We start from the raw sequence: 71,645 nt of genomic DNA on the forward strand, positions 1-71,645 counted from the left end.
TAGCCTGGATGTGCAGCAGAAAACCCTCCTCAGCACCCTGAAAGAAACTAAAAATCCATCCCCAGAGCTCTGGTTTGTTAGCTGGTATGGGAAAACCCTCTCCCCTGTCCATGAGCAGAGAAAGATTCCAAAGAGCAGAGGTGGATGACACACAAGACCTCTGCAGCTCACATTTTCAAGCAAGGTGACAATTCTATTTCTGTGGAGGTTCAGAATGTGTGATAAATGGCTTTGTCATAGTGCAGGGTTAGCTATGGGAGAAGAGGATAAAAGCTCAATATGATCTTGACTGCTTGTTTAGGATATGTGAGGTTATCAGGAAAAGGAGTGCTATCAGTAGAGGTGGCATCCAGTGCTTGTTTCCCTTTCTCTTCTTGGAAAGCTTTATAAAGGCTACCTGAAAATACAAGTTCAGGTATTTCAAAGCTCCCTTTTGAAAAAAACTTACTGTTCTTCTGCAGCAAAAAGCTGATTTTTCTGCTTTGGAGAACCTAAGGTGCCTTGGTACCAAATACAAAACCAGTGTATTCTTTGCATTCTTTTCTGGCTTCATGAGCAAACCTGCTTAATGGTGTCTACTGTTCTCTGCTTATTGAGAGTACAGAAAGCACCTTATCTTGTATACAACTGGGCTCTTTATAATAGAAATGTCTGAATTATGTTTTCAACCCTAAAAGAGAGAGGCCCACATTGTTATCCCCTTCACAGCTCATGTTTAGCCATGTGTTTTGCAAAATTGCCCTTTAAATTTTTTTATTTTGCTGAGGTTCCTGTTTATTAGTAACACTGAGCAGATGTTCTGCCTGGCCATGCAAACTAAAAACTGCTGCCCATGAGAGCTGCCTGTTTAAAAACAAATCTCTGATGAGAAAAATAATAAAATGATTAAGCTTAGATATTTCCTTGTGTTTTTTTTTTTTACTAAGACCTCTTGGCTGCAGCATTTGAGCTAGTGGCAGTACAAGATGTGAAAAATTTGCAATGCAGAGGGCTCTTCCAGAGATCTATGAATGCAAGCTGAGAGCTGTGAGAGATGTTACTAGGAGGTTCCCAGTACTCACCACTGAGCTTTTCTCCTTTTTTTTTTCCTCTTTCCCCTTGAAGTTAGACTGAGCCCTGGAGGAAGATTGGGATGGATACAGTCTTTCAAGAAATGTTAGGGGGTTGGAAATCAATGCTCAGACAAGGGCTTTTTGCTGTTTCTAGCAATAGAAAAATAGGAATGAAACCAAACACTACTGAATATTCCAGTGATTTGTGGAGTTTAACCTTCAGTTGCATGTGAATAACTGGTAAATGGACTCAAAGCTCCAAGAGATAAATAATCATTTCAGTCAATATGAGGACTGAGGGTTGGCATTTTTACACCTTTCATGACTCCTGTGCTCTGACAGAGGACCCCACAATGGATTGGATTGGGGCAGAGTTGCCACTGGCCTGCAGGAATTGTCTGGCTGATGTTATCACCCTTGTATCCTGGAGTCTCTGAGCCTGCAACAGACACTGATCAATGGGTGAACCTAATGTATTATAATTAGAGATAAACAAGCCTAGAAGGAATAATTAGCTAATGGGCAGTTGTGTGCTCCAGAGATGACACAGTGCTTTGGAATGCTCCATATTATTGCTGGTCTGATTCAGGGGCCTGATTCAGAGAGTATCCAAATCTTGTAATGGTTACTAATCTGGTCCAAGTCTGTCTTTGCGTCTCTGGTTTTCAAAACCTGTCTGGAGTTCTTTGTGTCTTCTTGATAATGCTTCTTGTTGCCTTTATATGTGTGCAGGCATGTATGCTTCCAGCCTCTCTCAGTTGGCTAGCAGAAGTGAGTGAGATCTGAAGCCACGCTCTCCCCTTTCCAAATTGTGTTTCAGTGTGAGCTGAGGAGTGAAGAGGAGGAGAGTGCTCTTGCTTCATATGCAACCAGTCCCTAAGACATGCAATCAGTCTGCAGGGCAGGCAGGCTGTGCCAACATCAGGGCACTGTGTTGTTTCTGTGATATCCTTCTGGGTTGGCAGGCTGGGAACACCTTCCCCCAGCACCTTCTGACCAGTATGGACACCTCCAAGGAAGGATGTCTCCTGGAAAAGGCCTTCTCTGGTCTGACTTTTCTCAATTTCAGTGAATGGGTATCTCTGCAGAGAGCTCACCACAGCAGTGTTGCATCAGCAGCTCTAACAGTAAAGAGGCAAGGCAAGACATTTTCTGTGGGACCCACATCAGAGAAATGTCCCTCCAAGCCCAGGAAATAAATCCAATGAGCAGCTTCTCATGTGGAGGCTCCATGGGAGAATGACCAACCCTGACCACAGCAGTGTCCTGGGAACAGCCAAACTGACTTTGAGCTGTGCACCAGGAACAGCTGCTTCTAGAAACAGCCCATTGACTTTGCTGTATTTGAAAGCAAAATGCAATGATTTAATTTTTGAAGAAATTCTGAGGTCTCCTTTTATTTATCTCTTGCTTGCATCTCCTGGAAGTAATTCTCTACTGTTCTTAAATGGCAACAGGAATTTCTAAATGGTTATAATCAGAAACTAGGCCAAGGCACTGTTAGTCTCTCAGTTGTGCTGGGTGATGTTGCTAGACTAGGAATCATATCCAGGGATTGAAATAATGGTGCGAGCTGCTGTCAACAGACTGTGAAAAGAGGAGTGGAGTGGGAACCTAGAGAAAGTGGAGGTGAGATTGAAAGATGGAAGTTTGGAGGAGGTAGACTATAGGAAAGCTATGACAAGGGACAAAATGCAGCTGAAAAACATTCCCTCTGGTAGGAATCCTCTACTGCTAGTAGCAGCTGCCTTGTGGCTGAGCAGGGACACTCATTTTTTTATAAGAACACTAAATTCTTCAGGCAGAGGAACAAAGAAAAAACCCACCACAAACCTCTGTTTAAATGACAGGTAAAGTCACACCACTTTTATTGATTAAAGAAGCCTTTGAAAGTACTGGCAAGCACTTGCTCCACATAGCAAGTTAGTGGCCACAGGGTGCATCCTGTGTGAAGCATTCCAGCAATTTCAGCTGATTTTTGTTCTGATTGCCTCCCATTTCCCTTGGGATCAAAATCAGCATAGCCTTTGGGGGTAACAACTCAGAAGTACTACTAAGTGTCTAAACAAATCTGCATTAGAGAGTGTTGGGCAGATAGAGAGCACCACGAGGGGATGTCCAGCATGCGGGAATCATTTCCTACCAAAGCTACAGCAGTTCATGCAGCGCAGGAGAAACTCTGCTGAGGTTATCGAGCAGCCCGTGGGTAGCATGGCTGCCCTCTCCCTCTGCCAGGGCCCGGTGCCAGGGGGTGTCCCCACGGCCTGGGCTGGCCAGGGTAGGGTGCCCGAGCGCCCAGTGCCCGTGGCTGTGTCACAAACACTGGCGATGGCGCGGTGAATGCTGCTCCCCTCCCGCCGGCCATGGGGCTGCCAGCCAGGCCTTCTCCTCTGCCTGGCGTCCTGGCAGGGCTGGGTCCATTTGGAGACTCTGTTTTCTTGTCTAGAGCAAAGATTGTGAATGTTATTTTCTTTGTAGCAAGCACTGCCTTTTGTCCTCTCCCCAGTGGCTGCTGTTTCTTGTCTGTGCAATAACCAGAGTGTTTGGGGGTTTGTGTTTGAGCATCTGAGTGAAGGCACCAGGAACAAGAATGTTCTCCCCCACAACTCAAGAGCCAGCTCATGTCTCTGCTGCCCAACCCCTCTTTTCAGCTTCTTACAGAAGCATTGATAAGACACAATAATCCTACAAGCCATGCTGATATACACCTAGGCATGGGGTGGTGGTAGGTAATTCCTGATTTCAGTTTTTATTTTCAGTGCACTCAAAACACTGCCAGCACTATATCCATTTAAATGACTGCCTTGAGTCTGCTTTGGAGAGGATCTGACCTGGGTTGCTCTGAGCCTTCCAGTTTTGTCTCAGCCCATCAAATTCAAGGGGGTTATGGTGGGACTAGTCTGCTTTTCTCACATGTACCAGGATAAAATCAAAATTTTTCAGGTGATTTTCACAAGTGAGAGCCAGAGGCTCTGACAGTCAGGAAGTGGCTGGTTGAGATTGAGCCTGGAGGATCCATTTTCTTTGAAAATGACCCAATCCTGGTGCTAATGCCTCCTCCTGGTTCTTTCTGCCCATGCACCTCCAGAGCAGATCTTAGAGCACGCATTTATTTACTCTAAGACTTAACCCAATCCTGTGAAAAGTTTCAGCCTCATTCATGATGAATTTTCCAATGAAAATTTCAACTCAGGAAGAAAAAGTCTGACTCAACTCACTAGCCCTGAAACAACACTGAGTTTAAACTCTATTCCCAGAATAAATTGCTGGTTTCATGAACAGCATGGTTAAGAGTTGGGATGTGAATCATAATTTTAGATTACAATTCCCACTGTGACAAGCCTGTGTGAGATATAATCCAGTCTAAAAATGTGCCCTTCCTGAGTGTCCATTGGCAGGTGGACTTCTGCAACAGGACAAAATCTGTGCTAGTGATACTCATCCAATCCCTTGCTAAGGTGTATCCCTCCAGTTTCTCAATCCTACCAGTCCCTTTGGTGGATAAATGAGCCCTTTTGGAAGTGTTATGGGGAGATTGTTTTAATTTTTACCTTCTGCTTGTTTGGGGGGACTTTCAGTCTTAGTACTTGGTGTAAGTAAATCCTCCAGATCTTGCAGCATAGGGTTGGTACTGGCTTTGTTGTTCCTCTTGTTTTTCTCCTCTTCTCGTTGCTGCATCAATAAAAAACATTGGGTTTAGTTAAAAACTGCAGGTGTAATCTGGGAAATGGTGGCCTTGTGTCATGTTTGCCTGGCTAAGTGTTTGTTGGCATGAATAAATCTCATTATTAAGGTGCTGAATCCTGGTCTGGTGATCAAGTGTTTCCAGGAAAGAAAGTACATCCCAGGCAGGACTGGAAAACAGTGGCTCTGCTCCTGTTAGGGCAAAGCACTTGCAGATAACATGGTTTAGGTCCATCAGGCTGTCTTGTGTTCCTACAGCTACCAATCTGCCCTCTCTGGTGTTTTGGCTAGTTTTAAATGTGAGCCTCTCATGAGAGAGGGTGTCAGGGATAAATGACAGAGGAAGAGGGTATGGCAGCACAGGGATGGGCTGTAGGGCTGGCTTTGGCATTACTTGCATACATTCAGGGCTGCAAAAGATTCTCTTCTGGATAGTAGAGGGAATCTGTACTTTTGGATAGGGCTGAGTTCTGCTTTGTGATCCCCTTAGCCCTGATCCCAGCCAGGTTGGGCAGTGTGAAATAGAATGTCCTAAAATATGAGCGTGCTGTAGCACAGGTTCACCTGCTGCAGTACCTGAGGGTGCCCTTTGCACCAGGACACTTCCTTTAAGCTGAGTGATTGATTCTGAGTTTGAGCATTTGGATGTAATTTGTGGAGTCCCATTTCTCAGTGCTCACATCCTCACTTTCAATGTTGCACCAATCTCTGCTTTATGTGATGTTTTGCTCTATGTGGCACTGCATCCTTGGCCTGGATCCTGTCCTGTGCCAGTGAAATGGCTGTGGTTTCCATGGGCTTGTCATTGTTCCTGCGAAATCTCAGACACCAAAGCATTGTCTGAACTTTCAGGTAACTTACTCCTGTAGATGAAAACCACAGTTTATGGCAAAGCCAATTGTAGTTCTGATGTATGAAATAGCAGGCTATTATGGGATGTGACCACTCTGCACAGCTAGACATTAAATACCATCAGAGGGGACTGAGCAAGCATAAAATATGTCATCTTCTTGTGTCACTAAAGTGAAGAGTGATTTAAAGCATATGCTGTGCTTCAGGATTTAAGTGTATGGTATTTCAAAGGTGGTTTTGCCAGATCAGTGCCTACCATTTGCATTTTCTTCTTCAGCTCTGCATTGGCGCGCTGATATGCTTTAGACACGGCATTCAGGTAATAGATGGTGAGGCTAGAAAAGAAAACATGTTGCTGTAGTGATAGGATCAGGGAAAAGAGAAAGTTTCACAAGGAAGAAACATGTAATTTTTTGCCTACGCTCTAATTCCTAATTTTCCCACCAGCTGTCTCCAAACTTCTTTTAGAAGCTCAAGGTTTAGGAAGAATTTGGGCTGCCTGTGGCATGGTTAGCCAAGACAGGCTGAGCTCATCTAAAGCTTAGTTCTACTCAGACAGAAGAAAAATGACCGTCCTGCCCTTGTGCCTCCACCTTGGCTGGCCATGGGCTCTCTCTGCTTCCTTTGCACCAACCCTGGGGAAACCAGGCACCAGCCTTGAGATGGAACTGCCACCAGGTAACACAGGAACCTTAGGGAAGACTGGAAAACCAGGGAAGCAGTGGTAGAATAGGGCCTTGACACCTCTCCTGAAAAGCAGTGCTCAAGGAACAGTCCCCCTTTTCCAGGACCAGCTGCATCCTCTATCCCTGGAAGGGAGCAAGGTTGAAGCCAGGTTGGAGCAGAGCCATGGGCTTTTGTTTTGATCCTCTCTTCTCCAAAAAGGGCACACCAAAGCCAGGGGAAAACTGAGCCAAGCTGGAGGGAACTGAGAGGCAAGTGGGGATGGGAGAGGGCATGCTGTCTGCCAGCCTCTGGCACACAGGGAGTCTGTGCTTTAGAACGTGCCCACGTGTCTGGGCCTGTCTTGCCACCTCTGACACTCACCAGCCAGTAATATCTTGGTAGTAAAAAAAATGTCCACTCCTGCTTTTGTGGAGTGCCTTTGTTTTTCTAAATTATAACCATCATCTGCTCAGTAGCTCCAAACCATTTCCAGGAAAAATACCAGCCATTCAGTTCACTGCTATAGTTGTTTGGGGTATTTTTTTTTTCAAAATAAAGTAAAAAAATCTCTTATAGAAGGAAAACAAAGGTAGGGAAAGAAAAATGGTTTCCTGACAGTTCATAACCTGTGTGTGTTGCTCCAGCCCAGGTTCATCAAACTCAAACCAGACTCAAGGATTTCATCAATTGAGTGCCTGGCCCTAAGCCCAGCAAGGCACCATGTGGGTTTCCAGGTGGAAGATCAGGAAGTGGTGCTTAGGATTGCCTTTCTTGAGGCTTTTTAGGGGGTCTGTTTAGAGGAAACACATTTGCTTCCTTTTGTCTTACATTAACCCAAAACTCAGTCTTGGTGATCTAGGCTCTCTGTCCTGCAAATCCTCTTGGAAATTATTTTTCTTTTTGTTCTTCTGTAAAGGCATGATAGTTTTAGTTCTTCTATGTTATCAAGCTCATTGTCTAGAAAATACTACTTTGTAATCAGGGCTGTGAATGATGTTGATAACACACTGATATTTTCATTTTGCTAATTCTTGTTTATCGTAAGTTGAGCAAGGACCTTTGTTTTTGTCTCCAGCTCTGCCAGTGAGGAGGTACACAAAAGAAACTGGGATAGGGCATAGGTGAGACAGGTGACCTGAACTGACCAAAGGAATATTCTACATCATAGAATGTCATGCCTGGTGTATAAATAGGGGGGTTACCTTTAACAGGGACCAGTCTGATTTTGGGAAGGGGGTCTGTCATCAGTCAGTGGTGGTGAGGGACTATTGTGTGTCACTTATTTTTCCCTTATTATTATCATTTACCATTATTACTATATTTTACTTTAATTTTGATTATTGAATTGTTCTTATCTCAATCTGCAAGTTTTTCTTGATTCTCCTGCTCATTCCACCAGGATTGGAGAGAGAGAGAAGAGGTTGAGCAAGTAGCTGGTTAGTGCCTAATTTCCAAGTGGGTTTAAACCATGACACCCTGGCACCCCTCTTCTCTGATGTATTGCTTCCCCAGTTCTGGAGAGAGTGTGGGTCACTGTCCTTTTCTAGCCTGCAGAGGAATTTTAATTTTCCCCCCTTCTTGATACAGTAAAATCCTTCTGTCTTCTGCCAGGAAGCTCTGCAGGCCACAGCTTGAAATCCTACTGTCAGCCTGAGTGGGATTAGGTGATGTGCCCATGGACACAATATTTTTCATTCTTCTTTCTCTGTATTTCCATTTCCCTTGCCCTTGGGCAGTTAGAAGCAGGACAGTGAGCTTGACACCCATGCCACTCACTGGACCCCATCATTGTTTGGAACCAGGAGCTAAGAACCAAAATAAGCAGAAGATGCATTTTGGATTGCACCTGGATAAAAGAGAAGTGGTTGTCATGACTAGAAAAAAATTACTTAATTCAGTCCATAATAAGTGGAAAACACATTTTTTGAGAGACTGCAATCAAAATCAACAGATGTCCATTTATGATCCACCTGTTGCTCTTTGTAGGGGCTATTTTTAGTTAGGCTGGATTGCAGGTTGCCTTGCCTGCTGCTTTGAGAGCTTCTGGCTCCATGCTCATCAGGACTAAATGAAGCTTTTGCATCTCCCTGGTTTCAGTCTCTTGGAAAACTGGATGGGGTTCATCACAAGGACTAGCTCCAGCTTAACCCTCTCTGCCTGTCTGCGCCACAGCAGAAGTTGAAGATTTTCAGAGACAAGGCAGGAAATTTGGCACTTGATTGAAAAGGAAGAGAGAAAAGGGCCAAAGCCTTAAGAAACAACCTTGTTTGTTCACTGTGATTTTGTCTGGGATTATCACAGGCAAGGTGAGCACATAGATAACAATCAATGCCTCTGCAAGGCACCCAATGCTCTCCCAATGCACCAATGCATGTGAGAGCTGCTGCCAAGGGGCCATAGGTCTGACTGGTCCAGGCACCATGGGGGAAGCCACTTCTTTAGGGCTGTGACTCTCTTGGGAGCTGAACAGCTGGAAATCACAAGTGTGTAATACATACAGGCCATACAGGCAGTGTATCTGGCTGGAAAATGAGGATGTTTTGGGTAAAATGGGCATAAGGCATCTCTCAGTTCTCAAAGGGGAGTCAGGGCAGAGACAAAACTGTGTCTTGAGGAGAGTTGGACTGTGGTATGGGAATAGCCAGCACTGGGAAGGTGTGATAAAAGGCGTTTCTTCAACCAATAAACTGAATTTGTGCTGTTACTTTTCCCAGCTGACAGTGGAGGAAAGGGCAGGAGATTGTGACTGGACAAAACCCACTTTATTTTCAAAGATATTACTCTCTCCCATCAGCTTTTTTGAGGGCTGCATCAAAGCCTCAGAAACCTAGCCTGCAGCCCTTTTGTTAAGGTGGTTCATTTGGGGTGTTCTGCAGCCTCCATTTTGTGTTTGCAGTAGCACCTGCCAGTGCTGCTGTGAAGCCCCCAGGACCAGAGTTTCTAATTCAATATATGCTTCGCCATGCTGGGGTGTGCTGTGAGACTTTGTGTCTCCTGCACAGACCTAATCTGGTCTGTACAGGTGTAGGATCTGCCTGCAGAATTTACAGTACCTGATCATCCTTTTGGGGTTAAAAAGAGCAAGTAGTTTGAGGTAGGTAGAGAGGTGACATGTCACTTTCAGTTTATTTAGGATTTTTCTCAGGTTGTTTGCATAAGAAACTTCGTATGGAACTAGTATTTGATATAATTTAATGGCATTACCTTCAGTGTAGCTATGCAGGATGAAGCATCGCAGTGCCCAAGGATCAGCCCAGAGGCTCATCTCCAATGTGTGGATACCCCAGAAGCAGTCAGAACAGGAATCTCTGTATGTATGACGCTCCCCAGCTCTGTCCCCATCTCCCATCTCAGAATTGCCTACAGAATTTGGCCACAGCCCTCCTACTCATTTTGATAGCTTTGTAAAGCCTCAAAAACAGTGCCAAAAATATATTTTCAAATAAAAGGAGAGCTAATCCTAATACTGCTGAAGGTGCTGGGGATTTAAGTTTGATTTCAAAGCTGAAATGATCAAACGGCACTAAAACAAATACCAGATGTATTACTTGGAAAATGAAGAAGTAAAACCCCCCAAACCCAAACAAAGCTCACAACTCTGCATATTTTTGGAACATGTAATTTTTGAATGCCCTGTCTTGGCTGTGCTCTAAATACCACCAGCTGTGACAGAAATTGCTTCTCCAAAAGGCACCAGGCTGAGACTGACCATTTATTTCCTGCTGGCTACAGAAAATTTTTCATATGGAAGCTGTGACAGCTTAGATATCTACAAGGCCTCTGTCAGCAATGCATTTCATCCACCAAGTTGTGTTTAATTGGGTCAGGTAATTAAATTTTGGGAAATTGGGTTAGGCAAAGGTAAGGGGGGTAGGGAGCATGTGTCTGCTCTAATCCATGCTGTTATCTCAGCAGAACTTGTATTTAGACCTGACTAATATACCAGAATTTCTTTTCCAACTTTCTCCCCCAAGCCAGGCATGTAATATTGCAATGAAAACTTACACCATGAGCAGAATTGCAGGTATGATCAGTCCTGGATTTGCCAAATAGCTGAAGATCTTGGCAACAAAAAGTGGAAAATCGAGCTCGATGGTCTCTTGAATGACATCATACATCCTTTTCTTTCCACTGGGAAGACAAACAGCCAGTTAAGGAATGTAGGTATCCTCTGGAGGGACAAAATGCCCCAGTCTCATGGTGCTAAGCAGCATGTTTCACCTCTCTTTCAATGAACATCAGCTTGCTGAAGGCCACAAAGGAGTTTAAAATGCCTTTATTTGAAATTATCTATTGGTTCATTCATTCCCTCACTCTCTCTCCTCATTGACTATACAATTAATCTTTGCTAGGCCAACTTGCTTCTGGAGTCAATACATTTATTTCCACGCTTGACTCCTTTATGAGTCCTGACTATTTACCCCTCTGAAATAGATAAAACCCTACAGACTGCAGTAACTACATATTTCTGATGAGTATCTTTTAAGTTTGGCCTTTTCATGGTAGAGATGACTTTCCATATGCAAATTCCAGCTTTCTGAAATAATGAGCCAACTTGAAGAGCTGCTAAGTAATGACAAAAATAGCAAGCTGTGATTATTGCTTAATAGGAGACTCAGTGAAAGAGTAGTTTCAAACAGGATTGATAAAGCAGATGAGAGTATTCTGTATGAAAGAAGAACAAATCTGTAAAGGGCTGGATTATGTAATTGACCTTCTTCTCTCCCCAGCATCTCTGGGTCTGGGAATTCAACACCATCAGGGCTATTCCTCCCATTTAGGGTTGGTGCCTCCTGGGAGCTTGCAGGATTCCCATCAGGAAGGTGTTGGACTCTCTATCTCAATGTTGAGAGCCAATAAAGAAAACTTGGATAAACAGCATCCCAACCCCATCAACTGCCAGGAGCTCAGGAGAGCTGAGCTTTCAGTCGAGCTGCCAAGGGTCTGAATCAGGCTGAGTGGCTTTTGAAGGGTTGATTGGGAATTGAAATAGCTCTTTCACATTGCAGATTAGTCATCTCCCAATGATAGTGTGCGTGCAACAAGTTACTTGTCAGATCTTCTGACATTACTCGTTGACACCTGTCCTTGTTAGGGAACTGAGGGTATTTTGGTCTCTTGCCTTTCCCCCGAGCCTTTGAGCTTTCTGATGTCATTCTCCGTCAGCAAGCAGATAACCCAAAACATCTACAAGAACAATTTGTTCCAAGCTGGCTCCTTGCTGAGTCAGATTCAGCAAGCCCAGGAAATGGCGTTATTCAATCAAATTAGACTTTATTGGCACGTTAATCCAGTCCACTGAATGCTTTGTGCAGTGCTGATTCTGTCCTAATTAAAAGAAAAAAAAAAAGCCCCACAACATTTAAAAAAAGGCCAAACACCAAAGAAGAAGGAAAAAAAAGGCAGTAATTTTACAGGCTCACCCCTATCCATTTCCTGGTATTTGCCAACTAAAATCAACATGTGAAATACATCCTTTGGACTGATTTTGTTTCCTCAATTATCCAAAGAGCCTTTAGAATACTCCAGTTGGCGTTTTTGGGTTTTTTTCCTGGGACTGAGACTCCATCTCTGCTGGAGTCCCATCCTTCTAATTTCATGAAAATATGAGAATTTCGCTTTCAAAACATGAAAGCAAAAATGAAAATTTTGTTCCCATGTACCAGAGAACAAAAGCATCCTTTTTGGTGTTTTGGCAGTACCTGAAAGGTCCACAGTCAAAGGAGGGAGGCAGGGACATGATGGTGTAAGCCACAGGCAGGAGGCTGAGGAAGAGGATCAGCAGCAGCAATCCCATGTAAAAATTGTTAGACTTGGATGCTTTGAAGACTCTTGCATGAGGGACATTGCTGCTCATGACAGCCCAGCACTGAAAATACATGGAGGTTAATAAGCGCAGCACGTTTATACCCACGAGCCCTGGGGCGTAAAAGGATCCCATCCTGAAAAGGAAAAGAGAAGGACAGGAGCTGTTTTTTGACAGACTGGAAGGTTTACCCTTTTCAAGAACAGAAAAGGAGGTGTTTGTGTGCTGAAAAGTTTGTTCACAAACAAAGGCTGAGCGGGCTGATAGGTGCTACCCACATGTTCCCACAGCAGAAGTCACCTGCACCCATGGGTTATGGTATGGTCCCTCTCACTGAGGACAGCAAGGCCTCAGACTGCTCAGGGGTTGCAAAGTTTTTCAGTTTTGTGACAAAAATTTCTTGGAGATGGCTTGGAAAATGTTGGGTGAATGTAACCAGAGGAGAGAGACACGCTTTTATAGTTAAGCACAGAAAGCAAATCAGAAAAAACAGAACCCAGAGGTTTATCTTGTTGGCTTGGAAGCTCTCTAACTCCACTAACAGGTTTTGTCAATAATGTGAAAAATAAAAAAAAAGGAAGTATCTTACCAAATCATTCCCTGGTTGAAAACCAGACCCAAAACGTTGCCGCTAATGTCAAACTCTGCATAGGACGGCTGTGTGGGGAAAGAAAGGAGAGTGTGCTGTTGCTGGAGGTACCTGCTGGGTTTCTGCTGGGTGCATGATGCTTATTCAAAGCTGGCAAGCAGGGCTTCCTGGGAGGGCTCCTGCTGCGTGCACACTGCCTGAATGAGCAGCGCTGGGTGGGGAAAGCAGAACTGGAGCTGCTGGTGCTCCTCTCTTGGCTTCCTGAAAGCTGCCAAGATCGATGGAGGTGCTTAGAGTGCTCTGTGTTTCTCTCTCCCTGCTAATATGACACCAGCTGTGAGCATGGCACGGGACCACGTTTAAACTCCAGCTGGTGCCTGGCTATGGACTTACAGTTCCACCCTGTAAAATATTGAATCTTGAAGCAGTGATAATTATGAGCTGGAAGGCAAATTCTATGCCGGATTATGTCCGTGTTCCTGGGTCCAAGCTGCTGAAGAACAGAAACACAGGGAAAAGGGAGAGAAATACAAGGGAATATATGACCTGATGGGTATTAGGTGACATTTTATTCTGTGCTAGCTGATCTATTGCTCCATATAAGGCAGTATTTTAGCTATCTGATGTGGGTGCTAATGGTGGCAGGTCCAGAACAGGCTGGTCTGATCTACTGCCAGTATTTTTTATTTTATAAATTATTATTTTGTTAGATTTGCCTGTGATTAAGCTATTTCTTCCATATATATCTACTTTTGTGTGCACAAAACTTAGGTGATTTTTAGCAGATTAAACTTTGTGTAAAGATTTTCATGTTATGTTTTCTTGAAAAAAAAGCTATTTTTTTTAAACTGCAATGCAGAAAACAGAATTTTAAGAAATGGTAAGTGATGCTCTTATATCTTTGGAATATCCTATGTAGTATGTCTGTCTTTTATGCCATTTGCATTTATTTAATACCGTCAGCAATTCATAAAGTTGAAGATGTTTGTGCTTTATGATGAAAACTCAAGGAGAGTCTAGTCAGAGTCTTGCTTTGCTGACTGCTTACAGCTTTGGGAAGGGATGGCTGTAAACACTGTTTTCTTTGTTCTTTTGATTCTGGTCCATTTCTACTTTAAATCTTCAGCTAGAAATTAATATTGGCTTCTTTTTTGCATGAAAATAAAGACAACTTTCAGCGTCTGCTGTCCTCTGCCTTGAGTATTCCTAGGTGAGAAGGCTGGGTTAAATAAGAAGCTTATTCATTTTCTGCATTAGAAAAACACATAGAAAATTGTGCTGGTGTCCCTGGCTAGGTTGGGTTAGTTGGCCATCAGCAAACCATCTTTGCAGAAGCAATGGAAGTAATTTCATGCTGCTTGACTGCTGGGGGGACCCTCCTAGGCCACCCTGGGGAATGTCCTCTGCCTCCCTCAGAAGAAACACAGAGCTGCACAAGCAGCAAAATGCCTGTTGTGCCCTGCCTGCTCTTCCTTGACCAAAGCCCTCCTTCTTGCTCTTCTCCAAACCACTCCTGGGAGCCCTGTCACTATGACAGCTAGGCAGTGGGTGCGCTGATCTGCTTGTAATCTTGCAAGGTGTTTTCATCTCTGAATCCATCTGCTTTTGTTTCCTCTCCTGTGAAGCAATGGACTTCCCTCCATCCCTCCATTATTTTATTTGGTGTTTTGTGCAGCTCCAGTACTGAGTGCTTTGTAATGCAGCCTTTATGAATACCAGAGTCCAGTGCTGTTGTGTGTTACACACACAGGAGAGGGGAAGGAAATGCTCCTTGTTCCACTGCAGCAGAAGAAACACCAGGAGCAACCTGGAGCTTCTAGTGCTTCTGGAGAAGAAGTTTCCAGGAGCAATCAGGAGACACTGCTGTGAGAAAAGCAGGTTCCTGCCTACAGGGTGGCCAATGAACAGGAAGGTCTGGGGCTTTGAAAGGGGATATAGAAGGTTTTGGGGTTTAGCAACTGAAGGAACACTAGATTATTTCTTAAGTCAGCTTCATGTCTTAAAGTTTTGAGATGGGGAGGAGAACTGCATTTTTGTAGAGTTCTTACTGGGATGGAGCTGATTGACCCAGAAAAGTGATGCAGACTATGGATACCATAGTGATATGGATACTAATTATCCAGCAAAACCAGACGGCCACTGGAAGCATTCAAAACAAAGTCATTTGTAGTGTTTGACTAAATGGCCCTAAATTACTTTTATCTTCTTGGCTATAAGATACTGACTAGGCTATAAGATACTTACAAATCCAGCCTCTAGGTCCCAGCACCAACAGTAATTCACAAATCTGACAAAGCAAGCTCGTATGAAATCTCCCACCAGAATGGTTATGTAGGTCACCAGGATATCAGACACAGTGAGCCTCACGAACTCCTGCAATTTAAAAGAAGGAAAAAACCCATTTAACTCCTATAATTTCACTAACACATTCAGGACTGTATTTTTTATAAAGCTATTTGTCTTTATATGACAGTAATCTTCAGGAAAGCATGCCATGAGCAAACTCCATGCCTGCTCTCAAACTATGCAGTGCCTAAGCTTTACCTCTGTGCTTGGGAGCTACGAGCTCTGTTACAGCTTTTAGATCTGATAGCTGCTGCTGGCATTATTGACTGCACTGCATGCTGTGGCAGCACAGAAAGTGGGAGCAGAATGCTAATGCTGCAGGAGTGCTGCTGTAAAATATACTTATGCCCTCAGTTGGTTTGATTGTGCATTGCTCTGGTATGGCTCAGCCCTGTAACTTTCTGTGGACTCCTAAGAAAATTGTTCAGTTGTAAACAAGAATTGTGTGTAAGTGTAGAGAAAGGAGATGTGCAAGAGAAGGAAGATAAAATTGCAGGCAGAAGGAAGACTCATAGGGAGGAAATAGCTGGTGGCCCAAGGATTCAAAAGAAAATAGACTTACAAGAAGAGTTTTTAAAGTATGAGGGGGGATAAACTAAGATCTGCTGAATGACAGCTCAGCTGCACCAAGGATCAGCTCCTTCTGATGGGTGACAGTGGCTGGTCTTTTCCCACATGGCTGAGAACCACCTGGCTTTTGAAGATGCCTTGTGTGTGCCCAGAAATGCATAGCCTTGTAGTTTGGCAAGCCCTAACTATCAGCCAGTAAACAACTCCTTTTACTGTTTAAGTTGTGCATAGTTGGCTGCAGATCTTCTTAGTGCAAGGTAAATAGTGCAGGGTGGATTTGTCTGGTGAAGCTCTGAGGACTTGAAGGCCGCCCTGTCTGCCTTTCAAGGGGGTTACTTTTGCCTAATTCTGCTTTCATCCCATGGCCCCATGCTGCATTACTGATTGGGACATGTCAGGATCTCCCCTGAGGCATGTCCTCTGACTGGGTTTTACACCTGCACCAAAGCCACTCTGGGACAAGTGCCACAATAAATGGAGAGGAGAGGTTTGCTTCAAAGGCACAGTCATGATCTGAACAAGAACGTGGTGCAGGTGTGGCTGCAGACTGCCTGGCCTTTTGTGCTCTTCACAGCCAGTGCCTCAGAGCTGTGCATGTCCTGGCTGCTTCCAGCTGAGGATTTCACCACCATGGCATGGCCAAGGGCTGGTATTGCCTTGGTGATGCTGTGTGAGAGTGGGGGAAAGAGCTGCTGTTTGTGAGGAACACTTCAAGCCTGGAAATGTTAAAGGCATCAGTGGGAAAAATGTAAATGGACCATCCCAAACCAACACAGAGGCTTGGTACATAAAGGATTTCTTACGATGCCGACAGTTGTCTCCCAGCAGGGTCCCCTGGGCACGTCTGCAGGGTCAAGGGGAGCTGGGGTCACAGCGCTGTCATTCCCTGCAGATGAGTTGTGGTGACCAAGCAGTGTCCAGTGAGTGATGTTTTTTACCACATCCTCTTCTGCCAGCTGCAATGAACAGACACACCCACACCCCCCCAGACAAAACCATCAGAAAACAGAAAACATGGAGGTGCTTGAAAAAATCTGAGGCACTGAATTCCTCCCTCCTCCTTAGCAGTTACCACCCCTTGTATAAAAATCTGTTCACAGCGGAGTCCCAGTGCTGGCAATAGCACAGAAACTCCTCTTTTGCCTGGAGCAGGGGAACAGCTGAGAGTGGGTCAAGGCTCCATGAGTTTTTGGGGAACAAGCAGCATGCTCCCTGCACGTGGAGGAGTCAGATGTCCTTCAAGACTCCTGTATGCAGATGTAGCCTTCACCCAGTCCTCCTCCTTCACATTATTCATAATTTTTTAGGGCAGAGCAAACTGCCCTGGCTGTTCTAATTCTTCCCAGTTTAAAACAGAGTAATTTTTTCTGTGGATAAGTTAGACGTTTATCCTTTCCTGCAGTTATCTGCCCACAACATGCTACCAGGATAATGTTAAAGAGGGGAGGCAGGGGAAGAGGATTATAAACTGTATCCTCAGGGTGTGCAGTAATAGAAATTGCAAACAATGTCAGATGGAGAAAAAAAAATAAAATTGCCCTAACATGCTGTGATTATAGGAAGACAACAACTATGCTCTTTTCAGGTCTGTAAAGAGAAGCCAGGGACTCTGCTTGGTGAGTCTCCCTGGGGCACTGCTCAAGAGGACTGGGGAGAGAGCAAGCACCCTCTGCAAAAGGGGTGATTATCCCTGCTGGCTGTGAGGACAGAGTATGTTCACCCTCAACTCTGGGCAATGCTATTTGACCGTGGCTTTTTGGCTCAGCTCTTACTTTTTCGTTGACATCATCCATCAAGGCCAACAAAAACGTGTAGAGGTTTCCCAGGAAGAGCGCGAAGATCCGCCCCAGCTGCCACTTCAGCCCGATGCGGGGATGGTAATTTTCTAGGGCAGCGATGGTCTCAAACAGCGGAGGGCAAAACATGCCCAGCAAGGACATCACAATTTCAACCTGCCACATGAGGAAAACAAGATAACTGCTCATAGTAACAACAGTGACTATCTTACTTTGGGCAGAGCAGAAGCTGCCGGCAACTGGTTGGATATTTCTGAAGGATTTATAAAGCCGAGGGAGTCAAAGCACCCTCAGCTTCTGGCTTTGCTCAGCGTGCAGGCAGCACAGCGTCAGACTTCAGGGCCCGGTTGCACGACTTGCTCTTGCAGGAGCATTTTTGCTCTTATCTCAAAGGGATGAGCTCCAAAGAATTTGCTCCCTGTCAGTCCAGGCTCATGAATATTTAGGTTCCTCAAGTACCTTGCAGTATTGCTTGCATCAGCTCCAAGGTTCTTATTTTAGTTCAGAGGAAGCGCAAGACTTGGCTTGTGTGCATAAAGGTAATTAGTCAAAGCTAATGTTTATTTTCCATGTTCAGCACCTTTGCTTTTGCAGAAGGCATTTACAGACTTGAACAGAAGCACGTCAAGATCTCAGTTTTGCAGCTCAGGAAAATGTGTCCCAGTGGTATCTTTGTGCCTCTTTATCATGCCAGATACTGAGTTGTACTGTAGTCAACGAAGTCATTGGTCAGTTAAGGTTAGCTCAGGCATGACTTAAAGGCTTTAAATTTTTTTATAGCCCTTTGGGCCCATGGCCTGCATCTGTACAGGTGCAGGTAGTCTCTGACTCCTCTTTGTGCTTTTCTTTCCAGGAGAAGTAACAGTACCCAGCGCTATATTTGTTCAGATCTCACATTATCACCAGGAAAAGCTCAGACATTAAAGATTTTTTAATAAGATTTTTTTTTCTTTGGTAAAAATCTATAGTGATAAAGCATTTGGTAAGCAAGTGCTGTCTTTCTAAAGTTTTCTGAATGAATTTTAAAAATGCATGGCTTTGGATTTAATTTGGCTTTGATATATAAATACATGTTAATGTAGTAGACATTGAAATTAAACCTTTGCATAGGTTGAAATATTTTTTGCTGTATGTGAAGAGCTTAAAGATTTGAACTTCTCATTCCAAAATCAGACAAGGGAAACTTTGACAGTTGACATTTTTTTGCAGGTTCTAAAGTTTTATTCCCATTATTCAAGGTGAATGACAAAGATTTGATTTTAGAGTTAAGTCTGATTACAAACATTTCTAACACCCAGAGAGCTTTCTAGTACAACAGAGTTTGTGAGTGTTATGATGCAACTTGATTCTTAAGATGGTGATTGGTATTGGAAGTGCTGAAAAGCCATTGACTTTTTTAGTGATTTATTATAAGAGTATGTTCCCTTCTCTGCAGGGGTTGTTAATTTGCCCTAGGAACTTTCAGGGAGATCGATGTGCATTGCAGCCACAACCAGTGCAAAGGTACTGAAGGGCACTCCTGGGCCCTGGTAGGGAATCCCCCTGCCTTGGATGCTGTCCTCAACCTGTGGCAATTAATTTGCTGAAGTCCAAAGCAAATTATCCCAGCAGAAGACTGGGAGCAAAGTTTCCTTACCTCATTTCTTTCATACCACCCAACGTTTTGCATTTTGGAAAATGTCTGGGAGCGTTTCACCACGAAATAAATGAGGTAGCCACTCCCACACAAGCAGCAAATGATGAGGACATTGGCCAAAACACGCAGGAACCTCCTGAGGTGGATATTCTCATCCTTGTTGCTTTCTTGCTCATCTACAATGGACTCCTGAAAAAAACAGGAGGGGTGCATAAGAAATTGGGATGGATATCTTGCACCACCAAGCATGAGGTGACATCACAAGGTTTTTCACCCTGTGAAATTCAATCTTCTGCTATTCTGGCTAGATCCAACTTGGCAGTTTTGGTTAAATTCAAACTAAGCTCCATAGAGACATCCTGGTTTGACTGAAAGATATCAAATGGCAAAGAGCCTGAGATATCCCAGGGGAACTACACTCATAATTAATACAAATTCTTTTAAAGGCCAAAAAAAGGGAGTTAGGGGAAGCGGGTCACAGAAGCTGGAGCTGCCATGGATCAGCACCATGCCCTGTTCCTTTGGAGAGATGCTGAGTGGATATCCAGATTTCCCCTTAAATCTCTGCCATTGGTAGGTGCTGGCAGTGTCTCCAGGAGCAGGCAGAGGACAGTTAGGTTTACCTTGAAGCTGGTGGTGATGGATGCAAACTTGTTGTCTGCTGTCTCTGGGTTGCCAATGAGGTAGTCCCAGCTGGTGAACATTTTCCAGCTGAAAATGAAGTTGTTATCATCCCCATCTGCCGTGCTCTCGTTGGCATTGCGAGCCATCCTGCGTGAGGGTGTGAGCAGGGACAAGGTCAGACAGCGCTCCACAGAGCCACCACACACCCTTCAGCTTTGCACAGCTTGGGTAAGATGGAGTGGGGCAACCATTCCTGGGGCCTGGGAATGTGCCACTGGACTTTAGGTCTAAGGAGGACTGAACTGGCAGGGCCTTCTATTAAAAATAGTGATACAGAGAAAAACTAGCACAGGTGATTGAGGAGGTTAAGGATTGCTTTGTCCAGCTGGTGCCTGAAGAAAGTCTGTTCACAGTGCTTCTGGGTCCTAGGCTGCAGTAAATGGCTATGCTACCTTTAGTTAGTTAAATTTAGTCAAAACCTCCATGTCCTATGCAATACACTGCAGCACAAAGGTTTAGTGAGACTTCACTTGCTGCACAATGCTGGAGCCAAAGAGCTTGCAGGAAGTCATGCAGGGAGGGAGAAAGGATTATTCTTGTTAATCAGCATAGGAGCAGATATGGCTGCTGCTGTTTCCTCTCTATTATTTGACCACTGAAATCCTTTTGTAAATGCCCCTAGAGTTCCTAGCACTAGTCCCTCAAGGAAGGCAAGACAACAGATGCTGCAATTTCATGGCAAATGTACAGCAAATCCCCATGTCCCCCTCCAGCCAAAGGCTCAAGTAGCTCTTTCTGCTACACAGCAATATACTCTGTTTCAGGAAGCTGTAAAAATCCGTGGGCTTATCCTTTCTTCCAAAGAAAGGAAGAACTTTTCATGGCATGTCCTTCAGGCAGAGATAGAGGGGCTTATTTTTTTATTTTTAACTTTGCAGAGACCATTGCAGCACTGACAAGTGCTTTGGTTGTGGGAGCCTCACTGAGGCTGGGAACAGTGCACAAGAGACACAGAAATTGTGGTCACTTTTAGACTCCACTGATTGATTTAGGGACTCAACAAACACAGTCTAGTAGCACTTGGCTCTTTTCTGCAACCCTTGCACTGTCTGTGGGACACACGTTGCCTTTCAGGAATGTTTATTTTGCAATGAAAGCATGCAAAAGGAACATTTGAAATTTACTGCAAGTAAAATCCTCCTTCATTTACAAAATCTACCTGTTTGGTGGCCCTGTTGTAATGTTGGAGGAAGGGTTAAAGAGATCTAGAGGGGAGGAGAAGGAAGAGGATGGCTGGAGTAGGAGGGGCTCAGAATAGTGCACATGGGCACACGCATGAGGCAGGGGAGTGCCCAGTGCCCTCTGCCCACCAGAGCCAGGGTGGTGGATGGGAGGCTGAGTGCAGGAAAGCAGCAGGCACACACCCCCCTTTGCCCACATTCCCCCAGCCATCCAGCCAAGGCTGGACCAAGTCTGGGTGCCCAGGGAGGGGAACCCAGCTGTGAGACACATCTGGGTGGATTTTGCAGAGGGGTCAGTTGTCGGCTGCACTTACGATCTTATAACAACCATCAGGCTGTAGCCAAATACGCTGATCCCAACCATGAAATATGCCATTGGCAGCCTGTATTTCAACCAGCCAATTGTCCTCTGGTTGTTGTAGTAGCCATAAAAGAGCGCTGAGTATTTGATGTAGCCCTGGAGGGAAAGCAAAAGAAATCCTGTGTAAGCTGTGCAGCTTCTTCTCTGCAGGAAAGGGGTTTCTAGAGAAAACTGAAGATTTAAAACAAGGAAAATCAGCCTGGAAAAGTTTTTACGGTCTCATTCTTGTCTGTTTGCTGCCTTGGCACCTTTGAAAGCCATATTCCTAAGAGTTTATCTTCCTAAGAGAGGTAAGATGAGGGAGACCATGTCAGAGGATAGTGGCTTAAAACTAAAATGTGGTTTTGATTCATCACTGTTTCGTCCCTCCCAGAAAAACATTCTTATTGCTCTTTGTGTCTGCAGCCCACCTGCTTCTCTAAGCCAATAATCAAACATTCAGATCTTGTATAAAAGCAGTAGCAAAGGGCCTTCCTGCCATGATATGAAACTTTTCCTTTCAGGTAGGAGGCAGCTGATGCTCAGTGCCTTGCAGATTTAGTTCCTTTCACTGGCTGCCACCTGCAGAGCAAATATAACTAAAGAGTGAAATCAAAGCATTACTTTCCTGTGGAAAGCAGAGCTCAGCTACAATATCAACCATGTTGTCTCAAGCAATCTTTTTTTTGCTGTGCAATCTGTTGAGCATTCAACAAGTGAGCAGATCACCTAATCTGCATTAGCAATCTCTCCCTGGTTTTCTGTCATATCTCATCCAAGTTGATGTGTATCACTGCCCGTTGTACTTCTCTGGTTTTTGCCCCTTGTCTTTCAGCTCCTAAGTTAAGCGTACTTAATCAGTCTGGCCCTGATAGCTGAGCAAGCTCCCCTCTGATCAAGCCTTTGGAAAGACATGACTTGAGGCTCGTATCAGAGCCTGAGTAATGGATCTTGTCTGGAGACATTGAAGGGTTCACATGGAAAGGGGCTTCTGGGGGCTGTCTAGCCAAGCCCCCTGCTCAAAGCAGAGCCAATTAGAAAAGGAAGTGTTGTGGCTCAGGGCTATGTCCACCTGAGCTTTGAAAAGGAGCTCCCACGACCTTTCTGGGCCTCTCATCCAGCATTTGACCACCTTCCCGTGATCAATCAAACTAAGCTCCTCCAAAAACTCTTGACTTTTTATCCCTAGACTAATGAAAAGCTTTGGTACCCTCAGGTGCCACAGAAGCTGCATTTTTGCCCTGCACAAAGCGCTGTGCCACAGGTCCAGGACCACTCTGTGTGTGCTTCTACCAGGACAGCAAGCCTGTGGCTGGCACAGCCCAGCACGGCTGCCTGGGGCTTGCTGCACACAGTGCCTGCTGGGGGGGAGTGGTGGAAGAAAGCCTGGTGAGATATAGTGTCCCTGGAAGGTGCTAGTGAAGTTTGCTTCTCAAGCTGTAATTCCAAACCTTTGTCTTCCTGATTCATCAGATGCCAGGGACTGAAAAATGAGTTTCTCTGCTCACATCGTCCAGTATGCTCTTTAAACTCCATTTGTGAGACATGGTGTCTGGTGTCCAAGTGAGATTTATTCCTTTCTACTCCTCTAGAAATCTGTGATGTGACCTCCTTCCTGCCAAAGCATACATTTCCCCAGCTCCTCTCTCCTGAAAGGTATTTTTCAGGGTAACAGCATTGACTCTTCATTTATGCCTACTCTGATTTATATTTCCCCCCTGCACCTCTCCTGTGGAGCATGCTGGAATAATAGTAGAACAGGATGTGTGGAGCCCTCTATTCATTTTCAAAGGGCAAACCTCTGCACAGGGCTTCATTTGACATCTCCTGGCTGCAGAGGGTGTTGGTGTACTGTGCTGCCCCATGGTTGGAGATGCTTCTTGAGCTTTAATATCATTCCCTGATGTCAGACAGGAAGGGAATGGGTGCTGTACAGCAGAGGGGTTCAGAGCACCAACTCCTCAGTGACAGCAGGGGAATGTAGATGTGTGTACCAAGCCAGAGGCAGGAGACCAGCAGGTCATGGGAGTAAGCATTTCCTGGAAGAATGCAGCCTCATCCAGAGACAAGTTTCCTTACTGATGGGTCTATTACTTATGGTCTCCCAGAGAAAATCAGCAGCTGCATTTAATCAGCACTCCTTCAGATTTTTTGTTTGTTTGTTTTGGGGTTTTATTTTGCTTTTTATTCTTCTGGCTTAATGAGTTTAAAAAAATGAGTTTAAATACTACCTCTTATATTTTTGCAGTGCACAGCTCTAATTAGTTTTTCATTCCTTACGCTTCTATTAAAAGTCTCCCTAATTCACCTTGGAATTCTGGATTCTGACAGTGAGGGAAAGTACAGGGAGAGGAAGAGTTGAAAGGATCCTCAGCAGATGATGGGGGATAAATGAAGGCCTGGCCCTGGCAGGTTCCTGGAACCAGTATTTGAAGCCTTATTAATAGATTAGTTTGAATTTGAATTATCTGGTTTACAACAAAGTAGCTTTTTTTTTTTTTTTTTGGTTGTTTTTTAGGAGGTATTGAAATGATCTTTTATGATTAACACTTATATGCTTACCTCAAAATCCCAAAGTACTGAAAAATCCATAGCTGTTGCTTGTTCAGCCCGTGGTACAGTTTTCCTTGGCAAACTCCCATATGGCATTCCCATCAGGACCTGGAGAACATTCATAACCATGATGCATGTATACTATAAAACACCAAAGAGTTTTTAACTTTTTTTTTTTTTTTTCTTACAGAGTCTGTCTTGTTTTGCTTTTGGTTGGTTTTCCTTTCCTGTTGATTTTGATATATATTTTATTTCTTAATGCTAGAGCAGCAGTTTTTAAAAACTGCTTAGCATTAATTTAATTTATAATTATTTAGTATCAATTATATCTATTACTATTTAGTACTAAGTATATTTAATAATGTACAGTATTACATTTATTGTTTATACTTCGTATTAATTTCACACAAATAACCAGAGGACTTCCCTTTCCCTGGACATATCCATTGCACAGGAAATATTTTTTGCAGAAACTGTATCCTCAAGGAACATCTGCAGTTGAAATGTCCTTAGTTTGGCAAGGAGTTCTTTGCTTGAACTTCATGGGTCTAATGCACTAAAGGGATTAGCTCCATCTATTTATGCAGAGCTACTCCTCTGAGAGAAGTCAAGAGCACTGGGTCAAGCTTGCAATATAATTTGTATTTTTCAGTCCTGAATTGAAAGATGTTCTCAAGGTGAGGTAAAGGGCAATTAGGTTTGGGGGGGAAAAAAAGTGTGACAAAAAGATGCAAACAATAGTTTTCATGGCCCAGCCTGTCCTGATGGCACCATGCAAAGCAGGTCTTGCAGCTGGAGCAGCAGTAGAAGTCCAGACAGAGAATGCCAAGGGCTATGGAAAATTATTATGTTTACAAGCTGACTGGTGCCAATACCAAAATATCTCATTAGCATTCATAGCCTAGAAAGGCATATCATCTATCACTTATTATTTAGGGCTATCTAATTACACTCAAAATCATTTATGATTAAATGTTTATTGCCCAGCTACTCTCTCGTATCGTAACAGCCCAGTAGGCAGTGAGTAACAGTGTGCACACTTCAGAGAGGAGAGCTCCTGCCATATGCAGAGTTCCTAACCAAACACATTTGTATTGTTCAGTGCTAATGGTTATGTCTCCTCATCCTGGGGGGAAACTGAGCTTTCCCTTTCCATAGTGTGAGCAAGCACATTAAGGGGAACAAAAGCATGGTCCTCGGGAGACATTCTGCAGTGCATATTTGCTCCATAAAATTCTGCATTGAACAGAACAGATGCCAGTGTCTGTGGATTGCACAGCCTTTAAATACTGCACTGAGTAATTTAGCCAGAGCTGTAATGGCAACATTAAAAAATTCTTCAATAAATGATCATATAAAGTTGGCTATGATATCTTTTTCATTCTCCAAGAAGAGTGAGAAATAGAAAAACTAAAAATAAAACAATTGTGCTTGTGAATCATATGAATTGGAAGTACAGAAAAGGGTTATTTCCCAAGCAAGTGTTAGTTGGCAGAGTGCTGGGAAGTTGTCTGTTCCTTGAGGGGCTGCGCCATGGCTGCTGCCCCATGGCCATGCCCCCCAGAGGGCCCAAAACTGATGGCACTTAATTATTTTCAGAGCACAATCCATTCCCTGTGGCTCGTGCAGACCAGATCTTGTGCCATGTTCTTCACTTTATTCAAAATGTAAAACTAGCCTTGAATTAGATTGATTGTTGAGCCTCTGTTTCAGCTGCTGGATGGGCAGGATCTCTGATAGCATTTGATGTCTCCTGATATCAATCCAACTTCTACTCCTATGTCAGTAACTCTTTGTAAATAATTGTCCTCAGGCATTTCATTTATCTAAAGGGATGCCTGTTATAAGGCATTTGTCCTGTCAATGCCATGTTTGTGTCAAGCAAAGGGCAAGATTTTCCTGAAAGGAGAATTAAGCACTTACCTCTGGAATGATAACCAGTCCAAATATTAACCCAAAAAGGACAAGATTTACTCCATACATCCAGCGCAGAAATATGAAGTAGGAAGCAACAGAGGAGCCAAAGTGACCTTAAAGCAGAAGGCATTTCATGGTTAGGAGTTTAGGAGGGTTAAAGAGTCCTCAGCAGCCCTTTACCCTCAGGTGTCCCCATGAGAGATTCCCCATGAGCCTCTCAGGAGTCCCCACAGCTGCTGGAGAGAGCAGCACCTGGAGCTGCCAGGGGTTTGTGCTCCTTGTCTGGCACTGATGCCCAGGGCGAGTGGAGACTGTGGACCAGGAAGCTGGAACATTGTTTGTAGGAAGACAAGGCAATCTTAGAAAATGTCCCACTGCCACCACAGAGCAACTTCAACTTACTCTCCACTTCCTTTATCTTCATCTCCCAGGGTATGCACTGAGTTTTAAAATTTTCAAAGTCTCTCTTAAATTTCACCCATTTCTGAAACAAGACAACATTGCAGTGAGCAGAGAGGTGTGAAGAGGGAGTCTGCTTTTAAGCACGGCTTTCTAATGTCAGAGTTTGGTAGCATGATTAGGTGTGGGTGTAAAGTCCAAAGCAGGAGCTCTGGTCTGGGTCTTTTCTTTTGGACTATTTCAGAAACTCCCTTCAACCAAAAATCCCCCTCTCCCACTCCCAAGTGTTCACATTTATGATTTGAGTTTTAAGAGTTTTAACCTTTTCAGGCTTTTGGAAAGCTGAAGTTGTGCTACAGCTTGATCAGATTATATAGGGGTGGGAAATTCAGACCTGCCTCTGGATTGAAAGAATTGGTTCAGAACAAACTCTACTTAAAACAACCTTTAGTTTGATAAAACACTGATCTTGAATCTTTCTTCACAAGGCCAGCAGCTAAACTCCCATTGATTTCATAATCTCAGGTCTGGCTCTGTTTTGCACTTCTCAATATAATCTCCATGACAACATGCAACTTGGCTACCAACTTCAAAGCACAGCCATCGTTCTCCCTGTTATCTCCTCATCACTGGAGAAGATGAAATTTTACAGGACTAGGGGTAGGGCAAGAGTTTGGCAGGGCCTCTTTCCCTTTAGGGATATCTTTTCTTACATATCCAGGTTTTGGAGATTGCAGCCAGAAAGCCATGGTTTTCCCTGCTCCTTTAAACCCTCCCTTGCTTCAGGAAAGGTCACAATCAGGTTCAGGTAGGTGTGAATTTCCCCCTGTTCTTTCTGCAATAGTTGTAGATTTGAAGCCAGCTAGTATTTTTTTGAAGGTGGGCAGTAAGTTTTATTCTGACTTCCTTGTGCCTCTTTCACCAAACAGAGGTCAATAAACCCAGAAATGTGCTGAATACACAACTGAGTACCCAAGCCTTTCTCTGACATCGCTGTAGCACTTACCTTCGCCATCATCATCTTATATGCATACAACTTTTTGCCCTTTCCTTTTCCCAGTGCTCCTTCAAACTTCTCTACAAAATCTTGTGCCTCCCTAATTGGAATAAAAACAAGCAGGTTATTAAAACAGCAGAGGAGTCTTTAGCTTTTCAACCCTGCCTGCACCAGTGGGAAAAGCAACCGTGCTCGTAGCAAGGTGGGGACTTGGTGTCTCTCCCCACCTGCTTTCTGCTGATCAGTTGCTGTGCCATGTAGAGCTCAGACACCCACACAGGACTTTCAGGTCCCCAAAACACTCACATTCATATAGAAATGTTTTATATTAGCTTTAAGTATTGCTAGTGCCCCAAATCTTGCTCCACACTTCTCCCTGGGTGCAAACTAAAAGTCTGCCCATTTCTCTCACTGTAGAGCTCTCTCAGCCTGTGTGCCTGTTATAATTTTTCTCTCCTGATGCATTGGTCAAGAAGAAAATAACATTGCCTAGTGAAATAAACTCCAAGAGGATGCAGAGCTTCCTTTTATGAACACCTCCCAGGATAAATATCAGAGATGTGCAAACGGCCCAAGGGGATAATCTCAGTGCCAGAGGAATGAGAGTATGCTAGGAGTAAAATCAAGCTGCAAAATGAAACTAGTTTTACACTAGGATATCTAAGGGAAATACAGAGAAAATAGTCTAGGTAGATCCTGTTATGCTGAGTACGCTGAGCTTGTAAATAAAATTATATTGTATATTGGCATTGCCAATGGAAAGAGATTAAATTTCAGGAGCTGGGAGGTTTTATTCCATCCTAAGCCTGTGGGAAGATGGACTTCCACTTGGTATAAATAGTTGTCTAGGTCAGCCTGTAACCTTGGGAAAATCACCTGTGACTTCATTTGCAAACTTAAAGTGAGATTTCTAAGTCTTGAACATATTGTTTTGCTCTCTTTCTGTTTTACACCCCTCATCTGTGCAATGTGGCTCATAATTTATTCTCTCAGGGTTGAGTCCATGCAACCAAAAATATCTAATGAGTGTACAGTGTGCTGAGAGCCTTTCTGGAAACCCCTGCACAAGCAGTGCAACAGTTTTGTTGAGGTTCATTAGTAGGTAGTGATGATTGCTGTAGCTCAGAAATAAGATGAAAGTATGGAAGGACATTGTCAAACATGATCCTAAGCAGAATTTTAGTCAGTATCCTACACCACAGGGGGAAAAATGCATCAGAAATAACTCTGTTTTGCTCTTTTTTTTTTTTCTTACAGAAATTTGTAATTTTAGGGCCATAAGAATGTATTTGTTATGAGCTCAGGCTCATAGCACAGCTGTGAGGTGGAAAAGTTACTTTAACACAGCTTCCCTGTTATAGATCTTTGCCCAGATTTTCAGAAGTAATTGGCAGTGTTCATGATTCCTGATTTTATTGGAAGATGGAACAGGTCTTGGCCTTCAGGGCATAAAGGAGAGAAGCAAAGACACATGGTGACTGTCAGCTTTGATAGCGCAGTCCCTGCAGCTCTGAGCAACCTCTCAGCAAACACAGAGCTGGGGCATTACCACTCCCTCTGGGGCTGTGTCATGGTTTAGCATAGCTTGGTTTTTAGTTAAAAAGAAAATGTATGTGTGCTTTGCAATGCTATTTTGAAATATATCCTGGTAGAAAGGGGTTTCAGAAGTTCCTTAAGCAGTAGAGCTGGGAGCTGAATCATTGCCTTGACAGGGGAATGGTTTGTTATGAGCCATTCCCTATCAACTCGTGGGTTTTGATTTCTCTGGTCAGCTCTGCCCCACTGTTCCCCCATTGCCCAGCACTAAGGGGTCTCTGCTGCTGCCTGAGTTGTTCCCACCTTCATCAGGGTCTGTGTGGCAGATTTCTCTTTGCTCCATAAACCTCTGAAAATAATATAGCATTTTTTCCAAGCAGCCCCATCTCAGGACTGTGCACTGACAGGGCACTGGGCTGCTCTGATTTCTGTCTGACAAAATACATGAATAAGCAAGCCAGGGTACGGAGTTTACTTTAACAAGCAGCCTGACTGTAGTGAGTCATTTGGTTTTACATACGAGGCTAGAATGTCCTGGCCGTGGGTATCAGTTGAACAGATTTGCACTTTGTCTGTTCTTTGGTTACAGAGGCTGAAAATCAGATTGCATATTTTAACTCCGGTCATTTTTACCCAGACAGGCTGGCCAGGTTCTGCCAGTCACTTTTTCTGATACTACGGTGCTACAGCAGCAGCAAATATGACATTTCAAGGAAAGACACACTGCACCTCATAACAGTCAGCAGAGAGCCCAGGAAGGGGGGTTCCCATTTTGATGGGTACCTGAGCACCGAGAGCTTCTTCACCATCCTCCAGGGCTTGTTCCTCATGGTGGAAATCAGTTTTTTCTTTTGCTCCACCTGCTCCTTCAGCATCGCGAGCTCTTCCTCTGACAGTGACTCCTCATCAGAGGAGTTGGAGGAAGCTGAAGAAGTACTGGAAGACACAGAAAATGAAGGACACAGAAAAACTCACAAGGGTTAGAGGGAAGGCCTTGATTGGGGTAGGCAGACTGCTGCTGCTGGCCCTGGGGATTCCACTCCAGTGTGGGCACAGTGCCTCAACATCCCCTGGCTCAGTGTGATGCCAGTGCCCATACACTCAGAGCAGGGCTGTTTCCAGCCAGGATAGTGAGGAGCCAGGTGTGCCCCACTACAATTTACTCAATATTGTGCTTTGGGCCACATATCAGCTAAAGAACATTGCCTACAGCTTCCAGGGCTACAGCTGGCTCCAGAAAAATGGTTTTCATGCCTTCATAACAAAATGGGAGAGATATGGATAGAAGACAAAGGTTGGGACAAGCAAGATTTGGAAGAGGAAGAGAATTGAAAACACAAGGGATACATTTTATCTGGAACGTTTCCATAGACCAACCAAAAAAAGGTCTCCATGCCCAAATTTCTCAAGGCACCTTCTTTAGGGGTGCTTTTCTACCCCTAGCTGTAGGTACTAAGACTCCACTACATGCATAGACCTGATCTTGGTTGAGAAATTATAATAACTTGGAAACAGTTTGTTTTTGTGGCATTTTACACTGTTTTCCACTGTGTCTCTTTAAGGAGAGCTGGAACTTTTGCAGTCTATTGGTTTTGCCATTATGATCCATATGCCACTGGCATGTCAATATCGCTGCCAGTCTGAACAAGGCACCGTAGTCAGGGATTGTTTAATTACCTGTTTTTCCTGCCTTTCTTCTGTTTATTCTCCCCCTCCTTCCCTCTCTTGGTTGTTCTCTTTCCTTTGTTTTCTGATTCCTTTTGATCTTTGTTAGGAGTCGTTTTGCCCCTGTCTTTCTTCTGGCTTCCTTCCTCTCTGGCCTTTTTTGCATTTCTGTTTTTCCTTTGGTAATTTTTTCTCCTAGAAACTCTGTTTTGTTGGCTGCCATTGTCTTCCTCTTTGCTCTCATCTTCTTCTTTTTCTTCTTTTTCTTCTTTGTCTTTCTCTTGCTTTTTGCTTTGAAGTGTACTTGCTCTGCCAGTTTCCCTAAGGCGTTGTTTGTTAGTTTTCTTGTCCTTTGCTTCATCTTCTGCAAGTGATAAAAAACAGTTACATTGGGAAATCCATGCTAGCAGAATAAAGATTCATCAGAAGAGCATGGGCAGGCAGGACACCTGATGCAAACCCTGGTAAATTCAAAGAGCAGCTGCCTGTTGATCTCAATGGGCTTTGTGTTATGCCCTGTCCAAGAATCAGGTGGAATTCTGCTTGTGCAGCTCCCATTTAGGACACCACGATTTAGCACATCAGTGACTTATATGTGACCATAAGAAGATTGGAAATTAGTTACAAATGCAAAAGCTCATCCATCAGGCAGCACAGACAGATATCTCCCTGACCTGTAAACACACCAGAACAAAGGAAACAGAAATTGCAGTCTGTTACACAATGTGTAGTTTGCTTGTTGATGCAATGTCCTTGAAAGATGTTTACTTTTCAAGGCTGGGAATGGAGTTCTTCTATTTATAGAGAGAAAAGGCACGGCACAGGCAGTATCTGGTTTTCTTTCCCTCTCTCAGTTTTCTTTTATATTGGATGGTCTCTATTCAGAGAAGAAAAAGACCAGACAGTCTCTGAGGCACATTTCATTCTTACTGGCATTGCAAGCTAAAAACCTCCTCTTTCCAGAAGTCAGAAATACTTTCAGCTTAAAGGATTGAAGGAGAGCATGATTTAGTTGCAGAACTTTATGGAAAGGGGGAAAAATTTTTCAAAAGTCTCCAAGTGTCTCCATCTCTTTCACTTCCAAGCCTATTAAAATTAATAGTAAGTTTTCCAGAGTATTCTGGCTTCTTATTTTCCAAAATTTCTGTCTGATGAAAGTAAAGAGTTGGAGATATTCTAATAGAAGAAGGAAATTGGGATGGAATGGGATCCAGACTGTAAAATGAGGAGCCTAAAAGGTGAGAAAAATCGAAGCAAAAAAAAAAAAATTGAGTATTTGCATTTTTCGTTTGGTGAAAATCCAGAAATTAATGACAAGCAAATAGTTTCTGGTTTTTAGTGGTAAAAAATTAGTAGGCAGTGGTTGTCACATTTGACACTGGGAATGAGAAGGAGCTTCCAATTAATTTCTCAGGAGGCATTATGCAGGTTTCAGTTACTATTTAATGTTCCATCTAAACTGAATTTTGATCAATCATATAGATCAAAGGACCACCTGCTCTTTTTGGGAAAATGTTAATTTTGGACAGCCAGTGGTCATGGGGGTTTTTTATTTGCAACCTCTCAAGTATTAGGCTAATTATAAAGCATTAATTTGTAACCTTTATCTTACTGCCTCTTTTGCCTATATGGAAAAGACGGCTATGATTTTTTAAATAAAATAACTTCCAATAGTTTGCTGTAATATGAGAAAGTAAACTACTTTCTCATATTCTGTGAGTAATACAGACACAGTTGTGAACTGTTTTTGCAGAAACAGCTACATTTGTATCACCTATCCAGTGCTGTTATGGTCTTTCCTCTTTGCTCTCTCACTTGAGATATACTATACCTGCAGAGTTAAAGGTGGTTTTAGTCCTGTCATGGGCTTTTCCTGAATTCTCTCACAGCCATAAGTCTCCCTTCAATCCATTTTCATCGTTATCTTCTTGCAGCCATGACTGATGAAGATCCCAGTGTGTTATGGTCTGAGCAAGCATTACAGGGGGGGCAAGCAGGACCTCAGTGCAGTGCAAAGCAGCCCCAGCCCTGCACAGGGGGGTGCTTTACTGCAGTGCCTGATTTACTAGGGGCTGACTCCCAGGGGATGTGGGCTCTGACAGCCTCCCACTCTGGGAACATGGATAAAACAGGACTGACTGCTTAAGAATGGTGTTTTACATATCACTGTTATAAGTCAAACCTCAAGGGAAAAATCTGCTTGCTTGCAAGAAACTCATGAAAGAGTTTGTGTTGTAGAGCAAGTCATAAGTCAGAGAGAAAAAGAAAAGGTATCACCTCTTGTATTTCAAACAGGACCACATTTGTTAATCTCTACATTACCTTCACTCTCTGTGTCAGTTTCCACTTCTCCATCAAACTCTATTCCGGCTGCAAAACAAAGAACGAGGAGTAATTGCATTTGTTGCTGGAATTTACACGTGTGATGCTTGACACAGCTGACCCTTAAGTTCCAGCTGAGCTTGGCAGAATATCTCTCATTGATTATACATTATATTCCTTCCCTACAGAGATGCTCTTAATATTTACTTTAGTCTGGCAGACTGATGAAAGTCCTCTGCCCAAGCAACCTGAAATTGTATGGTCTTCGAGAGATGCAAAATGGTGTGCTCAGGAAGCCCCAAGAGGTTTAGTCAAGTGTTTGGCAGCATGCAAACTGAAATGATCTCACAGTGATACCAACCATCTTCCAGGATGACCTGCAGAGTGCTTTTCTTTTTCTTCCCCATGGCAGGCTCCCGTCTATTGCCCAGACACAGTGGCTGCTGCGCTGCACACACACCCCAGTCATACACAGCTCACTCCCTCTTCCAGTGCCCATGTGCTTGTCTCCTTGGCATTGCAGGCAGATGGGCACGTCCAGCCGTCAGTGACCTCTTGCTCGTGAGCCATGAGGAGGACAGGGAGGGGTGGGAGAGGCAGGGAGAACCGGGGCTCTGCCTCAGCCTACCCAAACACTTTCCCTTCTTCTCCCTTCTCCCTGTGAAAAAAGCACCTGTTGGCATTGCATTGCATTTCATTATTTATACATGAAGGAAAGCCCTTTGGTGGGCACTTGGTGGTGTCGTATGAAACACAGACACAAGTCACGTCTGGTTCTGACATAAGCATGTGGCTGGAGGCTTTCAAAGGATCAATTTTCTTAATGCCATATTCTTTACTGACCTGCGACAATCTGTGTAACCCCGTTAGTCATTCTCCTGCATCTTATTAAATCTCTCAGCCAGTGCCCCTTGGGACACAGCTGTGGGTCACCTTTTGTCCTCCATGTGTGTCCCTTGGAGGGGACTCATGAGCTAATAGATGCAGCAAAGAGTCAGGAGTCAGGATACCAAGATCTCTCTTTCCTTTGCTCCTCTATTCTGTGTGACCTTTGCATACTCATTCCACTTGCTGGTAAAATAGGATAGATTTTCCTTCTAGGTGCTCTGAGGCTTAATTAATTAATGTGAGACCCTCATTTGGAAGGTCCTTTAGAACCACAAAGTATTGTATTGCATTCTGCAGCTTGCACTTTTTCAGTGGGCCAAGAATAGTTTTGTCTGAGTGACGTCCGGAGTAAAACCTGCCCCGTCTGCCTGAGCTGTGGCTTCTGCAGAGAGCGCCCAAGGGTGCATTCCCCGTGTGGGGGTTCTCTTGGTCTCCCAAAAGGAAAGCTTACCCTCACACCATCTATGAAACATACTGCAGACCCCTGGCTTGCACAGGTGTCCCTCGGGGACCTGGCACAATGGCTTTTTTCCAAGGATTATCAGGGACAATGTTAATTCCTTCCTTTCCCTCCCAAAAGAGAGGACTGTTGCAGAGATCAGCTTGGGGCTGTTGCCACCACTGGCATGTGCTGAAGACTCCTGCTTTGGATCAGGGGTAGTGACTGAGGGGATGCAGCCTGAACCTCTCAATTGCTGCTTTTTATCATTGAATTTGGGTCCAGGGGCACCTTTCAAGTACTTTAAATCCAATCCCATGGATTGTCTGATCTATGGTTGACTTTAGCTCAGCTCTCCTGAGCTTAATACATAATGTATGGTATAGGCCCATACATTATTAACAGCTCTAACCCTACAAGTTCATTGCACAGGGCATTTTCACTGTGTGTTCCCCACACCAGTGGGCTTGACTGGGTCTGAAGACAGTGACAGTGCTTTTTGAAGGTCTTCCCAGTGAATGAGTCTCACCTGTAACTCTATATGTTTATGTGGTTTGTTTCCAATGTGATCGCTAGGTCATTGAATTAATACTGTTTCAGGAAAAAAAGGAGAAATTCCCAGCTGCTGGAGGCTGCTGGAACAGGTCTTCTGCAAGATGCTTCAGCTGCCTCAGTGCCAAGCATCTCTGTCCCAAACAGAGAATGCAGGGGCCTTCTAGTTAAATAAAGACCGAGTTTCTGAAGAATCGTGTGGCAGGAGGCAAAAGGGCTGTGGATGCTCATCACACACCCTCCACCCCCGGCACTGTACTCAGTGATAGCACTGCTTCTGCCTCATGGAATCACAGAATGGTTTGGGCAAGAACTGACCTTTAAAGGCCATCTATTCCAACTCCTCTGCAGTGAGCAGGGACATCTTCATGTAGACCAGGTTGCTCATAGCCCCACCCAAACTGACCTTGAATGTTTCCAGGGATAAGATATCCACCACCTCTCTTGGCAACCTGTGCCACTGTTTTACCACCTTCATTGTCAAAAATTTCTTTGTAACTAACCTAAATTGACCCTCTTTTAGGTTAATACTATTACCCCTTGTCCTTTAATGGACCTTACCCCTTCTTTCCCACCAAGGCATGCTCAGATGCTTTTTGCATGCTCAAGGCCTGTTCATGTGGGCATCTCATTGGCAGAGTTGAGCGTCCTGGTTTCCACTCCACCACAGAGTCAGTGATTCACCCATGATCTGCATTGGAGCTGGGACAGCTGCAGGCTCCAAAGCTGCCTGTGCCACTCAGCATGCCCATAGGTGCCAAGTATGTGATTTTGAAAAGTGATGGAGACTGTAAGTTCATTTTACTACCAAAATGTGTGGCCAGGTAATACCCCTGTCTCCTGCCCTGAGATGAAACACCTGCTCTTTGATTTTACTGTCTGCTCACAGCAGTGGGGGCAAGGTGTGGTGTTTGCACAGCAGCCACAGAGGCCCTGGGCACCTCTGGCCACATGGGGGGACAAGAGTGCCCTCACAGAGGGGGTGACAGCTGAGGGGTGCCAGCATATGGGACAGAGCAGGAACAGGGGCTGTTTCCCATTGTTGTCATGAAGTAACAGGTCAGTATGGAGGAGCATATTTGCAATAAGCTCTGCTTGGCTGTTGCTTTGCTGCCCTGTACCTACACTGCCAAAGGTAGTAGGACTCGCCATGATAAAACTGTGCTGTTACAGGCTGGGTGGCAGCATTTCACTCTTGCATAGGTAGGGACCTTTATCTTTCACACTTCTGACTCTGTTGGACTCCCTCCCATGGAGAGGAGGGAGTTGCATAGTGCCTGGCAATTATTTCCTAATGAAGAGTGTTATTAAAGTGTCTGCCCAAAAACTTACCCCTAAGGAGAAATCCCTACATTACCTTTCCAACTCAGCCTATGGTGCAACAGACCCTTTGCATATGACAGGCTGCTCCCTTTGCCTTAGAGCCTCAAGAGAAATAAATAACCTCCTCCATCTGATGCTGTCTCACTCCTCTGGAAGTGATGGTCCCCCTGAGGCTGATGTGCAGCCACACAAGCATGATGAGAAACCTTGGAATCTTGATTCCTTGTGGTACCTGTCCTTGGGGGAACATGTGGCAGACTTGCAGAGCAACCATCACTTTTGGAGTAGGCCAGGCAGTGCTAGAGGCTGTGATGCAGAGGAAGGCTGGGCAGCACAGCCTGGGGAGGAGAGGAGTGGGATTCAGTGCAACAAAGTGGTGTCAGGTAAGATGAGACCCAGAAAAAGTGCAAAATGCTTAGGTTGTCTTGCCAGCCTTGTTCGCCTTGTTTTTTGGTAAATGCAGAGAGATCTGTAATTTCCTCCCAGAATTAGGCTGGTGGAGATCTTGTTGTGCCTCTGGGCTGGGTTTGCCTGTGTGATAGTCTGCTTGCAGTTTGTGGACACTGAATAGCATTGGTGAAAAAACAAAAAGAAAGTTTAAAGGAAAAAAGATATTGCAACATGGAATTATTCACGGAGAAAATCCCTATGGTGGGATATTCTACAAAATGCTGTGTGTGAAGTAAGAAAACTGCGCCTCACATCCTTTTGACACCCGTCTTTGATGGCAGAAGGTGTTCCATTAAAGGAAAAATATGCACAAAAATTTTACAATGAGACCCCAGCACAGCAGGCCTGGGAGGGCAGCAAAACACCTCATGGGCTGTGAGGGAGGAGGCACACGAGGACTTTCCATGTCTGTGTGTGTCCATCAGACAGGGGACAGACCCATGCAGGGCCCACAGGACTTGCATAGCCATACAATGAATGGGGAGCTCATCAGCAGTGCTTCAGCACCAAGCACACCACCATCCTCAGCACAGGAGCCTGATTTTCCTAAGAGGATCAAGTGTCTTGCAGGGCTTAGGATTTCTTAGGATTATAGATTGGGGGGAGGAGATTAATGGATGAGTCTTTTACCTCTTGAGTTATTCCACACAAGGTGTGAATAAGTAATGCACAGCCACAAATTCAGCTATTACTTATGTAAATATCATGTGTATGCAATTTATGGAGTTGTGGCACAAATATTATTTACTGTGTTATTTAGTCTTTTTCTTCTCACACTGGTGATGACTAACACTATATAATTTGGAAGTTTTGAGTTTTTGCATAGGAGGACATTGGGTGTCTCACACACATCCAAGTGTTAAATAAAAAACAGTTGTGTTATGGAGAGAGGGTAACTGAATCCTGGAAGCACATACAACATACTTGTAAATGCTTAATGAGCTAGTGTTTCTCCCTTTCTTGCTTTCTGATTAACATAGGGCTTTAGCTAATTAATCCATGGATTACATTTATTCAATATTCATCTCATCTATAAGTAATCTTTAATTGAAAGGGTTTTCGAGCAATAATAATAATAATGACAATAATAATAATACCTGACCTGTGTGTGCGTATTTTGATGAGGACCTAAAACTTGTGAATTGCTGCAGCCAACTTTAACAATGTATCTGAGAGAGACATATAAAAGTGAGAGACCAATTCCAAACACTTTCTTGCTTCTGTTGAACTGTTAAAGAAAACCAAATTATTTTATTTTTAAAAACCCAACCCAACCTGTGTTTTCCAGGGTCTCTCAGGCATGCTTCATAAAACTGGATTCAGCTCCAACCTGACTTTTGACCATGTCTGAGTTCAACTTTGCAAAAACAAAGCCCTGAAAATCCACCAGGGGCTACATGCTAACCTGAGCATCTATCTATGCAGAGCTCATCCTTGCCCTCACGTAATCTCTGCAATGCTGTAGTTTTATTCTGTATTTTGGTACCAGGATCTGGAGTGCATTCTGACAGAGCAGCATGGAAATGCTCAGAAAGGAAGGATTCACCAGCAGCATTGACTGCAAACCTGTGGAAAGAGAGTGTCATTATCTTAAAATAATCTGGGAAGGAAATTTCTCAGCTCTTTGCAGACTTTGAAAATAACCCTCTGGCTGCCATAGGGAATGGTAGGTCTGGACCGTGGCTGAAGGCAGTAAAATGATGCCAAATACATGCTCTGTGCTCTCTGTTCAGGGTGGGCATTAGTTACTTGTAAAGATGACAAAGCCCCACTGGAAGAAGTTGTGCAACATTAATCATGTGGTGTTGGGGATGCTCAAGTCAGTGCCTTGTTATCTTGGCCCATGAAAACGGGATTTATCTGTGTAATCCCAACCCAGAGTGGGGAGCACAAGGTCCTCAGAGACATAACTATTGCTTTTTTATTACTTTCCTGTTGTTACTTCATAACCTCAAGGCACAGCCAGGAGTGTGCTGTGAAGGAACACAACAAGATCTGCTAGCCATTAGCCTCTCTTGGCTGAAGAACTACCACAGAACAGTGGGATTCAGGAGCCAGGTTCTTCAGTTTAGGAAGAACTAAACCAAAACAGGAGGAGGATGTGCACTGGCAGGTCCTGGAGGTGGCCCAGCTCAGAGAGATATCTTGGAATGTCAGATCAATCATAGGAAAGAGCCCCTCAGTCTTCCACAGTCTTCCACCGATTCTTGTAATGTAGGAACCAGTAAAGATTTTTTTCCCCCAAATGTGCTCATATCACCCAGCTGTATAAGATTAGAGTCCCCCATTTGCAGCAGCCTTGTGGGAAACACTGCAGTTGTTAAGACCCCAGATTAATGCAAAACACAAACCCATATCTGCCAGCTCACTGCCATCTTCACCTACTCCATGTCTCAGGCTCAGCACGTGCTTGGAGTCACCTGGATCCAGGTGAGCTTGTCAGAGTTCTCAAAACACAACATGAAGGTGTTTAGCAGTGGTGCTGCTGGTCAGACAATGTGTGTTGCTGCTGTATCATCCCTCCTCACTGCTGACATTTTTGGGGACAGGCTTTGAGGAGAACAGGCTCTTGTTCTTCCAAAAAATGGAATGTATCGCAACCCTTTGAACCTGGCCCTGCACGAGTAAGTAAGGGGCATTGGAAAAACTGTTCTGATTTCTAATCAGATATAGACACCCCCTACCCATGTCCCACACTCCTTTTAGGGAATGGAGGCAACACAACATATTTGCCAATGCATTACTCCATTTATGCAGAATAAATGAAATCTATAAATTAAGTTCTCGCGAAGTTTCCAAGGACAAGAAGAGAAAAGTATTAAAACAACAATCTTCTGGATTAATCTAAAGCATGAAATGACTCAACACTCTCATGCAGGATTTAAATGGAGAATGATTATGTCATATAGGATTTATATGAGAAGACTTGTGGTTTAGAGAACATGTGTGCAAAACCAGAAGATGGCATGTTTTTTTGTACAGATTCTGAGGTAGGAGGTATTTTTTGGAGGAACATTTTTGCTGGGCTCCTTTTCTACCTTTTCCTCCTGCTCTTCTGGAGGAAAATTTCAGCAAGGTCTCCTCCGCTTTGTAGGAGCTCCCTGAAAGGGCATAAATGAAGGTCACAGTGTGAGAAGATCAGAACACCCTTCACAGGAGTTGAGCCTTTTGTATTGACTCCTGTCCAGTTCTCCAGACACAGAGGGGCTGCTGATGCTGGATTTCCCCTCCTTTTCTTCTGGGTCTGAGAGGATTTCTGGGGGGGGGGGGGGGGGGGGGGGAACCCCACATTTTTTCTAGAATCTTTTTGCCTGAAAAGCAACTAATTTCTTTTCCTTTGATTTAGAAATTAGAGAGAAAGCTGCCTGACAATCCAGTCATGACAGCAGGATCTTGCATGCTTAAACCTCTTTCTAAAAGCTCCCAGAGAAGCTCTGCTTTCATTTGCATCAGCCAGACCCTCTGCTGCTACAAACTCTTAAAGTTTTAGTGGCTTCCATGGGGATTTGCCAAGTCACACCGGCTGTGGGTTTGTGTCAAATAGCCCTAGGGCTTCTGCTGGATCATAGGCTCAGAGATGCACAGGATTTTGAGGGGTGTCCACATAATGCTGTTTCTGAGTTGGATAGTCCCTGTGAATGTTACTGCTTGTGTCAGAGAAGAAGAGGTGACAGGGTGGCTGGAAATCAGAATTACTATTTCTGTTTAAATGATATCAAGGCCCTGTACATGGTTGATTTATACTGGATGAAAAAGTCCAAACCCACAGGCTTTTGTGCCACTGTTAGAAAGATAAAGACATATTAATGAAACATGTTGGATTACTTTTTTATTAGGTTTTCCAGATAAGTTTTTAAAAATAATAAATGGAAGCATCATGGTGGAGGACAGAAGTCACATAACATGAGAGGTAGGTGAGACAAAAGAGGATGAATTTGTTTGAGCAAGAGGACTGCAATGATTTGGCATCCAAAGGGATTCTTTTGGTACATTTATATATCATGCTATATACCTGCTTCCTCCTTTTCCTCGGTGTCAGTGTGGTGAACAGTTGTGATGAGCAGATAGTGCCCACAAGGACTGAATCCCTCTCTGCCCCTGTGAGAGCAGGATTGCCTGTGCCATGCTCCCAGTGTATTCCCAGCTAGCTCAGCAGTGACATCTCGGGACTCCAGCTGGTCAGAGTGACCCCGAGATGCATTAGAAAGTCTCTTTTCCCAGCCTGGCGCTCAGAGGAGGAGTCAGAGCTCTTCATTTCTCGGTCTCAATGTTGTTTATTGTATCTTATCTATAAAATTCTTTCTTCTGTCCAGCCAAGGTCCACTCAGCAAGACAGTCCAGGCACTCTGCCTGCCCCCGAGTCTGTGTTATCTTTTTATACTAAAAACTATGTGTACAATATTTACAATTACTTTCCAATACCTATCACCTCTGTTAGACAGTGAGCTTCTACTCCAAACCAATCTAAAAGTGCCACCATCACAGCAGAAGATGGAGGCCAAGAAGAAGAAGAAGGAGAAAGGCTGGACACACCCAGATTCCTCCATCTTGGTCCCTGAACCCCCATTGTAAAAACCCCCAAAAACCTATTTTTCGCCCTATGATAAACTCACTATCATTCTACTTAAACTTTCGTGGCTTGTAATTCTTCATATAAAGGTTGGTAATTGTTTTTTCCAAGGGCTAAATCAAAGGCACAGGGGTCTTGGGCTCTGTGCCAAGGTCTCTGAGCCCCCTGGGCAGGGGATCCAGTCCTCCAGGGCAGCCAGAGGAATTTCCTGGGTTCCGACAGTGACGCCCCACCAAAATGAGTTTTAGCCCACGGATGGTTCCTGCACAAGGCAGGGAGAGGTGAGATGAGGTCCCAAGGGAAGGGAGCGCATTTCGGGGGGGATGGAGTCTGCCTTGTGCGGGATGGGCTGGAGAGCAGCGGGAGGAGCAGGAGCGGCGGCCCCGGGCTCTGGCCGGGGGATGCTCGCTGCAGCACAGGTGAGCGAGCCCCGGGCTCTGTGGGGGATGCTCATTGCAGCACAGGTGAGCGAGCCCCGGGCTCTGTGGGGGATGCTCATTGCAGCACAGGTGAGCGGGCCCTGGGCTCTGGCTGGGGGATGCTCATTGCAGCACAGGTGAGCGGGCCCACCGGGTGCAATGGCACCTCCCTCTCGTGGCAGCCCCTGGCACAGCAAATCCTCCCTCTCGGCTGCTTTACCGCCTCCTCCGGCAGAGGCAGCACGCTGGATAAACGAATGGGGCTCGCCCTGTGAGAAACAGGTATTTATTCTTTTTCCTAGTAGGTTAACAATCCCAAAGAGTTCTTATATCAGCCTCATCTGTATTAACATCTGAAATTACCACCTTCTGCTCTTTTGGACAGAATTGGAGTAAGCAGAAAAGAAGTAAAGAAAATGAGAGGGATTTGAGGGCTTAAACTTCCATTTATCCCAAATGGCTGACATGCCAGGCCATTTACAATATTAATTTCATATCGTGTAAGTCATTAATAGAAGACTTTTTATATTCTATCTATTCTATCTTTTTTTCTTTGTTTTTTTTTTTTTTCTTTGAAGTACTATTATTAAATGAAATGAAATCTTTCACCAAAAGAATAATAAAGTACTAGAATACTCTTCCCAGGGAGGTGGTAGAATCACCATCTCTGGATGTGTTTAAAAAAAGACTGGACATGGCACTTGGATTGGTGCTATAGTCTAGTTGAGGTGTTAGGGCATAGGTTGAACTCGATGATCTTAGAGGTCTCTTCCAATGTCATTATTCTGTGATCCTGAGATTCTGTGAAATACCTTGCTATTGAAGGATCTGTTTTCTTTCTTTTTTTTTTTCTGTTTTTAATAAATTCATGTCCTTAACAAAGCAGATATTGGAATATAGCAGGGGTTGGAATTCCCTCTTTGTTAACAAAAGCAGATGAGAAAAATCTCTTAGGACTATTAACCTGAAGAGTTTTCAAAATTTTCATTTATCACAAATATCTTTAGCAAGAGCCCCAAACTAGTGGGGGATGGGCTGGAAGAAAACAAACTTCTTCTTTCCCAGCAGGGTGGTTTGATGAGGCATCCATCACAGCTGAGCTCAGCAAGTCAGCCAGTCTGCACAGGAGGGCTGAGCCCAGGATCTGAGGTCAGTGATTCAGCACAATTAGAGAAAATTATTTAGATATGGGGTTAAGGCTGTGCAAATGTGTGAGAAGTTAACTTACCTGACCGCAGCCCTGCCGTGGAAATACTTTGTGCTAGGCATGGTTTCAGGAGCTTGGTTGGTCTGATGGCACACAAGGCCAGAAATTAAACCCTTTTGATTTTAGGTGTAAGTCTAGTGATGCTGGAAAGATCCATTTCAGAAGTACCTAAAGCCCTTGTTGAAGAAAAATTCTGGGCTGTCTCTCTAAATTATCCCAATTTGCTTTTATGATGTTTCATTTTTAAGTGTATTACTGATACACTTAGGTATCAAATTTTAAGGCAACAGGCCACAATGTCTTCAGAAACATCTTGACTCTCATTCATGGAAAAATATTCCTTAAATTCAGTGGAAACATTTGTTGTTTGGTCTCATGAACAAATTACATTTCTAATAAGTAGCAAAGGAACAAAATCACCAACAAGTTACATGTTTTTTAAATGTTCATTATTTCCATGCTTATTGTTAAAAATGATTGTGTATTATTAAATAATAACTAAGAAAAATATAGTTATAAAAGTCTGTCCTTTCCTAGCCTGGAGTATGTGGCAGATATAATTGGCTTATGAGGAGCTATTGTTTTTACCTGGGGTTTATTTAAACTCACTGAGTATCTGCTGGTGCATTTATTCCCTTTTGTTGGTTTGTGATGAAACTCCCTTTGTTTAGAGAAGTAAGAAGAGGGTGATTTGTTACTATTATTAATAATAGGTGTGTGTGCCTATATATTTGTGATCATGTGTTTTTGTGTGTGTTTATGTGCTGAAACTTCATGGCTATCATAAATAGAGTGTATATAGTAATGAATATAATGTGTAATGTAAAACATATCTGCATGCCTCTCCTGCTGTGTGGCCATGGCTTCATGTTCATTTTGTTTTGAGCTTACAAACATATACATTGCCTTCACCTTCTGGAGGATTCAGGTTTTGAGTTGGGTAAATCAAGTGTTAAAACTAAAACTGAGCTGGTATGGATGAGGTTTCCAGTCTCATAATGAAACTGGATTTTTTGCAAAGCTTTAAAATAAATATTGAATGCAGGTGTGTGCAAACAACCTTTTCCATCATCTTGTCTATGTTACCATTTGGGGCAATTCATGATCTTCTGGAAGCTGAAACAGGCTGGCTTTAGGCTGGAAAAACAGTTTCTTAGGCAAACTCCTAAGAACTGTTTTGTTGTTCACTGGGCAGATCAGCCTGAGTGTTATTGCTGAGCCACTGCTGGTAAACTTGGCTCATGTGGTAGTGAAACAAGGGGAAATTTAGCCTGATGCTTTAAATTTTATAAAGCTCATAGTCACTGGCTCAGTTTTTTGGGTGTTTCTCTGATCAGAGACTTTTATTACAGAATTTGTTAAATCACTCTTGAGTGAGATTGAGATCAGGTGAACCACGCTGTCATGAAGACCCAAATGAGAGGGTTTGAAAGATAGGTTATTTAAACAAGACAAAACCCTGTTGATTAAACTATTAATCTTGTGTGTGGAGCACAGAATGGATTTTGGTTTTTGGTTTTGCTTTAACTGCATTGGCCTGGCTCCTGAGGCAATTTGTTAGCAAGTGCTCATTTCCAGTGTCACTACACAGTCATGCTTTTGCCTCAGTAACCTGCCTTCTGGTTTGTAGCTGCTTGCTGTGACTGCAGGACTCTTGTCAGAATCAGTATTAACTTGCTCTAGCCATTGAAGAGAGAGTTCAAACTGTACCTATCAAGACCAAATGGACAAAGTCCTAAGAAACCCAGTCTGAACTTCCCTTGGACCCTGTTTTGAGCAAGGGGTTGAACTTGAGACACCCTGAGGTGTCCTTTCAGCCTGAACTATGTTACTTTAAAATATCATGCACTTGTGACCTAATGGGAACTGTTCTGTAGGGCATGAAGGAAGGGCTGCTAATCCAGACTATATAATCTAAACCTTTACTTTGGGCCAGAGTTCTTAATCCCTCCTTTTCTTTGCAAAAAGGATGCTAGGGCTCTGTCTGTGTGACAGAGAGAAATGCTGTCACACACCTGCTGCTTCCAGCCTGAAAGCTATTCCTGTTTCCCCAGAGCACCAGACTGTTTGTTTTCTTTTGCTTTATAGGAATTTGAAGAGTTTTCCCTAACCCTCATGCTTTTATGAATATGAAAAAGATGTAACAGGCCTTCATTTTGACCTGCAAAACTCGGAATCCTTCTGGGGTTTGCCTAAGTGTCAAATTTTTATCCTGCTAAGTTATGCTAAAAGAATTTTCAGTCTGTGACAATTAAGGTTACCAAAGTACTGCTGCTCATATATGTTGCATTTCTATAGAGAAATATCAGCAAACTTTTCCCCAGGAGAAATCCAGCTTTGTTCTTGTTTTGCCACAGGGAAAGTGAGCCTGCAGGGTGTTAAACTGGGAGCTCCAGAAGGTTAATGAATTCTTCAGCTTTGCTCTTCTAATTCCCAGATTTGTCCTTTACCCACATTTACTTGCAGGTTTTGCACCTCACCTTTGGTTTCATGAACATGTGTTTCTCGTGCTAGAGATTTCTGAGTAGGACAAAATTCCCATTTTATTGAATTGCAATTCCTAAAACCATTATTAAGACATTGCCCTGCTGAATAGGCCGGGGTGAGAATGCAAACTAGGTAGAGCAAAAATTTAATTTGGAAGCACCTATATTATCAGTATCTGACCATTGCCAGAGAGGTATCTGGAGAAGTGAATGTGGAAGCACCATCTCAAGGCCAGGAGCTCCACTGATTCCCAGCACCTTTTGGAGTGGCAGCATCTTCTGTGAGAACAACGCTGACCAAAAGGAGATGTTGTGGTAGAGTGAACTAAAAATGCCAATGCCTCAGGCATGTTGTCACTCCTGGCTGTATCCTGGGTGGCTTGAGTGCAGGGGCAGATGAGTAACAGCCAACAGATCCCTCGTGGTCCTTGGGTACATGAGGTATTTGATGATTCCCACAGCTGAAACAGTACCCCAGTAGCCCCAGGAGGGCAAGCTACTGCCTTTTCAACCAAGACAAACCTAGATGAAACAAAAACTAATTCTATGTGCTTATTTGAGCCAATTTATTCTGCTATAAATAAGATGATATTGACAATGATGTATGGATCTGAGAAATACTCATCATTGATGGCAGTGTACCACTTCAGGGGGGTTTCACTTTTGACCCTTCCTCCCCCAGATGCTGCAAACTGGTGTTGTCTCAAGTGGGTTTTGTTACTTTGGGAGGTAGAGGGAGGATTCTTGCTGCTTTCTCAGAGAAACAGTGTTGAGTTGTGTTACTGCACTCACTGAAAACAACTTGGTAATTTACTGGCAATGAAATGTTGCTATTACAATAAAATATATAAATTATAAAAATTAGATTGCTCTGTCAAGAAACTCAGAGATTCAAGTGCCTATTTGAATATATATATATGCAAATCTAATGGATGCAAGGCTATAAATGCAGAGGAGAGAGAATGATTGCAGCAGTAGATTTGTGTAGTGATCAATCCATAAAAGTCAAACAGCCCAGGCATTTTTAAAGGAAAATTAGGATATCATTAACAGACGAGTAAGTTTTCAGACAAGATAAAAGGAAGATAAACTGTGATATTTGCCAGATAAAAGGAAGATATTTGTTTTCAATTCTTCAGGCCCCTCCAAAGTTGCTTGAGTAGATTCACACCTTAGAAAGCATCTCAGTCTGTCTGTCAGAAGAGCCCTCCTGGGTCCCTACAGATAAAATCCAACCTTTTCTTCACATAGCAAACTTCCTTGCTGTGTTTATCACCAGCAGCAACTGTCAGGATGGAATTCAGGCTGCTCTTCTTCACTCCCTGGAGTTTCTTACAAGCTTGACTGACTGGATCCTTTTTTTATATATACTTCTGTCAGTTTTGAGGCACGCAAGTGTTGTTTGTGCATTGTTTTAGCAGAGTGATTCCACAAACAAAAAAAAAAAAAAATTGCAAGCGTGCAAATTGGTAGCAGAGGTTGAAAGCACAATAGAGATCCTGTGTGAAATCAGAACAAGCTCTTGTGGATGATTTGAACAAGCTCTTGTGGATGATTTCAAAAGGAAATTTTGAAAAGAATCTGTTTCTAAATGTCAGTTTTTTGAAAGATGCAGGGCAGGATGAAGAGAAGATTGCTTTGAGGAAATAGGATACTTGACTTTAGGAATCTGCAAGCCATCACATTTTAATAGAAGGCAAATGGCAAATGTGTATATTCTTATATTGACTAACACAAGCCAGAATTGTAATGTATATGAGACTGAAGCAGAAAAAGGCCAGTATATGCTAGGTCAAAGAAGATGAATTGAAGAACCACCCCCTGGCAGTCAATGGCACTTTTTGATCACAAGCAAATACATCAATAACCAATTAAAATTTACAATCCCCACGCTACAAAAGCCCGTGCATCATATCACTGTACTGGGCTGCAGGCAAGAATGATGCTGGGGCACCTACTGGCTTCTCAGTACTACTTGGAGGAAAGAAGGATATTATGGAGTATTGTTTTGTTAATTTGGTCTCAATTAAAATGTTATGCTAGAGTGAAAGCAGTCACAGGAGAGTAAACCATCACAAGGAGTGCTGCAGAGAACAGTGAGCACAAAGCACTCAGAAATCTGCATTGTGAAGCGTGAACTCTGACAGGAGTGATCCCTACACTAGTAGGGATGGAAGGATGTCCTGTGGGGTGGCCAGAAACATTCTGGGCATTTTAAATTTTGGAATTCATAGTGGTGGGACACATTGTCCTTTTATCTGAATTTATTTCTTCTTGAGCTTCTTATCACGAGTTCTGTTCAGCCAACTTGCTGTGACATGAAATGCTTTGCAAATTCTTCTCAAGAATCACAGAAATGCAAAACAGAAAGGTTATTCTTCTGAGTTCTTGCAGATTCTTTGCTCTGTGAATATATACATATATATGTGTGTCTGTGTGTATATATATATCTCTATTTCATTCATGTGGAAATAAGGTTGTGATTCATATATAAGGATGAGGACCTCAATGATGCCTTGAGGTTCAGAAAGTATAAATCATCTTTTTGTACTGAAGAGCATTACTATTCCTATTCAGTGTTGGAAACCTGGCCAGATCTGTATCCAAAGACACCCACGCTGCCTCCTTTTGTTAGCTGTGCATTTCCCCAGACAAGTCTCGTTTAGAAATGCTGGCCAAAGCAGGGTTAGTGTTGGTTTGAGTGCAGTCAGTGTTTTTAGGAGATGTCATTAATAAATCACTGTCAAACGTTCAAGTCCATAGTTCAGCAAGGCCATTTTGTTAGCATTAGGGAAAGCTATGGTCAAGCTTCCCAGATGGAATTTAAATATGGGATAACAAAAAAAGAATCAGCTTTGGATACAGTCTGGAAAAGTGGAGGTGTTAGTTCTTTTGTTAAGCACTGTAATACTACTGCAATATTTGTAAACTTTCAAATATCCATAAAATATCTTCCAGCACCACATGAAGCAGGGAAGTCCCTTAATTCCCCAGAAGAGAGAAAGGCTGATGATGTGTTTGTTTGCTGCCTTTTCTGCCCTGTGGTACAGGACAGGTGCAGGCTGGCTGGGCCATGGCAGTGAGGACATGGGATTCTGCAAGCTGGCTGGGCAGAATTCACTCCGGGTCACTGCTGTCACCTCTGATGTGGCCTGTGCCTGACTTCTGTCTTCTTTCAAGACAGCTAGCAGAAATGCACACAGGCTTTTCTCTCTGGCTGCACTTTTTCTGGCTGATGTGTTGAATTTTAAACAAGCTCTCTGGCTCTTTCGTCAGTTTGCTGTGGAGGCAGTGTTTGCTGCTTGACTATTGATGTGTTATTCTTAAAATGGAATAGAAATAATTACAGTATCCAGCATTTCAAAATACATGACTGTCTAGCATGGCCTGTGAGGCACTTCCTTATTCTCAGCAGAGAAAAAGCAAACCTCTGATTGTAGTTCTGTGTGTTTAATGTAGGCATGTCTCTTTCTCTGTGTGGAACTTGAGGGTTAGAGAAAGAAAAGAGGAAATTTTTGGAAAGACTCCTGCTGCATCCTGGTTTTCTTTCTTTCCCTCCCCCAGTGTTTGAAAAATTACTATCACTGTTAATGGCCAGGCACTCTGATCTCTAATTAGAGAGAAAGGTTAGTTTTGTTTTTCAAAAATCTTGCCTCTCATTTTGGCCAAACTCAAGACTTCTTTCAGGCTTTCTCTGGATGCCGAGCTCAGGGCTAAGATTTGGGCTGCTTGTGATGAAAGATCCAAGGTCATGCACAGCAGAGCAAGCAGTGCAGATTTTGAAATACAGCATTGGCCATGCAGAGGACCAAAGTTTCCAAGGAGAACAATAGTGTGAATTCCGTGTTATCTCCTGATGTTGGAGAGTGATGGTCTGCAGGGAGCTCCCCCAGCTCAAGGGGCTGAGCACGTGGTGCTGCTGGCACAGCACTGGGTCTTTTTCCCAGAGGGAAGGAGGCAGCAGAGAAGTCCCTCTGAGTTTTTTATCCTCCCAAACTTAGGTGGTGACAGACCCACCTCCTCTGGTGCTACCTGCATTTAAGCAGACGAGATCCATAATTATTCTCTTGGTTATTGCATAAATACTGCTGGAGTGGCAACATCCCTCATGTGTGGAGCAATATTGGCTGTGCCCTCCACTGGTCAGCTGGGTGGAAAATTAAAAAAATCAGCATCAGGTGGAAATGGATGGAAACTGGGAATTAGGGGTAAAAAGAACCTCTGAAAGCCTGGAAAAGCATTTGAGAAGTGCTGGTGTGCTTGGCATTACACAGAACTGCCAACATCAGTGTCTGTGTGCGGTGCTTGCTCGTGATGGCTTGGCTTTCTTGGAGTTTTTCATAGTCCCATGAAGGATATAAGCTTCTTATTAGCTAACAAAACAAGCTGTGTAGTTTAATTAGCTCCCTGGGAAGGGAAAATCTCAGTGGATTTAAAATATGGCAAGACTCATGGATTGAAAGAAGCTCTACAAACACAAACCACGTTTTTGGCTGGTCTTCCGACTTCCAGTCACAGAGGATTTTTTTTTTTTTTGTCCCTCTTACTGGCCCTTTGTGCTGTATCCCTGTGTTTTGCAATGTAAAGGAAGCAATGCTTTTACTTAGTGTGGGTTTTTTATTTTTTTAATCATCATTCTTGACTGAAGTTAGCAGAAGCCTCCACCTTTCTGCCCCACCACCTTCAATTTGTGTATCCCAGGAGGAGGCTGCTACCCTGCTGTCTGGCACATCACTCACAAAGCTGTGAGCTGATCTTCCTCCATGGGAACCCCTTCCTGAGAATCCCACTCAATTCTTAAACATCTGGCAACAGATTATGGTTAACTGCGTTTGCAGCAGTTAAATCCAAAGTTGCCTGCCCCAAGGGACTCAGAAAAAGGAGAGAGCATCTGTTAATTTGTCTTTGGTTGCATTCCTGCACCACCTTTGTGGCAATCTGTTTCTTTGTCGCAGTCGAGGCGGTCACGACACAAAGCAGAGACCACAAGCAGTCTCAGTTGGTAACACTTGGCAACAGTTTATTAATGAAAATGGCTGATCTTTTATACACTTTCCAGTTGTTTACCCTTCCTCTACCTTAGCTATTGGCCACAATAATTCAATACCATGCCATTGGTGAAAAGTTACTCTGACTCCACCTAACTTTCTAAAAATGCTTCATCCAGCTGCAGAATGCTCTTATCTTCCTTCTCTCGATCTCCTTGGTTACGGCCTTGGAGAAAGCTCCTTATCAGCTTCTTCTTCTTCTTACTTCTCGCTCCTTTAGCTAACAGGCCCGCTGCTAGCCCCTTCCACATTTCTTAGTTCTGAAGTGCAGTATCAAGCATCCCCACACCCAACACAAGAACCAAAGAGCCCAGAGAGGTGGGTCCGTCCCCATCATCCTCTTGCTTCTGCAGTTCCTGTCAGAAACTGCTCTTCAGTCTTGGAATTTCTGTGCTGCTCCTTGTAGTCTGACCTCTGCCTAAGGGAAAGTATCAGAAGGTGTCTTATTTTCGGATCAGTGTTTACAAGTTCATTTCCTGGGGCATTCACTAGTACAGACACCTGGTTTCATTTTCACATTGCTTGTCTTTGAAACAGTCAATATCTATTAATCAGTTAGTATCTGGTGTCCTATGCCAAAAAGAAGACGTATGTATGGACTGAAAAAAATATTAATGTTTCTATACAAACCTGCATAAACCTAGCATAGGATGACTTTTAGAAATAGTCTCTGTGGCAATGGTAGAAATCCTGGCTTTGGGTAGTTCCCAGATCATTAAGGGAGAACAGGTTCTCACAACTCCGATGCTGTAAATCAATATATGTGAATGGGGAGGTGCTAAAAAAAATCAAAAATCCTATTGTAGACCTATTCAGGGGGTTTCCCACTGCATCTAGAGCCTGAGGACCTCCCATCCCTGAAGAATTTCTTCTGGAAGATGTCCTGATCCTGACCACCAGCAAGACAGGTATCAGTCCAGTTAAATGCTGGGCAAATAATTATGAATCTTGAATATGGCTTTCCCTGTCACATAGGTCAAGTAATTTCATTTTACTTATTAGTGAATGCCTAAATTTTTGGCTGGGTTCAAGTATCTCTTTCCTGGAAAGCTAAAGACTTTGCACAGCCAAGATCCAGCACATTTCAAGCCACCTTATTCCATCAATCATTGTAGAAAAAAACTTTCTCCTTCTTTTTAGTCTTTACTTGGGATGAATCTTGTTGTCATGAATATATTCTTTTCAATTTTACCTGATAGTTCGGGTTCATCTGTAAATGTATGTGTGATTTTCTTTGTAAATCCTAGAGGATTCTTAACAAACCAGGTGCAGATAAAGTTCTGGATACAGTTTCTAGATTGAAATGCATTCATTGAGAGATTTAAGGTACAAATTGCTAGATCAAAAATCATTATTTTCTGAGCTTTTGCCAATTAATAAAAAAACTTCCAAATGTCTGCAGAAGCAGTATCCTGTTATATAAACCAGAAACATCATTTTTTACAGCCTCCTTCATTGGTATGCATAGAAATGTTCACAGCTTATTTCAGCTTGGGGTGTTCCTTTTCTCCTGTCCCAGACATGTCTTTGCTGTCTTCATAAGTGCATTATTTCCCACCTTCTTCACAACGTTGCTGTCCCCTTCATGTTGGGTGCTTTGTGATGGCAAGGAGCCTGGGAGCCCTCTCCTGTAGGAAGTGCAGTGCAGGGAAGGTTCTGTGGCAGAGGCAGCCTGAGCTGGGCTTTGGGGCAGTGAAACGGCCTGGGGAAGGTGCAACATGAGGGCACTTCATGGCTGCACACTGCCCTGGTCCTTGGAAGCTCCTGTGCACTTAGCCTTGGGTTTACCTTTGAACATAAACCCTGTGGTGCTTTTGCTAATGATGGACTGGATTAAGTGGGTGCCTCTAGGTGCCCAAACTGCCCACCATGTGAACTGCAATATCCCCACAGGACACTGATGCTTGGGGCTGCTGTTCAACAATGGATTAAACTCAGAGCAGCTTTGGAGAAGATCAAAACTTGCAAATTTTAACCCCTGCCATGTTCTCATCCTCTCTGATCTTTCTTTCTCTCTCATTCTCTGACAATACAGGAGACATTTGTGCTCTTTTTGAGCTTGTCCTATGGAAAAAGCAGTCAAGTTTTCTGATCCCATGACACACAGAAGAAGCACCCTGCTCTCACAGGAGGAAAGACAAACACTGCTGTCACATCCTCCATGCCACCTCCCCAAGGCAAATTGTCCTTTAATCTAGGACGAAGTAGTAAATTGAAGCAGAGGACCATGAAGCAAGCTCACAAATTAGTCTACTTAGAAGGCTGTGCTTTACATATTTGAACATAATTGAACCATCATGACTAATTCATGGAATAATTCTATGTTGACAGAAAAAGAGCCATCCATTCTCCTAAGATTAAATATCAGGAACTACTTTTTAATCCCTTTCTTCCTATCCTAATGGATGTGATCATGAAATGGATGTATTTACTCCTTTTTATACATAAAGGAGTCTTTCTCAATTCTGCACTATAAAGGCATGACTAATGCAATGGACATCAAGAAGAGGCTTATTGTTGTTTATGTGTCTTTGTAAGAGATGTCAAGGTCATTTTTCCTATTGTATCCCAGGCTTGTTCAGCAATGAAGTAAAAAAAAAAAAACCCTAATGCCACAGCTTTTTCTGCATGAATAGTGCAGCAATCATATTTGCAGGGAGAAGCCTTCTGTTATTCCTACATTGGCTGCACTAAATTGACAGCAATTCTCTTGTAGATGGATATCTGTCTTGCACAGCTCCTTTCCCATTACAGTAGGCAACAGCTGGCTGTGCTGCAATGGGGCTCTGTATGGAATACCTTGATGCCCACTGTTATTCCCAGAGAATTTCTTTCAGATACCTCATTAGCCATTCTGTGCAGGTGCAAAAACGAGCACTGAAAAAGATTTGATAATTCCTATCAAAGCATCCTGATGTATAAAAAGGAATAATTCTCTCATCCCTCTTTAATGCCTCTCTATAGGCTGATCCTTAGATGTGATACAGTGCCTTCAACACCATGAAAATCAGTGGAAAATGGAAAGAGGAAAGGAGGCAAAATAGCAAGAACCTCAAGCTTCTGTGCCTTGAGGGTAAACAAGCAGTTTTGCTGTAATCAGTGGCATTAGATAAGCAATGTGTGATACAAGACATCAGTGACTTTCTTTCCTGTCTTATATTTAATTATTCTATCCTGTCTTAGGACTATATGTTCAGCTATATTAACTGACTAAAATGCAAATTAGTAGTGGAAATACAGTTTTGTCTTTGCTGAATTATTGGGCTGATAAAGTACAAGTCCTACCCTCTATTACCCCTTGGTTTACTTCATGCTTGCTAATGCTCTCAAACCAGTTGCATCTGTGAAACAGATGTTCCCTTGTATTGAGTGGAATTTTACAGATCTGGACACAAGTATAGGAAAACAAAAAAGATTCCTCACATCATCTTTTCTCATATCCAGCATCTTTTGGAGACTCTTTTTAAAACATTTTTTTGAAATCCATTAATGTCTCATCAATCTTTGTTGCATCTCTAGAGGCTCTGCACTATAATATGTCTGATGATCTTGTATCTTTTCACTTCCAGCTATTCCAATTGATCTGTTTCCTTCAGCTGTTGCTTTTAATATTTATTCTTCTCCTCAGTCTAGCCACTGTTTCTTCAGCTCTAACACCTTTGCTTCTTCCCAGCCAAGGCTTGTCTGATCTCCCTCACTGTAATTCTCTCCACAATTTCCTCTATAATATTCCAAAACAGGCATTTTCATCTTCTTCCTCTGTGCCAGGTTTGAGGTTCTCCTGTCCAAGTTCCTGGCACCTCTGGCAGTGCCACCCCACTGTCTGTAGCTCAGATGACTGGCTGGGCTTGTGCACACCATGTTGGGCTTTTTTGATCTGCAAAGCCACCAAGGCATCTTGCTGCAAATCCCTTAGGTACCACATCCTGGAAATGCATCCAGGGCCAGCATCCTGCTCACATAGGCACTGGTAACCCCAGCCAGGGTGCACAAGGTTATGGTTAAGGGGCCTGGAGCTGTGTGAGAAAAGAGTTTGGGAATAGCTTATGTTTCATAAAATTTTGCCAGGAGACTGAACTTCAGCTGAAAGTCACTTGTGAGCAGGGTCTAATTTCTGGGTCTGCACATGTATTTTCCTCCCACGTGTAATCAGAAGCAAAGTGAGCTGCCTTTTCATCACAGCCACAGGTTTTCCCAGCTCTGTCACACCAATCCCCACTTCCTCTCTTTCACTGGCTAATTTTTAGAGAGCAGATCTTGCATCTGGACTAGACTTTGCTTTTAACTTTCCAGGTGAGCCAGTGCCACTGCTGCTTCTCATGTTTCTAGTTTGAGCCCAAATGCTTTCCCTGGTGGCTGCAGGGGGCTGCTGCCCAGCCAGGTTGCTGCTCACAGGTGCATGTGGGATCTTTTCCTCCCCTTTCCCAGCATGGAGAGGGCCACATGATGAACATAAAGCCCTGCTGTGAGCCAGGGGTTGTGGTGCGACCTGATTTCCCCAAGTGCTGCCCTGTCAACCACCCCAAGAAGGCCTGCTGTCTCCCCTCTTTCTGAGCAGTGTTTCTCTTTCTGTGATGAGGAGCCTGCTCATCAGCCTGTGCAACCTGACTGCCATTAAAACTGCAGGTAGCTGTGCTGATTTGCACCTCCCAAGGAGCCAGCCTGTCCTGCTGGTCCATTATTTTAAATGATGAAAGCATCAAAAGTGCTTGACTTTTCCTAATCAGAACTGCCATAATTTTCTGTGGTGAAGTGATATCACTTTTAATTAATTAATTAACTTATTTACTTGTTCTATTTTGTTTAAGAAATACTGTGAAGGTAAATTTTCCTCCCACCAATGCCAGATTCACTGTGACACAACCAATAAAAATTGGGGGGTCACCCCCTGTCCTTGTGTAGTGCTGATGCAAAAGGAGCAGGGTTTCACTGAGCACCCAAAGAGCAGCACAAACGGGTGTTCCCTTGGAAGCTCACCTGGAAGTGCTTTGGAGCAGCATCAGCCCCAGCACTGCTGGGGGGTCACCCCTTGGGGCAGGCAGGTGGCCACCCCCAGGCTGCCACCATTGCCCTTCCTGTGGAAACTGTGGAATGTGGGAAAAGCTTGCAGTGTGGTTTCAAGCAGCCAGACACAGAGTGGTTCATTGCTTATGCCAGGGGGAAATGAAAGGAAATCAGTCTCCAAGGGGCAGCTCTGGGAACATACATATTTCTTTAAATAAAGATTTTGTGTTGTGAGAGCAAGTGATGCCATAGGTAGGGAGTGATGGGCTCGTTGCCATGGGAACTGCTCTTTCTACTTGAATAACAAAATCAATAATTGCTGAAAATCTCCAGTGTGTGTTTGGAGTTTGGTCCCCTTTTTTCATGTAGGTTTTATGAGAGGGGACATGATGGGTTCTGCAAGAAAACAAAATCTCTGTGAGTGCTCTGTGCTGCTTCCTTGGCCCATCTTGGTCCCTGTGTGGAGATAAATCAATGCCATACCTTAATTTAAACAGATGGAGGCTTTATCCTGCCATGCTGAAGGCCTGATTCTCTAACCCTTGCCTTTATTTAAGGGGAGCAAAGCCTGTGCTGCTGGGAATGATAACCAAAATACCAGCAAGGTTACAGTACTGGTCTACAGTACTGGCAGCAGTAAAGACTGTGCAGACAGCCTACAGCATAAGGATTGTAGGGGTTGCTGAGTTTGAGCCAGGTGGTCACAGTAATTACCTATAGTTCTGAATCCCTCTCTATGGAGAAAGGAAATTCTGTTTGGGAATAGGCGAGCCAGGCTCTTTCCTAGCACAACTCCCCAGAGCTGTGGACATGGCTCCCTAATGTTCCAGAGACCCCCTGGGAGCTGGCATCCTCCATCAGCGTGGTGCCAAAATAAGGCATTGCTCCAAGTGCGTCACGCAGGTTTCACTTTCGCTCCCACTTTGGTCAGCGGTGAAATAATTCCCGGTGTTTCTGCGTTGGAGGCTCTTTGTTGGGAACGCTGCTAATGCTCCCCTGAGATGAGCACAGGTGATTCATGCTGCCTGAACTGCTGGGGTTGCTTGTTTACAAACTCAAGCTGCTGCTGTGACAGCTCAGTAACATCCTGGGTTATCACTTAGATTTTTCTCATAGTGAATTTCCTTTCTGATCATTTTTTGGGGGGAAAAGCCTTGGAGGGACCTGTTACATTTCTGCATATGTTTTGTGTGTTTGTGCTAGCAATGTGAATAGATAGAGGAATTGATTTATATGTAAATATTTGTGTTTAGCATTTTGATGTATTCAGCAAAATGATTTAATGATGACAGGATACAGTTCGTGAACATTCCCTCCCTCATCTACTTTCAGTAGTGCTGATCTTTCACACCTGGGAACCCCAGGGATCTATTTAATCTCTGCAGTTTACAAAATATATCAACAACCTGAGAACAAACACCAAAATACTCAGAAAAAAAAGTGATTTTATTCCCTTCTTATCATAACCAACTTGTTTATACTGGTAGGTTATTTTAATTTGTCAGATTGGAATATCACACACTGGGGGCATTTACACTCTCAACATATATATTTTTTATTTCAAAGAGAGACTAGATTTTATTGTTTATATATTATTTTATCCACAAGGAGTTTGAGGAAGGCAGCTGTCAAGGCCTGGGGTCCCACTAGAGCCAGCAGACAGGATCTGATCATTGCACAAATGTAGATGTAGGTGCTATGATAAGGAGACCACTGGAAATGGCAGCATATGGGATCATCACACATTTTCCAACTGGTTGTTTTCCCAAGGCTTTGCCTGGGCATGCATACACACCTGACATGAGCTGTTTCTCAGTGTCTTAGTCCCAGTTTTACTCTACAAATTTATTGCAGATTGGTCTGACTGTTTATGTGGTGTCTCCAATTGTAGGATGCTGGCAGTGAATCCGTCAGGAGTTAGTTTCCAATTTGTGAAATTTGTTAAGCTTGGTCAGCTTTGTAAATTTGACAAACTGTTTGTTTGTTACCTTCAAAACATTAATGTCATACAAATGGTCTTGGACTGTGCGGGTAACGGAAATATTGAGTATAGCATCACATATACTGGTCTTCATTTATTTTACAGGGTTGGGGAAAATCACTAGGTTGACAAACTGGCAAAGCCTGCAAATTAGAGTTCAAGTTGGCTTTTTTAGTCATAGTTTTAAGTAATTCATGTGACTCAGACAGCTGGGTCCTCATCTGCTGCACAGCCAGCTGAGGGCTGATGGAACTCTGTGGGATAAGCATAGCATGGCATGGCATGAGCCAGCAACACCTGAGCTGGTGCAAACCTGTGTCAGGAGAATCTTTAGAAGCCTTATAAATTCAGCAATGGCTTTAAATTTTATGCCTTATTTTGGGCTGGCAAAACAATTCTAGAAATCTGTTTTTTCCAGATGAGTGACTAGAAGCAGAAGTCCTTTTATGGGGGATCATATTTTTGGGTTGTTTTAGCTTACTGTGTTTATTAGTGGGATTATTTCATAAGGAATATGAATATTCCCATTGATTCATCCTTCCAGTCTCACTGAAGGGAAATGTTGTATTCTGCCTCCATTTTCTTTCTGGTAGGGGCAGAATTCTGGTGCCCCCCCCCCCCCCCCCCAACATCTGGTTTCATAGTCAGGTATTCACATTCATTATTTACCTTTGTCTAGCAGGGTATCTAGCTCTTAGTGATTTAGGCTGTTTTTCAACAACTTCTTAAATTTCCAGAAAGAGACTGTTGAGGAGTTTCAAACATGTGGGAGACTAATTGGTTTTCTAAATTTTTTTTGTTTTGTTTTTTGAGAATAAAATGGTAAGTTTCCATCTAAGATGTAATTCAGTGTAATGAGCATACAAAATGAACAGACATCTGTAATTAGGATGCACCAGCCCTGAAAATCATGAGTCACAATAATTGTTGTTATTTTAGAAAAGACACCATCACCCGTCTGGAAGAAGATGGAGCTCCTAAAGTGCAGATCTCCATCTTCTTCCAGTTCCCTATGTCTACCTGGACTGAGTATGTCCTGGAGATCTTGTGGCTCTCTTTCTGAGGAACAGGAAAGGATAAATATGAGACTGAAGAGATTATGGAAGACTCAGTCTGATCCCAACTCACAAGTGTCTGTGTACCAAGCCGTGGGGTCACTGTGTTCCAAGCTGTTTTCTTGTACTTATTCCCCTCCAGAGTACAGGGATCCCTCAACACCACGGGCAGAGATAGATGTGTGCCAAAACAAGAAGGGACAAGATAGAGGGATTTAAAAATTCCTCTCTCCCTTGATTTTGAGAGCAGATCTAGGAATATTCCTTTTGAGATTTATTTATCCACAGCTTCCTCTGAGCCTCCCCAGGTCTTCCTGATGGGCTGACCTTGGCCCAGGCCACAGAAGAGCCTCACTGAAATGTCCGTCCATCCAAACCTTTTGGAGAGCATCTTTTTTGCTGTTACAGAGCTGTCAAGTTTGCTAGAAAAACAAACCCTCTGACACAGAAGGCATAAAGCTGACGTGAAGCCAGCATTGGTCTATATTTAAACCATACCCCCTCCCGGATAACTGGGAGTAATTGAGGCTTTGATGGATGAACTCTGTTTCTCCAGTCATTCACTGATGAACCTTTGCACCTACTTGAAATTCATAGCAATTCCTGTTATTGAGCCTGTTTACTGTGTACATGATGAATATGGGCCTGGCTTGCTCTAATACATTTTTTGCAGTTTCCCTTATACTTAATTTTATGGAAGATCTCCTCTCTCCTTTGTTTTGATGGCTGGCAAAGAGCCAGTTGCTGAGCAGCCATCATTCCTGGGGGCTATCAGCTTTGATTTTTCGCTTACACGCTGCAATCCTGCTGCCTGCACACTGGAAAGCTGTGTTATAAATCTAAAATCTGTGTCTAAATCAATATGATTTCTATCCCTGCTACTGACAGGAGCTGCTACCGAGCTTGCCAGTACATTGCTGTGAATTAGAGAAATTGCCATCTAAATTTCTTCAGGGAATGGAGCAAAGAAAACAAGAGAACCAGGCAGGACAGTCAAGGAAATTGGGGGTGTGTTGGCCTGGGAAGCCAGCAGTTCAAATAATCCCCTTTATTACAGAACAGCACCAACACACTTGGTAGAATAATGGCATTGGATATATGCTTCAGATTTGCATAGTGCAGCATTTATCGTTATGGAAATGGAATTATGTGTTTTCAGAATGGTCTGCAGTAGTTTGCTCCACTGCAGTCTTACAGAGGGAAAAATAAGTATGCTCAGGGTGCTGAGGGCTCATTACTTCAGATCTGCATGGCATCTTAATGCAGAACTACGTGAATTTGTTTTTGTGGTGGGTTTGCTCTGGCTGGATGCCAGGTGCACATCAAATCTGCTCTGCTGCTCCCCTCCTCAACTGGACAGGGAAGAGAAAACAGAACAAAAGCCTTGTGGGTTGAGATAAGGGCAGTGGCATGGCCATCTTCCAGACATCTGGCACTGGCTCTATTGGAGATGGAGAAACTTCCAGTGGTTTCTCACAGAAGTCACTCAAAAGCCTCCCACTACCAAAGCCTTGCTACTCAAACCCAGTACAATTACATATTTTAGGACTGTCTGAAATCTAAAATACCTTTGCATTTTTAACAAAATCAGGGGTCAGGCAAAGCTAATAGTATACTATCAAGGAGGTAAACAGTTTTTTACTTATTCATATTTTTCTTACAGAAATAATATAGAGAAATTCAAGTGACTATATACCATGTAGTAGCACAGTTTTAGGGTAGGAGTTTCCCTAATTTCTACTAACAGCATCTGTGAGAAAAAGCCTTGGGGACAGCAGAAATAAATTATGTGGGAAGTCACTCTGCAGCATCCTGTGACTATAAGTCACAAATGTATTTGCTCTTTTCTAACACGCAGACTATGCTCACTGGCATTTTTTCAGCTTAGTTGATAGACAAGGCAGTGACTCCAGTGAGGGCAGGATATTATCACCTTCTATAAAGTGATAATCTTTCATGTCTTATCACCTTTATATTGTGTCTCAGTCCCTGCTTCCCAAGAGAGTGTGCAGTGAAGCACTTCCATGGACTTTCCCTATTTCTGCACTCTGCTTTGGGCACTTGTTACAGCAAAAACCCTCTGGGAGGAGCTGGGTCACCTCTGATCCCACCCTGTACAGCCATTCCTGTGTCTTTCATTTCCTGACCTAGAGATGTGGGGACAACCACTTGCAAACTAAGTTAGCATGTAAAACAGGTCCCTACAGCCACAGGCCTGCGGCTTTACTGCTGCAAACTACCACATTGAATAATTCCCACTACCAATGAATCCAGATCCCCTTTAGGGGAGCAGTGTTTTTCAGGCAGTTTGCATTACATGTGCAAAGACACAGTAATTCCAGAGGAAAACTCCAGCTCAGAGGGGAAATCAGAGGGTTGCAGATGACTACGGTGTTCTTCTCCAGTGAGCTGTGCATGATTGCAGCCCCCACAGTTGCTGATTTATAGAATATTTATAGATCATATAAAGGCTGTTATCTTGAAAATATGGTAGTCCAAATAATTTGGCTTATTTATTAATTTTGGATGTTGCTTTAACACCAGAGTGCTCTAGACCCCAAGTTACAGTTAATCCTGGCCAGTTTATTCTCATGTGCTGTTACAATAAGCTCTGTTCTTCCAACCCCTCTTTTCAGAGGGCAGCTGTGTGTCCACTCTGGCCTGTCTCATGGCTAGAATGGAACAAACCAAGCCTTAGATGGCAATTGTAAACCAGCTCCCTCTTCCCCACTCTCCTTGGCATCCAACTGAGAAGTATCTGATTCACTGTGGCATTTAAGTGCACAATCTACTACTTTTTATAATTAAATTTCCACTGTTTCCTCCCTCCAGGGTTCTCTAATTTTTCTTAGAGAATTTTCAAATTGTCATCTTTACTAACTGTGAGTTCTCACTTTGAAATCTTGGTAAGAAATGTGCTGATTGCACAATGTAAGCAACGAAAACACTAATGAATATGAATAGAAAAAAAATTTGAAAAGATTGATCAGTAATGAATTCTGCTTATAATCTTCTCTGGCCTGATGAAACCTTTCTTCAGCCCAGCTGGTTGCAGTCGCTTTAATCACTTGAAATTTCCTGTATTAATTCTCAGTTCATGTCATAATACTCCACAGTGGTTTAACAAAGTTCCAATGAATGCAATTTACCACATTTTCCTTCATCTAGATAATAGGTTTTTTCTATCAAAGAAAGACAAGAATCTAGTCCAACATAACTGGAATTGCTAAATATATGTTAAATGTTATCCCCTTTTTTATCTTTAATGACTCTTTTCTTCTCTGCTTTCTTCTGAACACTTGCTGGTGAGACCAGACTGTTAGATCTCAAGGATGCTCTCAAAGTTCTGTTCATCTCATTCTAAAAAAAAGAAAAAACCAAACAGTGTTTGCTCTTCTTCCATGTACTGCTGCACAAATCCCAGTATTGGAGGTCACTGTGCTGCCTTTGTCTCTTTAACGTGATTGTCTGGAAAAGGGTAAAACCATCTCAACTTAGACTTTGGATGGATTCTAGATATCCCTTAATGTTTTCAGCCTCTAAATCCCATCCTATCCCATCCTTGGTTTTAGCAGGCCAAATGATCTGTCCTCCTTCCCTCTGGGAATGCTTTCCCTCAGGCTTCTTCCCTGGCTTCATATGGAAACTTCAAAGGGCACTTTTTCCCTTGGATATATGGAAATATCAAGCCTCTAGCATTCCAAAGGCTCCAAACTTTTCAGTCCAGCAGACTTACATTTCCAGAAGATCTCCTTATTTTTCCACATGTGCCATTGTAAGACTCCCATCTCTCTCTTTGATTCTTTAATGGTAAACAGCTCAGGATTTCTCCATCCCAGACTACTTCCTTCAAGTGGCTCTTTCAGAATCCCTTCATTAGGTGCCAAACCCAACTTTAAAAGAGCATCAGCTCTTGCTGGCTCAGTGCCTGCATCTTCTGCTGTCTGTCAGCTCTCACACTCAGACACCCACCTCCTCTGAGGGGAATTGTGCACAAAGCTGAGCCTTCACTGTCATGCCCAGCCCAACAGCAGGGCTTGATCTTCACACTCACTCCAGTTCCTAGGCAGGAGGTGTCACTCCAACTACCTGGCAATCATGTCAGCCAAAATTACCGTGAAGCACTGGATATAGCTGGTGGTTTTCCAGGCCAGGTGTCAGAGGGTACAGTATGGAACCAAACATCTCGTGTCGAGGACAGGAAATGAGACCAATTCTGTGATGACATCAATTGCATCAATAGTGATGAGCAAACAAAAGGTCATGGTTTTTTGGCAAGGCTCCTGGAGCTCAGGAACAACAGTGGTTAAATTAACTTGAGGCTTCTGGAGCTGTGAAATATCATCATGCTCATTTTGGAGAGGCAATAGCATTAACTGAAGCCTAGATGACTTGTTGAATTTGTCACATTAAGGCAATTTGCTGATATGATTCTATTTTCATTCACTGTAGTTTTGTCTTGGAACATTTATCTTCATGTATTTATTTAATCCTGTATTGCAATTGAATCTCTTATCTTGCATATACCTAGCCTAGATTCCCAGGCCTTTAGAGAAAAGAGGCTGTTATTTTCACACCTGATTTGAAAATTTTGATACGTTGACTGCATTTTTAAAGTGTTTCCATGATCAGGGATAAAAAGACTCACAGGACATTTTTTGGGGTGGGGGATTGCTGAGAGCTCACAAAAAATCTTCTGTGCTCCCTTCAATGACATTAACACTTGTCAAAGTCTGGCCCTCTGGTCATGGGAATGTGCCCATGTGTGAACTGCTAAAGTCAAATTAAACTGACCCTGAGCTCCTGAATTGACTGATAAGATGCCAGTTTGACTCTGGCCATCCAGGGCTGTTGAGCCCAGATCACTTGGGATTTCGATGGGATGTGTTGACCATGTCTAGAGACTGGATTCTCATTTTTCTCATTCTCAGTTTGGTTCAGACAGAGCCATTTTGGGGTTACTCTAGACAACAACTTTGTCATAAACCCTTTGTGTTTGAAACGCCTTATGACACTGTCAGAGATAGATCTGCTTCAGGGAAAGCATCCTTATTGAAGAGCATTTCTCACTGCCTCTCAGGAAACAGATTCCCTCTTGATCTCAGAGCTTTGGGCTGCTGGAGGAAGGGAGGGATAGCCCAGAGTATTTACTGCCATCACACACATCACAGTGTGCAGAGAGCTGGGCATGCAGCATGAGTGAGAGCCAATCCCTTGTCATCAATGATGCTGTATCAAAGTGAAATTCAGTGCATAAAGGAGGCTGGAAAATGTGAAATTGAAGGCTTAAAAGCCTTTTTTCCCTCATTTTTTCCCCTCTGGAGTCTCCTGAAAACAAAGCCAATGACCCTTGGTTTGAAAGGGTGTATGACTGCATGATGCTATAAAGCAAAAGCATTGTGTTCCCTTGAAATAAAATTCTGCACAAAGGCAGCTTGAATTACATCCCTGCTTGAATGCTTTTTAGAGCTACTTTAGATCAGCAACCTCTTCTAATTGCTACAAGTCTGCTATTCCACTACTGCAGGTCCAATCTTTGTTTTCACAGTAGTGACAGTGGTTGCTCAGAGCTGCATGCAGCCTTCAGACAAAAACTTTATCATTTTGGCACCTGTTGGTCCCTAAAATCTGTGGGTTTGGCTCAGGTACCCTCAGTTCCACTTCTGTAAATAGAGTTTGTCATCAGTTCAGTCCCAGAAAAGTCATCCACATGTCTGTGGGAGCCTGCATGATGTAACCAGGGTTACAGCCCTGGATTGAGTCCTTTTGTCTGCAGGACAGAGTTTTTGTGACATCAGTGCAACTGAATATCCAGAAGTCTGAAAAGAAATTTAACTTTTGCTCTAGGGTTTGCTTTGACTGATGCTGCAGTTTCAGAGACTTGCTAACTGAGGCTATTCTTCACAGACATTAGAAACAAGAATTTAAATACTTTTTGAATAATTTTTTTGATTCTTACTTTCAAAATTTGTGAGGAAATCTGATTTCTAGAAAGGACACAGTAAAAACTGTTTCTTAAAATCATTCCTTTTATCTTTTAGGGTATTTCAGAGTTTGGTACCTGAAAATTGGAGGCATGCAACACCATTAATTACTCCTGGTATTCTATTCTGTGTCCTATTTGCCTTTCTTCATAGGATAAAATCTGCTGCACAGAACTCATGTAGGAAAAAAATAAATTGAAGAATTTTATGATGAGCACAAAATCTGAGCTCACTTCAACACTGAGCAATTCAGATCAAAATTGGTGCCTCTGGGTTGCAATTTCTCTTAGGAGTATTTTTATACTCACACAAAAGCAAAAGTTTCTACTGGAAAAGATGATCAAATAACCTTAAATCCTAGTTTCAGAGCAATTCAGCTCTGTGTTTGATATTTGTGCCCCACTGTAGCACCCACAATGATTTTGCTGCACAGCCCTGGGAAAGGAGAGCCTGGTGCCTGCACGTGTGTCCTTCCCACCCCTGCCACCTCCCCATCAAGGTGTGTGTGTGTGCTCCCTGCCAAGCTGTGTCCCAGCAAATCCTGCCTGAAATGCCATCTCCCCTTGCACTTCTGCCTGCTGTGCTACAAGTTCAGCAAAGTGCTGTCAATTTAAGCAGCTGTTGTTCTGCCTCCTGGAGAGCAGCTCCTGTCTGCAGTGCTGTGAGGCAGCAGTGATGGGAATCCAGCACTGAGAGAGTGGGCACAGACTCCTCTGGGGTGAAACTCTGTGAGCACTTGTGTAGGGTGGCAACAGGCAGCTTCATCTCTTCCACTGTTCTGATGTTCCCCCAGTCCCTTTTCCCAGGAATGGGAGAATATGGCTGTATTTTACTTGAGGCCATCCACTCCTCTCTTCTGGCAGAGCTGTTGCCAGCAGTATTTGCTCTCAACTTGCTGCAGTGCCCCCATTGTATATGGGGACTATTGGAGAAGTAAAAACTGTTTCAAATCACTCTTCCCCAGCAGCTTCCCTCCTATGTCTGTGCCCCTGCGTGGCAACTTCTTGTCCATGCTCTCTTAGCAGAGATTGCTTGTACATAAAGATGCTTTCCCATGTCTTTCCAGGCTTTTCTGTCCTCTGAAAGGTTTGTGGCAAGCTATTGTCTGGTGTCAAATTGTATTGCTTTTTCTCTCCTTCCAGTAGAGTCACTAAGAGGCAGCAAAACGTTGGATGTTTGTGTTGTCTGTCTTACAAAGTCATTTACCAAGGGAGGAAGTGTTTCAGTCTCTCCTGAACACAAGTGCAGACATATATTACCTTCCATTATCTGGATCAATGGGCTGAGGCAAATTGCATGAGGCTCATGAAGGGCAGGTGCCAGGTCCTGCCCTTGGCTCACAACAACCCAAGGCAGTGCTATGGGCTGGGGAAAGAGTGGCTGGAAAGCTGAAAGGTGGAAAAGGACCAGCTGGATGACAGCTGCTGAACACGAGCCAGGGTGTGCCCAGGTGGCCAAGAAGGCCAGTGGCATCCTGGCCTGTGCCAGCAATAGTGTGGCCAGCAGGAGAAGGGCAGGGATTGTCCCCCTGGACTGGTGAGGCCACACCTCAAGTGCTGTGTCCAGTTCTGGGCCCCTTACAGCAAAAAAAAGACATCAAGGCACTGGAGCGTGTCCAGAGAGGGCAACGGAGCTGGTGAATGCTCTGGAGAATAAATCATACAAGAAGCAACTAGGGGGGCTGGAGTTGCTTAGCCTGGAGAAAAGGAGGCTCAGGGGTGACCTTATCACTCTCTGCAGCTCCCTGAAAGGAGATTGTAGCCAGATGGAGGTCAGCCTCTTCTCCCAGGCAATCAGACACAGGACAAGGGGACTTAGCCTCAAGCTGTGCTGGGGGAAGTTTGGGTTGATTGTAATGAGGAATTTCTTCACTGGAAGACTGGACAGGCATTGGAACAGACTGTCCAAGGATGTGGTGGTGGAACACCACTACTGTCCCTGAAGGTGTTCAAGAAACAGCTGGGTACGGCACTTAAAGTTGTGGTCCAGTTGACAGGATGGTGATCTAAGGTTGGACTCAGTGATCTTGAATGTCTTTTCCAGCCTTAATAATTCTGTGATTCTGTGATGAAGGAAACTTCTTACCAGCTTTCAGCTGTGCTTTGCTTTCGGTTGTGCTTGCTTTGCATTTCTTTCTTTTCCTCAAAGATTGCCAGATATTTCCTCCCAGTTCCTGGAGTATTTTTCCAAGTTTGCAGATTTAATTTTGGTTTGTTTGTTTCTCCTGATATCTTGCCTTTTGAGACCACAGAAGCATTTTGGAAGTTGTTCAAACATTATTTTTTGACATATCTCCAAGCCAGAGTTGGGGAGCCAGTCTTTATCTGCTTTGCATTTTCTGATCATGCTATTCATCATGAAGTTATTAGTTTTAAATTATCTTCCCTCCTGCTTTCCAGGTCCTCTCACTGTTATGAACAGAGTTCTCCATCTCTTATTTCTGCCTGCAGATACAATGCTTTATTGAATCTCTGAGTCCTGAGTTCTCAGTTTTATTCCCACTTGTCATATTTATGCTCTGAAATTCCAGCTACTGACACCACTTTATTTGGCAGAATCTAGCACTGCTTCTTGAAGGCTTCTGTATCTGTGGGGGATTTTTAGCTATTTAACCTTAACTGAGGAATACCTTAGAAAAAGTAACTGCATTCTTAATGACAAACTTTACTAGCTGATGGTGCATACATTTTTAGTATGACACCAAAGTATTAGATATTTTATGTACTAGTCAAAAATAATCTCTGCATATTAGGAATTAGTTAACCCACCCCTCCAATGACTGAGTGAGTCATGAGCAGGTGACTCAGTTTACCTCAGCGTGTGACAGGTACTGTAAGGCAGTTGCAGGACATTATGGACAGAGTTTGTATCCTCTGAGTTCATCTACCTACAGCTCTGATACATCTGTCTTTGTTTCCTTTTCTGGGCTTTGACAGAGCCATGGCAGTAAAAGAGGGTTCTTCAGAGGGCAACTCAGTGTATTACAGACAGCCTCTAGCCCTTTTAGGCAGGAGTAGAGTTCAAATACAGTTACACTTTTTTGAGAAAAGTATATATCAGTCTTCGTGACGAACGTAAAGACCACATTGGTCTTACCTTGACATTAGAGAGCCAAACTGAGGTCACAGCAAAATAGCAAAATCCAATAAGGACAACACAGAGCCAACAGACTGAGTCAGAGATTTCCTAGAAGCATGAACAACTGAATGAGCCTGATCACAAATAACCAAACAGATGTCCTTGCTTTATATGTGATAGGGTAGCTTTATTTTAGTCGGTGTCATGGTTAAACCCCAGCCAGCAGCCAGGCCCCACACAGCCACTTGCTCACTGCCCCACCAGCAGGACTGGGGGAAGAATCAGAAGAGCAAAACCCAGAAAACTCATGGGCTGAGATCAAGGCAGTTTAATAGAGAAAGCAAAAGCTGTCCATGCAAAGCAAACCAAGGGATTCGTTCCCTGTTTCCCATGGGCAGGCAGGTGTTCAGCCATCTCCAGGAGAGCAGGGCCCCATCACACACAACACTGACTTGGGAAGACAAGCACCATCACTCCAAACATTCCCTCTTCATCCTTTTCCCCCCACTTTGTCATACACTGAACATGATGTCCCATGGTCTGGAATGTCCCTTTGGTCACTTTGGGTCTCCTGTCCTGGCTGTGTCTCCTCCCAGCCTCCCGCACAGCCCCAGCTTCCCAGCCAGTGTGGCAGTATGGAAGGCAGGAAAAGCCTTGGCTGTGTGCAAGCCCTGCTCAGCAATAAGAAACAGATCTCTACATTATCAACCCTGTGTTCAGCACAAATCCAAAACACAGCCTCATTCCAGCCTCTGTGAAGATAATTAAGCCTACCCCAGGCAAAACCAGCACAGGAGCACAGATAATAAAGAACAGCCCCACTGCTGGGTGAAGCTTTCATATTTGTTTCATTGATGCACATGCAGGTTCTCTCTTGTGCACACCAGCTCTCCACAGAGAGCTAAGTGAAGTTTCTGAGTTCATTGCATTTAATTTCTTATTCAGCATATAATTTGATATCATTTGTCTTCACTCAGTGTGCATTACATATATTGCATTTATTGTTTCTTGAGCCCTTATGAAGAGTAGTTTAGGCTTTTCATCAAGTATACCGGTTGTTTTCCTTTTCCTCCTTTAAAGATTGTGAAAGGTGGATTTCTCCTCATGGGAGGGGCATTCTTTGAAAATTTCTTGAAATTGTAAAGGAAGGTTAAGAGAAGGAACTGACCCCATTTTGGAAAGGAGCTTCTCCTCCTTCATTGACTGGGGCAGAGAGCCGCAAAGGCAGCTTCTTCTTGAATTAATAAAGGTTATTATTAACCTTGCCAATTTTTGTGGATATCCCCAGGCAGATGGGATAACTCCTCATGTGTTTGCTCACAATTTAGCCTAACACAAGAGTAGCTAGGCAGCAGATTTGTCTGCTCATTGTGTGTGTCAGGCTTGGCAGCTTGGGTAGGGGGGACACTCCTGAGGGAGGCAGCGCTCCTTTCTGTCAGCAGTGATTATTCCCTGTGTCCTGGTAGGTGTCAGCTGTGGCACAGAAGAGCTGATACTGGTACCTGCTGGTACCTGTTGTTGAACTGGGATGCTGGATGTACCCTGCTCATTCTCTGTGGCGTGAGCTGGCAGCTCCTCAGTGCCTAGGGTTCTGCAGACTTTACATTCCTGTTCACTGTGTGGGACATCTTTCCTCTACCAATCATGGTCCTCACATGTCTGCCAATACTGTCCCAAGCCAAGGTGCAGCTCAGAGGAGAGAGTTTTTTTAAAATTTATGTTATTATTTAAATGCCAGAATAAGATTTACCTAGTGTGGCATTTTAAGATCATTTAAATACCACATTGTCTTGATCTAGTCAGTATTAATGACTAGAATTTATTAATGATTTCACAACACATGGCAAGAAAACATGCTTCAGTGGCATATTTTCTTTTCCAATGACAGAATAACAAGTCCCTTCAGGAACATATCAATGGCTTTATCTTGGCTCATCAGTGCAAATCTTCCATCTGTCCTGTTACAACCATGTAAAAGAAACAAGCAAATTAAAATAGTTTATATACACTGATTATTCTTTCGTGCCTCAGGCCTGAAAAGACTACATATTATTTCATTAAAATAATGGTTGTGGCAATATCCAGAATTGAAATAGCTGATTTCATTGTTTGCTTGAAAGTACACCCAACAAGCGCCAAGTTCTTCACCACTTAGTTCCACAGACATGACGCATATGCTCCAGACCTTCAGTAACAATCATGTTTATTGCAAGCAAGTCAAATGTTCACTAAAACATGTAAATAGGAGCAGTAGCAGCAGATGTCCAAACAAAACCAGTACTGTGCTATCCAAGTTTCAGCTTGGCACCCATCTTGAACAAGCTCTTCACAGGGAAAGGTTATCCTGTCTACAAAAACTATGTTAAAGCAGTGAAATAAATCTGTCTAGTTCAGCTTTTGTCATCTTAGAAGCCACTGGTCTAACTTTATACTAATTCTTCCAAAATTTTCATTCTTAAATGTAGGTTTTGGCACGTTAACTCATTTTGCATAGTGTTTTACATTATATTCCTCATAGTCTAATTGATTTTGTTGCTCAGCTGTTTCCACATGATCCTGTCAGTTCCAGAGTCTCGCAGCATGTCTTACTGAAGTTGACTCCAGCTGGAGGCTTCCCCTTCAGGTTTCCAAAGAACAGCGAACAAAGAAAATTTTAAAAAGGCTTAAAGACAAGAGACATAGTAAAAAAAAAAAGACAACCTCCTTGGAGAAAGTGGTTGACATGCAAGTAAAATATATGACTGGACCATCTTGTCAGAATCTGATTTGGGCACCTGTCTTTGCCCTAGATACCTTATAGTGACAGCACAGGGCAAGTATTCACTCATCTCTTCTGGTCTTCACATTTCTGTTTGATGTACTCATAGGATATGATTTACGATCACCTCCTCTAGGCAGGTGGGGTGACCCAAGACACTCTTCACTAAAACAGGTTTGAAGCAAGGAGGCAGGGAGGATTGCCAGGAGAAAGTGCAGAGGGATTTAGAAAAGAGAAAAATCCTTAAGGCGAATGTTTGAGAGCCAAGTTGAGAGAATCTTCAACTGAAATTTCACTAGTGCTTAAGATTGATTTATTAATAAAATCAAGGTTGACACTTAGCTGTTCTTGAAGTAGTACAAGGAGGCTTGGCTGCAGGGCTTTCAGTGTTGTTAGACTGATTTAACTGGAGAAAAAGGCTCTATTTCAAAGGCTCCATACTGTATTGAGGGCTGTATAGTAGCTGTTTATGTATAGTGTATTTCTTGGTGTAGTGCATACAAGGAGCAGCTGCTCAGATGGCTCATTGGTTTTCTTTCCCAGATATTTTACTGAATATTGTTCACAGCTCCTCTTAAAGACTCAAGTGGATTTTGATATCCTTTTTCTAGTTTTACTCTCATGGTATTCCTCTGAAATACTTGGCAAAGCTTTCTGTCCACTGTAGGTTTTTTTTTGTTTGTTTTTAAATAGGGGTTCACTGAATGTGTGAGACATAAGACACTGAGCCTGATTCCATCTGTGGTTTTATAGCATGGGTTTAACTCTCCTGACAGTAGCTATCTTTTTGATTTTGACACATGTCACTGGAGTAAGGTAAAAAGATGACATAGGTTTAAAATCAGATCCAAAATCTTAGTTCTTCTGTTGCATATCCTTACAGACTTTTCTGCAATCATGTTCTTATACATGCTCATAAAAATTGATCATCTATTTGGTTGATTTTTATTCAGCCTTAAAACTTTCTTTAGAAAAAATAGTGCGAAATGTAATTTTACCTTTTTGAACACAACCAAACATCTTCTTCAGGCTATAACTATTTGACAAGAGACACTCTGAGTGAGGGTTGGTGAAAACAGTCCAGTTGTTGCTTTAGCTCACTGGCAGAGGTGTCTAGAAAAGATGCAGAGAGGGAACACAGTCTTGTACCTGTTTGATGTATTGTTCTTGGTTCCAGAAACATTGCTCCCCCTCGGTGCTGCAGTGCTGGCAAAGGCATGCCTTGTGGAAAATGCAGACCCTGGACTTAGCAGGAAATAAACCCTAGGTCCAACTCAGACCAGTCTGCAGCCCAGAGAGAAAAGTGTTATCTTCCTCCCTGCATTTAATCTAATAATCTCTCCAGTGTAAGAAAAAGGCCTGTCTGTAAATCCCTGTTTGCTGTGAAGAAATCAGCACTGATGGGCATTCACTGTTTCAGGGCAGTGCTCTATTCCCCTCTCTCCCCCACTAGCTTGCTTCTAAAACAGAAGAAAAAACACAAAATGCACGCTGTACAGAATACAGAAGGCAGCAATAAGCTCTTTCTTGCAAAGTACCTTGAGAAAGTTTCCCCTGCAATAATTTTCTATGCATGTACTGCATGTATTCATTCACCTCCTTCCTCTGCCTTTGGCTGTTTTCTTTTTAATGATTGCAGCTTCTGCTTCCGTTGTCTCAGATTTTATTGTTTAAAGCTAGAACAGATGGTGTTATGTCTATTAAATACTAAACTGTGTCATGTAGGAATCATTATCTCAGCTGAATTGGCTCCTTTTAAGAGTGGTTTTATCGTTTAGAATAGATTAAAGAAATTCACTGCACTGCTGGATG

The 71,645-nt window shown here is 43.3% G+C and overlaps 1 protein-coding gene across 1 annotated transcript; it reads right to left on the minus strand.

The window, feature by feature from the left end:
• Positions 1-3,049: 3,049 nt before the first annotated feature.
• Positions 3,050-32,998, minus strand: TMC2 (transmembrane channel like 2). The gene is made up of 20 exons (XM_054274107.1): positions 32,953-32,998; positions 32,592-32,639; positions 30,282-30,633; positions 29,388-29,540; positions 27,078-27,168; positions 26,075-26,156; positions 25,679-25,785; positions 23,765-23,863; positions 21,177-21,319; positions 19,621-19,768; positions 18,998-19,186; positions 17,338-17,517; positions 16,369-16,521; positions 14,894-15,022; positions 12,650-12,717; positions 11,957-12,196; positions 10,260-10,385; positions 5,845-5,923; positions 4,604-4,724; positions 3,050-3,494 (listed from the first exon to the last, which is right to left on the minus strand). Exons 1-20 carry the CDS (start codon positions 32,996-32,998, stop codon positions 3,241-3,243), a joined length of 2,808 nt encoding a protein of 935 aa, XP_054130082.1. The 3' UTR covers positions 3,050-3,240.
• Between the last annotated feature and the right edge of the window lie 38,647 nt (positions 32,999-71,645).

The sequence above is a fragment of the Melozone crissalis genome, unplaced genomic scaffold (assembly GCF_028551555.1).
Source record: "Melozone crissalis strain CALT ecotype California unplaced genomic scaffold, PUWL_Pcris_2 ptg000016l_1, whole genome shotgun sequence".
Lineage (NCBI taxonomy): Eukaryota > Metazoa > Chordata > Aves > Passeriformes > Passerellidae > Melozone > Melozone crissalis.

Coding starts and splice junctions, on each gene's coding strand:
- TMC2 (XM_054274107.1), bottom strand. CDS start 32,998: ATGGGGAAGAAAAAGAAAAGCACTCTGCAGGTCATCCTGGAAGATG. Junction 26,157..27,077: donor ATAAGATGATGATGGCGAAG/GTAAGTGCTACA, acceptor GTCTTGTTTCAG/AAATGGGTGAAATTTAAGAG. Junction 17,518..18,997: donor GGTGGTATGAAAGAAATGAG/GTAAGGAAACTT, acceptor CTCATGTGGCAG/GTTGAAATTGTGATGTCCTT.